We start from the raw sequence: 60,004 nt of genomic DNA on the forward strand, positions 1-60,004 counted from the left end.
TAAACTACAGTCACCACTGCACCCTATGGTTTCTCCTTTTCTCGGCTTGTTTCGGTCGAATGACTGGATATGGCAGTGAGGGGAGGAGCTATATAGCAGCTCTGCTGTGGGTGATCCTCTTGCAACTTCCTGTTGGGAAGGAGAATATCCCACAAGTAATGGATGATCCGTGGACTGGATACCCTACAAGAGAAATACATTTATCAGGTAAGCATAAATTATGTTTTATTAGTACTGACACACACACACACATGTGACATAAGGTTACTGGTATTTATTAGTACTGACACACACACACATGTGACATAAGGTTACTGGTATTTATTAGTACTGACACACACACACAAATGTGACATAAGGTTACTGGTATTTATTAGTACTGACACACACACATGTGACATAAGGTTACTGGTATTTATTAGTACTGACACACACACACACATGTGACATAAGGTTATTGGTATTTATTAGTACTGACACACACACACACATGTGACATAAGGTTACTGGTATTTATTAGTACTGACACACACATGTGACATAAGGTTACTGGTATTTATTAGTACTGACACACACACACACATGTGACATAAGGTTACTGGTATTTATTAGTACTGACACACACACACATGTGACATAAGGTTACTGGTATTTATTAGTACTGACACACACATGTGACATAAGGTTACTGGTATTTATTAGTACTGACACACACACACACATGTGACATAAGGTTATGGTATTTATTAGTACTGACACACACACACACATGTGACATAAGGTTACTGGTATTTATTAGTACTGACACACACACACATGTGACATAAGGTTACTGGTATTTATTAGTACTGACACACACACACACATGTGACATAAGGTTACTGGTATTTATTAGTACTGACACACACACAATGTGACATAAGGTTACTGGTATTTATTAGTACTGACAACATCACACACACTGTGACATAAGGTTACTGGTATTTATTAGTACTGACACACACACACACATGTGACATAAGGTTACGGTATTTATTAGTACTGACAACACACACCACATGTACATAAGGTTACTGGTATTTATTAGAACTGACACACACACACACAGTGACATAAGGTTACTGTGATTTATTTAGTACTGACACACTCACACACACATGTGACATAAGGTTACTGGTATTTATTATGTACTGGACACAACACACACATGTGACATAAGGTTTTACTGGTATTTATTAGTACTGACACACACACACATGTGACATAAGGTTACTGGTATTTATTAGTACTGACACACACACACACATGTGACATAAGGTTACTGGTATTTATTAGTACTGACACACACACACACATGTGACATAAGGTTACTGGTATTTATTAGTACTGACACACACACACACACATGTGACATAAGGTTACTGGTATTTATTAGTACTGACACACACATGTGACATAAGGTTACTGGTATTTATTAGTACTGACACACACACACACATGTGACATAAGGTTACTGGTATTTATTAGTACTGACACACACACACACATGTGACATAAGGTTACTGGTATTTATTAGTACTGCACACACACACACATGTGACATAAGGTTACTGGTATTTATTAGTACTGACACACACACACACATGTGACATAAGGTTACTGGTATTTATTAGTACTGACACACACACACATGTGACATAAGGTTACTGGTATTTATTAGTACTGACACACACACACATGTGACATAAAGTTACTGGTATTTAATTAGTACTGACACACACACACACATGTGACATAAGGTTACTGGTATTTATTAGTACTGACACACACACACACATGTGACATAAGGTTACTGGTATTTATTAGTACTGACACACACACACACATGTGACATAAGGTTACTGGTATTTATTAGTACTGACACACACACTCACATGTGACATAAGGTTACTGGTATTTATTAGTACTGACACACACTCACATGTGACATAAGGTTACTGGTATTAGTACTGACACACACACACATGTGACATAAGGTTACTGGTATTTATTAGTACTGACACACACACACATGTGACATAAGGTTACTGGTATTTATTAGTACTGACACACACACACATGTGACATAAGGTTACTGGTATTTATTAGTACTGACACACACACACACATGTGACATAAGGTTACTGGTATTTATTAGTACTGACACACACACACACATGTGACATAAGGTTACTGGTATTTATTAGTACTGACACACACACACATGTGACATAAGGTTACTGGTATTTATTAGTACTGACACACACACACATGTGACATAAGGTTACTGGTATTTATTAGTACTGACACACACACTCACATGTGACATAAGGTTACTGGTATTTATTAGTACTGACACACACACTCACATGTGACATAAGGTTACTGGTATTTATTAGTACAGACACACACACACACATGTGACATAAGGTTACTGGTATTTATTAGTACTGACACACACACACACATGTGACATAAGGTTACTGGTATTTATTAGTACTGGCACACACACACACATGTGACATAAGGTTACTGGTATTTATTAGTACTGACACACACACACACATGTGACATAAGGTTACTGGTATTTATTAGTACTGACACACACACACACATGTGACATAAGGTTACTGGTATTTATTAGTACTGACACACACACACACATGTGACATAAGGTTACTGGTATTTATTAGTACTGACACACACACACACATGTGACATAAGGTTACTGGTATTTATTAGTACTGACACACACACACATGTGACATAAGGTTACTGGTATTTATTAGTACTGACACACACACACATGTGACATAAGGTTACTGGTATTTATTAGTACTGACACACACACACATGTGACATAAGGTTACTGGTATTTATTAGTACTGACACACACACACATGTGACATAAGGTTACTGGTATTTATTAGTACTGACACACACACACATGTGACATAAGGTTACTGGTATTTATTAGTACTGACACACACACACACATGTGACATAAGGTTACTGGTATTTATTAGTACTGACACACACACACACATGTGACATAAGGTTACTGGTATTTATTAGTACTGACACACACACACACATGTGACATAAGGTTACTGGTATTTATTAGTACTGACACACACACACATGTGACATAAGGTTACTGGTATTTATTAGTACTGACACACACACACACACATGTGACATAAGGTTACTGGTATTTATTAGTACTGACACACACACACATGTGACATAAGGTTACTGGTATTTATTAGTACTGACACACACACACATGTGACATAAGGTTACTGGTATTTATTAGTACTGACACACACACACATGTGACATAAGGTTACTGGTATTTATTAGTACTGACACACACACACATGTGACATAAGGTTACTGGTATTTATTAGTACTGACACACACACTCACATGTGACATAAGGTTACTGGTATTTATTAGTACTGACACACACACACACACATGTGACATAAGGTTACTGGTATTTATTAGTACTGACACACACACACACACATGTGACATAAGGTTACTGGTATTTATTAGTACTGACACACACACACACATGTGACATAAGGTTACTGGTATTTATTAGTACTGACACACACACACATGTGACATAAGGTTACTGGTATTTATTAGTACTGACACACACACACACACATGTGACATAAGGTTACTGGTATTTATTAGTACTGACACACACACACACATGTGACATAAGGTTACTGGTATTTATTAGTACTGACACACACACACACATGTGACATAAGGTTACTGGTATTTATTAGTACTGACACACACACACACATGTGACATAAGGTTACTGGTATTTATTAGTACTGACACACACACACATGTGACATAAGGTTACTGGTATTTATTAGTACTGACACACACACACATGTGACATAAGGTTACTGGTATTTATTAGTACTGACACACACACTCACATGTGACATAAGGTTACTGGTATTTATTAGTACTGACACACACACACACATGTGACATAAGGTTACTGGTATTTATTAGTACTGACACACACACACACATGTGACATAAGGTTACTGGTATTTATTAGTACTGACACACACACACACACATGTGACATAAGGTTACTGGTATTTATTAGTACTGACACACACACACATGTGACATAAGGTTACTGGTATTTATTAGTACTGACACACACACACATGTGACATAAGGTTACTGGTATTTATTAGTACTGACACACACACTCACATGTGACATAAGGTTACTGGTATTTATTAGTACTGACACACACACACATGTGACATAAGGTTACTGGTATTTATTAGTACTGACACACACACACACATGTGACATAAGGTTACTGGTATTTATTAGTACTGACACACACACACACATGTGACATAAGGTTACTGGTATTTATTAGTACTGACACACACACACACACATGTGACATAAGGTTACTGGTATTTATTAGTACTGACACACACACACACATGTGACATAAGGTTACTGGTATTTATTAGTACTGACACACACACTCACATGTGACATAAGGTTACTGGTATTTATTAGTACTGACACACACACACATGTGACATAAGGTTACTGGTATTTATTAGTACTGACACACACACACACATGTGACATAAGGTTACTGGTATTTATTAGTACTGACACACACACACACATGTGACATAAGGTTACTGGTATTTATTAGTACTGACACACACACACATGTGACATAAGGTTACTGGTATTTATTAGTACTGACACACACACACATGTGACATAAGGTTACTGGTATTTATTAGTACTGACACACACACACACACACATGTGACATAAGGTTACTGGTATTTATTAGTACTGACACACACACACATGTGACATAAGGTTACTGGTATTTATTAGTACTGACACACACACTCACATGTGACATAAGGTTACTGGTATTTATTAGTACTGACACACACACACACATGTGACATAAGGTTACTGGTATTTATTAGTACTGACACACACACACACATGTGACATAAGGTTACTGGTATTTATTAGTACTGACACACACACTCACATGTGACATAAGGTTACTGGTATTTATTAGTACTGACACACACTCACATGTGACATAAGGTTACTGGTATTTATTAGTACTGACACACACACACACATGTGACATAAGGTTACTGGTATTTATTAGTACTGACACACACATGTGACATAAGGTTACTGGTATTTATTAGTACTGACACACACACACAAGTGACATAAGGTTACTGGTATTTATTAGTACTGACACACACACATGTGACATAAGGTTACTGGTATTTATTAGTACTGACACACACACTCACATGTGACATAAGGTTACTGGTATTTATTAGTACTGACACACACACACATGTGACATAAGGTTACTGGTATTTATTAGTACTGACACACACACACACATGTGACATAAGGTTACTGGTATTTATTAGTACTGACACACACACACATGTGACATAAGGTTACTGGTATTTATTAGTACTGACACACACACACATGTGACATAAGGTTACTGGTATTTATTAGTACTGACACACACACACATGTGACATAAGGTTACTGGTATTTATTAGTACTGACACACACACACACATGTGACATAAGGTTACTGGTATTTATTAGTACTGACACACAAACAAGTGACATAAGGTTACTGGTATTTATTAGTACTGACACACACACACATGTGACATAAGGTACTGGTATTTATTAGTACTGACACACACACACACATGTGACATAAGGTTACTGGTATTTATTAGTACTGACACACACACACATGTGACATAAGGTTACTGGTATTTATTAGTACTGACACACACACACATGTGACATAAGGTTACTGGTATTTATTAGTACTGACACACACTCACATGTGACATAAGGTTACTGGTATTTATTAGTACTGACACACACACACATGTGACATAAGGTTACTGGTATTTATTAGTACTGACACACACACTCACATGTGACATAAGGTTACTGGTATTTATTAGTACTGACACACACACACACATGTGACATAAGGTTACTGGTATTTATTAGTACTGACACACACACACATGTGACATAAGTTACTGGTATTTATTAGTACTGACACACACACACATGTGACATAAGGTTACTGGTATTTATTAGTACTGACACACACACTCACATGTGACATAAGGTTACTGGTATTTATTAGTACTGACACACACACACACATGTGACATAAGGTTACTGTATTTTAGTTGGTCATGTGACATTAGGTTACTGTATTTATCACACACACACACATGTGACATAAGGTTACTGGTATTTATTAGTACTGACACACACACACACATGACATAAGGTTACTGGTATTTATTAGTACTGACACACACACACACATGTGACATAAGGTTACTGGGATTTATTAGTACTGACACACACACATGTGACATAAGGTTACTGGTATTTATTAGTACTGACACACACACACACATGTGACATAAGGTTACTGGTATTTATTAGTACTGACACACACACACACACATGTGACATAAGGTTACTGGTATTTATTAGTACTGACACACACACACATGTGACATAATGTTACTGGTATTTATTAGTACTGACACACACTCACATGTGACATAAGGTTACTGGTATTTATTAGTACTGACACACACACACACATGTGACATAAGGTTACTGGTATTTATTAGTACTGACACACACACACATGTGACATAAGGTTACTGGTATTTATTAGTACTGACACACACACACATGTGACATAAGGTTACTGGTATTTATTAGTACTGACACACACAGACACACATGTGACATAAGGTTACTGGTATTTATTAGTACTGACACACACACACGTGACATAAGGTTACTAGTATTTATTAGTACTGACACACACACACATGTGACATAAGGTTACTGGTATTTATTAGTACTGACACACACACACACACATGTGACATAAGGTTACTGGTATTTATTAGTACTGACACACACACACACATGTGACATAAGGTTACTGGTATTTATTAGTACTGACACACACACATGTGACATAAGGTTACTGGTATTTATTAGTACTGACAGACACTCACATGTGACATAAGGTTACTGGTATTTATTAGTACTGACACACACACATGTGACATAAGGTTACTGGTATTTATTAGTACTGACACACACACACATGTGACATAAGGTTACTGGTATTTATTAGTACTGACACACACACACATGTGACATAAGGTTACTGGTATTTATTAGTACTGACACACACACACACACATGTGACATAAGGTTACTGGTATTTATTAGTACTGACACACACACATGTGACATAAGGTTACTGGTATTTATTAGTACTGACACACACACACACATGTGACATAAGGTTACTGGTATTTATTAGTACTGACACACACTCACATGTGACATAAGGTTACTGGTATTTATTAGTACTGACACACACACACATGTGACATAAGGTTACTGGTATTTATTAGTACTGACACACACACACGTGACATAAGGTTACTGGTATTTATTAGTACTGACACACACTCACATGTGACATAAGGTTACTGGTATTTATTAGTACTGACACACACACACATGTGACATAAGGTTACTGGTATTTATTAGTACTGACACACACACACACATGTGACATAAGGTTACTGGTATTTATTAGTACTGACACACACACACGTGACATAAGGTTACTGGTATTTATTAGTACTGACACACACACGTGACATAATTTTACTGGTATTTATTAGTACTGACACACACACACACACATGTGACATAAGGTTACTGGTATTTATTAGTACTGACACACACACACACATGTGACATAAGGTTACTGGTATTTATTAGTACTGACACACACACACATGTGACATAAGGTTACTGGTATTCATTAGTACTGACACACACACACACACATGTGACATAAGGTTACTGGTATTTATTAGTACTGACACACACACACGTGACATAAGGTTACTGGTATTTATTAGTACTGACACACACACACACACATGTGACATAAGGTTACTGGTATTTATTAGTACTGACACACACACACATGTGACATAAGGTTACTGGTATTTATTAGTACTGACACACACACGTGACATAATTTTACTGGTATTTATTAGTACTGACACACACACATGTGACATAAGGTTACTGGTATTTATTAGTACTGACACACACACACATGTGACATAAGGTTACTGGTATTTATTAGTACTGACACACACACACATGTGACATAAGGTTACTGGTATTTATTAGTACTGACACACACACTCACATGTGACATAAGGTTACTGGTATTTATTAGTACTGACACACACACACATGTGACATAAGGTTACTGGTATTTATTAGTACTGACACACACACACTCACATGTGACATAAGGTTACTGGTATTTATTAGTACTGACACACACACACATGTGACATAAGGTTACTGGTATTTATTAGTACTGACACACACACGTGACATAATTTTACTGGTATTTATTAGTACTGACACACACACACACACACGTGACATAATTTTACTGGTATTTATTAGTACTGACACACACTCACACGTGACATAATTTTACTGGTATTTATTAGTACTGACACACACACACACACACGTGACATAAGGTTACTGGTATATTTTAGCACTCATATGTCTTCCTTTCTTCAGGATGGTAGAGGTGGAGGTTACTGGTCTCAGTGATGAAGTGGACACAGAACATCTCACCCTTTACTTTGAGAATAAACGGATATCAGGTGGGGGCCCTCTCCTGTCCTGCACCAGAGATGGAACAGAGGCAACACTCACCTTCCAAAACCTGACTGGTAAGTTATAACTTTGCTCCCTAAAACCCCCATATTGCCCCATAAAACTCTCCCTATTGCTCCTCCTCTTGCCCCAAATAACCCTCATTATATTCCCTCCTCTTGCACTATATAACCCTCCCTATAACTCCTCCTATTGCACCTTATAACCCTCCCTATAACTCCTCCCTGTTGCACCATATAACCCCCCTATTACTCCTCCTATTGCACCATATAACCCCCCTATAACTCCTCCTATTGCACCATATAACCCTCCCTATAACTCCTCCTATTGCACCTTATAACCCTCCCTATAACTCCTCCCTGTTGCACCATATAACCCTCCCTATAACTCCTCCTATTGCACCATATAACTCTCCCTATAACTCCTCCTACTGCACCATATAACCCTCCCTATAACTCCTCCTATTGCACCATATAACCCTCCCTATAACTCCTCCTATTGCACCATATAACCCTCCCTATAACTCCTCCTATTGCACCATATAACCCTCCCTATAACTCCTCCTATTGCACCATATAACCCTCCCTATAACTCCTCCTATTGCACCTTATAACCCTCCCTATAACTCCTCCCTGTTGCACCATATAACCCCCCTATTACTCCTCCTATTGCACCATATAACCCCCCTATAACTCCTCCTATTGCACCATATAACCCTCCCTATAACTCCTCCTATTGCACCATATAACCTTCCCTATAACTCCTCCTATTGCACCTTATAACCCTCCCTATAACTCCTCCTATTGCACCATATAACCGCTCCCAAGACTTCTCCTATTGCACCATATAACCCTCCCTATAACTCCTCCCATTGCACCATATAACCCTCCCTATAACTCCTCCTATTGCACCATATAACCCTCCCTATAACTCCTCCTATTGCACCATATAACCCTCCCTATAACTCCTCCTATTGCACCATATAACCCTCCCTATAACTCCTCCTATTGCACCATATAACCCTCCCTATAACTCCTCCTATTGCACCATATAACCCTCCCTATAACTCCTCCTATTGCACCATATAACCCTCCCTATAACTCCTCCTATTGTACCATATAACCCTCCCTATAACTCCTCCTATTGCACCACATAACCCTCCGTATAACTCCTTCTATTACACCATATATCCCTCACTATAACTCTTCCTATTGCACCATATAACCCTCCCTATAACTCCTCCTATTGCACCACATAACCCTCCCTATAACTCCTATTGCACCACATAACCCTCCCTATAACTCCTCCTATTGCACCACATAACCCTCCCTATAACTCCTCCTATTGCACCATATAACCCTCCCTATAACTCCTCCTATTGCACCGTATAACCCTCCCTATAACTCCTCCTATTGCACCGTGTAACCCTCCCTATAACTCCTCCTATTGCACCGTATAACCCTCCCTATAACTCCTCCTATTGCACCATATAACCCTCCCTATAACTCCTCCTATTGTACCATATAACCCTCCCTATAACTCCTCCTATTGCACCACATAACCCTCCGTATAACTCCTTCTATTGCACCATATATCCCTCAGTATAACCCCTCCTATTGCACCATATAACCCTCCCTATAACTCCTCCTATTGCACCACATAACCCTCCCTATAACTCCTCCTATTGCACCACATAACCCTCCCTATAACTCCTCCTATTGCACCACATAACCCTCCCTATAACTCCTCCTATTGCACCACATAACCCTCCCTATAACTCCTCCTATTGCACCAAATAACCCTCCCTATAACTCCTCCTATTGCACCGTATAACCCTCCCTATAACTCCTCCTATTGCACCGTATAACCCTCCCTATAACTCCTCCTATTGCACCATATAACCCTCCCAATAACTCATCCTATTGCACCATATAACCCTCCCTATAACTCCTCCTATTGCACCATATAACCCTCCCTATAACTCCTCCTATTGCACCATATAACCCTCCCTATAACTCCTCTTATTGCACCATATAACCCTCCCTATAACTCCTCCTATTGCACCATATAACCCTCCCTATAACTCCTCCTATTGCACCATATAACCCTCCCTATAACTCCTCCTATTGCACCATATAACCCTCCCTATAACTCCTCCTATTGCACCATATAACCCTCCCAATAACTCATCCTATTGCACCATATAACCCTCCCTATAACTCCTCCTATTGCACCATATAACCCTCCCTATAACTCCTCATACTGCACAGTTATTTATATTGAATTCACTTTATATTTAAAGATATTGTGCAACATGATTAAGACATGAGATATCCCTCAGAATCCATATATATATTATTGTATATTACTGAGGTACAAATTAAATATTTGAAAAATATAGATACATATATTGCAGTTTAAAAGTTCCAATCTTATTTGCTCCGCCCACCCCAGTCATTCTCTTTGCCGTTGCACAGGCAACATCTCCACGGAGATGGTTAAGAGTTTTTTGGTGTTTAAATGTAGTTTCTCCAACATAGGTGTGTCCGGTCCACGGCGTCATCCTTACTTGTGGGATATTCTCTTCCCCAACAGGAAATGGCAAAGAGCCCAGCAAAGCTGGTCACATGATCCCTCCTAGGCTCCGCCTACCCCAGTCATTCTCTTTGCCGTTGTACAGGCAACATCTCCACGGAGATGGCTTAGAGTTTTTTAGTGTTTAATGCAGATCTGGTGAATATGTCATCGGCTCCTCCTTGGAAGCTACCTTTGAGACGAGACCTTCTTGTTCAGGGTCCGTTCGAACATCCGAATCTGGTTTCACTCCAGCTGACTGCTTGGAGATTGAACGCTTGATCTTATCGAAGCGAGGATTCTCAGATTCTGTTATCGATACTCTTGTTCAGGCCAGAAAGCCTGTAACTAGAAAGATTTACCACAAAATTTGGAAAAAATATATCTGTTGGTGTGAATCTAAAGGATTCCCTTGGGACAAGGTTAAGATTCCTAGGATTCTATCCTTCCTTCAAGAAGGATTGGAAAAAGGATTATCTGCAAGTTCCCTGAAGGGACAGATTTCTGCCTTGTCTGTGTTACTTCACAAAAAGCTGGCCGCTGTGCCAGATGTTCAAGCCTTTGTTCAGGCTCTGGTTAGAATTAAGCCTGTTTACAAACCTTTGACTCCTCCTTGGAGTCTCAATTTAGTTCTTTCAGTTCTTCAGGGGGTTCCGTTTGAACCCTTGCATTCCGTTGATATTAAGTTATTATCTTGGAAAGTTTTGTTTTTAGTTGCAATTTCTTCTGCTAGAAGAGTTTCAGAATTATCTGCTCTGCAGTGTTCTCCTCCTTATCTGGTGTTCCATGCAGATAAGGTGGTTTTACGTACTAAACCTGGTTTTCTTCCAAAAGTTGTTTCTAACAAAAACATTAACCAGGAGATTATCGTACCTTCTCTGTGTCCGAAACCAGTTTCAAAGAAGGAACGTTTGTTGCACAATTTGGATGTTGTTCGCGCTCTAAAATTCTATTTAGATGCTACAAAGGATTTTAGACAAACATCTTCCTTGTTTGTTGTTTATTCCGGTAAAAGGAGAGGTCAAAAAGCAACTTCTACCTCTCTCTCTTTTTGGATTAAAAGCATCATCAGATTGGCTTACGAGACTGCCGGACGGCAGCCTCCCGAAAGAATCACAGCTCATTCCACTAGGGCTGTGGCTTCCACATGGGCCTTCAAGAACGAGGCTTCTGTTGATCAGATATGTAGGGCAGCGACTTGGTCTTCCCTGCACACTTTTACCAAATTTTACAAGTTTGATACTTTTGCTTCTTCTGAGGCTATTTTTGGGAGAAAGGTTTTGCAAGCCGTGGTGCCTTCCATTTAGGTGACCTGATTTGCTCCCTCCCTTCATCCGTGTCCTAAAGCTTTGGTATTGGTTCCCACAAGTAAGGATGACGCCGTGGACCGGACACACCTATGTTGGAGAAAACAGAATTTATGTTTACCTGATAAATTACTTTCTCCAACGGTGTGTCCGGTCCACGGCCCGCCCTGGTTTTTTTTTTTAATCAGGTCTGATAATGTTTTTTTCTTTAACTACAGTCACCACGGTACCATATGGTCTCTCCTATGCAAATATTCCTCCTTAACGTCGGTCGAATGACTGGGGTAGGCGGAGCCTAGGAGGGATCATGTGACCAGCTTTGCTGGGCTCTTTGCCATTTCCTGTTGGGGAAGAGAATATCCCACAAGTAAGGATGACGCCGTGGACCGGACACACCGTTGGAGAAAGTAATTTATCAGGTAAACATAAATTCTGTTTTTTATTCTTCAATCAAGTGTTTGTTATTTTAAAATAGTGCTGGTATGTACTATTTACTCTGAAACAGAAAAGAGATGAAGATTTCTGTTTGTAAGAGGAAGATGATTTTAGCAGAAGTTACTAAAATCGATTGCTGTTTCCACACAGGACTGTTGAGATGAAGTAACTTCAGTTGGGGGAAACAGTTGGCAGACTTTTCTGCTTAAGGTATGACTGGCCATATTTCTAACAAGACTATGTAATGCTGGAAGGCTGTCATTTCCCCTCATGGGGACCGGTAAGCCATTTTCTTAGTTAAATAAAAGAATAAAGGGCTTCATAAGGGCTTAAAAAACTGGTAGACATTTTTCTGGGCTAAAACGATTGCTTTGCTAGGCATATTTTGCAGATTCTCACTATTAATGGTTATTATAATCTTGGGGATTGTTTAGAAAAACGGCAGGCACTGTGTTGGACACCTTTTTCAGATGGGGGCCTTTTCTAGTTATAGACAGAGCCTCATTTTCGCGCCACTAATGCGCAGTTGTTTTTGGAGAGCAAGGCATGCAGATGCATGTGTGAGGAGCTAAGAATCACTGAAAAAGCTTATAGAAGGCATCATTTGGTATCGTATTCCCCTCTGGGCTTGGTTGGGTCTCAGCAAAGCATATAGCTGGGACTGTATAGGGGTTAAATGTAAAAACGGCTCCGGTTCCGTTAATTTAAGGGTTAAAGCTCTGAAATTTGGTGTGCAATACTTTTAATGCTTTAAGACACTGTGGTGAAATTTTGGTGAATTTTGAACAATTCCTTCATACTTTTTCACATATTCAGTAATAAAGTGTTTTCAGTTTGAAATTTAAAGTGACAGTAACGGTTTTATTTTAAAACGTTTTTTGTGCTTTTTTGACAAGTTTAAGCCTGTTTAACATGTCTGTGACATCAGATAAGCTATGTTCTATATGTATGAAAGCCAAGGTGTCTCCCCATTTAAATTTATGTGATAATTGTGCCATAGTGTCCAAACAAAGTAGGGACAGCAATGCCACAGATAATGATATTGCCCAAGATGATTCCTCAAATGAGGGGAGTAAACATGATACTACATCATCCCCTTCTGTGTCTACACCTGTTTTGCCCACACAAGAGGCCCCTAGTACATCTAGTGCGCCAATTCTTATTACCATGCAACAATTAACGGCTGTAATGGATAACTCTATAGCAAACATTTTATCCAAAATGCCTACTTATCAGAGAAAGCGCGATTGGTCTGTTTTAAACACTGTAGAGCAAGAGGACGCTGATGATAACTGTTCTGACATACCCTCACACCAATCTGAAGGGGCCATGAGGGAGGTTTTGTCTGAGGGAGAAATTTCAGATTCAGGAAAAATTTCTCAACAAGCTGAACCTGATGTTGTGACATTTAAATTTAAATTAGAACATCTCCGCGCACTGCTTAAGGAGGTATTATCTACTCTGGATGATTGTGACAATTTGGTCATTCCAGAGAAATTATGTAAGATGGACAAGTTCCTAGAGGTTCCGGTGCCCCCCGACGCTTTTCCTATACCCAAGCGGGTGGCGGACATAGTAAATAAAGAGTGGGAAAGGCCCGGCATACCTTTTGTCCCCCCCCCCTATATTTAAGAAATTATTTCCTATAGTTGACCCCAGAAAGGACTTATGGCAGACAGTCCCCAAGGTCGAGGGGGCGGTTTCTACTCTAAACAAACGCACTACTATTCCTATCGAAGATAGTTGTGCTTTCAAAGATCCTATGGATAAAAAATTAGAGGGTTTGCTTAAAAAGATTTTTGTTCAGCAAGGTTACCTTCTACAACCAATTTCATGCATTGTTCCTGTCACTACGGCAGCGTGTTTCTGGTTTGAGGAACTAGAAAAGTCGCTCAATAAAGAATCTTCGTATGAGGAGGTTATGGACAGAGTTAAAGCACTTAAATTGGCTTACTCTTTTATTTTAGATGCCGCTTTGCAATTAGCTAGATTAGCGGCGAAAAATTCAGGGTTTGCTATCGTGGCGCGCAGAGCGCTTTGGCTAAAGTCTTGGTCAGCGGATGTGTCTTCCAAGACAAAATTGCTTAACATCCCTTTCAAGGGTAAAACATTATTTGGACCTGATTTGAAAGAGATTATTTCAGACATCACTGGGGGAAAGGGCCACGCCCTCCCACAGGATAGGTCTTTTAAGGCTAAAAATAAGCCTAATTTTCGTCCCTTTCGCAGAAACGGACCAGCCTCTAATTCTACATCCTCTAAGCAAGAGGGTAATACTTCACAACCCAAACCAGCCTGGAGACCAATGCAAGGCTGGAACAAGGGTAAGCAGGCCAAGAAGCCTACCACTGCTACCAAAACAGCATGAAGGGATGGCCCCGGATCCGGGACCGGATCTGGTGGGGGACAGACTTTCTCTCTTTGCTCAGGCTTGGGCAAGAGATGTTCAGGATCCTTGGGCGCTAGAAATAGTTTCTCAAGGTTATCTCCTGGAATTCAAGGAACTACCCCCAAGGGGAAGGTTCCACAGGTCTCAATTATCTTCAAACCAAATAAAAAGACAGGCATTCTTACATTGTGTAGAAGACCTGTTAAAGATGAGAGTGATTCATCCAGTTCCAATAAGAGAACAAGGGATGGGTTTTTATTCCAACCTGTTCATAGTTCCCAAAAAAGAGGGAACATTCAGACCAATTTTGGCTCTCAAGATCCTAAACAAATTTCTCAAGGTTCCATCGTTCAAAATGGAAACTATTTGAACGATCCTACCTACTATCCAGGAAAATCAATTTATGACTACCGTGGATTTAAAGGATGCGTACCTACATATTCCTATCCACAAGGAACATCATCAGTTCCTAAGGTTCGCTTTTCTGGACAAGCATTACCAGTTTGTGGCACTTCCATTCGGATTAGCCACTGCTCCAAGGATTTTCACAAAGGTACTAGGGTCCCTTCTAGCGGTTCTAAGACCAAGGGGCATTGCAGTAGTACCTTACTGGGACGACATCCTGATTCAAGCGTCGTCTCTGTCAAAAGCAAAGGCTCATACGGACATCGTCCTAGCCTTTCTCAGATCTCACGGATGGAAGGTGAACAAAGAAAAAAGTTCTCTGTCCCCGTCAACAAGAGTTCCCTTCTTGGGAACAATAATAGATTCCTTAGAAATGAGGATTTTTCTGACAGAGGTCAGAAAATCAAAAATTCTAAGCTCTTGTCAAGTACTTCATTCTGTTCTTCGTCCTTCCATAGCGCAGTGCATGGAAGTAATAGGATTGATGGTTGCAGCAATGGACATAGTTCCTTTTGCACGAATTCATCTAAGACCATTACAACTGTGCATGCTCAGACAGTGGAATGGGGATTATACAGACTTGTCTCCGACGATTCAAGTAGATCAAAAGACCAGAGATTCACTCCGTTGGTGGCTGACCCTGGACAATCTGTCACAGGGAATGAGCTTCCGCAGACCAGAGTGGGTCATTGTCACGACCGACGCCAGTCTGGTGGGCTGGGGCGCGGTCTGGGAACCCCTGAAAGCTCAGGGTCTATGGTCTCAGGAAGAATCTCTTCTCCCGATAAACATTCTGGAACTGAGAGCGATATTCAATGCTCTCAAAGCTTGGCCTCAACTAGCAAAGGCCAAATTCATAAGGTTTCAATCAGACAACATGACGACTGTTGCATATATCAATCATCAGGGGGGAACAAGGAGTTCCCTGGCGATGGAAGAAGTGACCAAAATAATTCAATGGGCGGAGGATCACTCCTGCCACTTGTCTGCAATCCACATCACAGGAGTGGAAAATTGGGAAGCGGATTTTCTGAGTCGTCAGACATTCCATCCGGGGGAGTGGGAACTCCATCCGGAAATCTTTGCCCAAATAACTCAATTATGGGGCATTCCAGACATGGATCTGATGGCGTCTCGTCAGAACTTCAAGGTTCCTTGCTACGGGTCCAGATCCAGGGATCCCAAGGCGACTCTAGTAGATGCACTAGTAGCACCTTGGACCTTCAACCTAGCTTATGTATTCCCACCGTTTCCTCTCATTCCCAGGCTGGTAGCCAGGATCAATCAGGAGAGGGCTTCGGTGATCTTGATAGCTCCTGCGTGGCCACGCAGGACTTGGTATGCAGACCTGGTGAATATGTCATCGGCTCCACCATGGAAGCTACCTTTGAGACAGGACCTTCTTGTTCAAGGTCCATTCGAACATCCGAATCTGGTTTCCCTCCAACTGACGGCTTGGAGATTGAACGCTTGATTTTATCAAAGCGTGGGTTTTCAGATTCTGTAATAGATACTCTGATTCAGGCTAGAAAGCCTGTAACTAGAAAAATGTACCATAAAATATGGAAAAAATATATCTGTTGGTGTGAATCTAAAGGATTCCCATGGAACAAGATAAAAATTCCTAAGATTCTATCCTTTCTACAAGAAGGTTTGGAGAAAGGATTATCTGCAAGTTCTCTGAAGGGACAGATCTCTGCTTTATCTGTTTTACTTCACAAAAGGCTGGCAGCTGTCCCAGATGTTCAAGCATTTGTTCAGGCTCTGGTTAGAATCAAGCCTGTTTACAGACCTTTGACTCCTCCCTGGAGTCTAAATCTAGTTCTTTCAGTTCTTCAAGGGGTTCCGTTTGAACCCTTACATTCCGTAGATATTAAGTTATTATCTTGGAAAGTTTTGTTTTTGGTTGCAATTTCTTCTGCTAGAGGAGTTTCAGAGTTATCTGCTCTGCAGTGTTCTCCGCCCTATCTGGTGTTCCATGCAGATAAGGTGGTTTTGCGTACTAAGCCTGGTTTTCTTCCGAAAGTTGTTTCCAACAAAAATATTAACCAGGAGATAGTTGTACCTTCTTTGTGTCCGAATCCAGTTTCAAAGAAGGAACGTTTGTTACACAATTTGGACGTAGTCCGTGCTCTAAAATTTTATTTAGAGGCTACTAAAGATTTCAGACAAACATCTTCCTTGTTTGTTGTTTATTCTGGTAAAAGGAGAGGTCAAAAAGCGACTTCTACCTCTCTTTCCTTTTGGCTTAAAAGCATTATCCGATTGGCTTATGAGACTGCCGGACGGCAGCCTCCTGAAAGAATCACAGCTCACTCCACTAGGGCTGTGGCTTCCACATGGGCCTTCAAGAACGAGGCTTCTGTTGACCAGATATGTAAGGCAGCGACTTGGTCTTCACTGCACACTTTTGCCAAATTTTACAAATTTGATACTTTTGCTTCTTCGGAGGCTATTTTTGGGAGAAAGGTTTGGCAAGCTGTGGTGCCTTCCGTTTAGGTGACCTGATTTGCTCCCTCCCTTCATCCGTGTCCTAAAGCTTTGGTATTGGTTCCCACAAGTAAGGATGACGCCGTGGACCGGACACACCTATGTTGGAGAAAACAGAATTTATGCTTACCTGATAAATTACTTTCTCCAACGGTGTGTCCGGTCCACGGCCCGCCCTGGTTTTTTTAATCAGGTCTGATGAATTATTTTCTCTAACTACAGTCACCACGGTATCATATGATTTCTCCTATATATATTTCCTCCTGTCCGTCGGTCGAATGACTGGGGTGGGCGGAGCCTAGGAGGGATCATGTGACCAGCTTTGCTGGGACTCTTTGCCATTTCCTGTTGGGGAAGAGAATATCCCACAAGTAAGGATGACGCCGTGGACCGGACACACCGTTGGAGAAAGTAATTTATCAGGTAAGCATAAATTCTGTTTTCTTTGCTATATTCAACAGAGACACAATTTCTGAATTTTGTATATTTGAACTCAGCATGGGGTAATTAATTAATTCCTTGGCTCAGACCCTAGGGCTCCCTCCCACCAGGGGTTCAGGTGATCTAATAGGAAATCTGATTACACATTTCCAGGCAGTGATCTTTGAAGTGATCTCTTTTCATTTGAGACCACTGTCTTCTCTTTGATTGTGTTTTACAGATAACCTATGTGTATTCAACTGGCAACTGATCTGAGTTCATTTCTGATTTCAGAACTTAACTTGGACTTACATTAGCCAGATTTTCACATACAAGTTAATTTTTTCTCTACATCATATTTATGTATGTAAATATATATATTACATAATGTCACTCACCTATTCCCTGACAGTGTATAACTATAAACACATACTAGCACTCCACCAAAAAGAGGATATAACTTTCCAATATTAGGCTGAATTGATGTAAAAAAAAAAAGTGAGGTAAAATGACCTCAGGTTCACCGATTGGCAATTAAAACTTTATTCTTAAAATTAAAAATAGGTTTAAAATGAAAAGGGTTGTACCTAATTGTTATGTTTGTGTATATGATATTTATTAAGTGCTTATATCTGTCGCCTATACCATATACATCTATTGGTATATGTTCTCATAAGAGTATGCTGAGATAACTGGGGGATTGGTATTAATTATTATTATCAGGTATTTGTAGAGCGCCAATAGATTCCGCAGCGCTGTAAACAGTCGGTGTACAGGATAGCTTTTGTAGGGGTCAAGTGGGTAGAGGGCCCTGCCAAGAGTTTCACTGTTGTAGTCGGCTCTTATGAAGCGATCTGTAAACAGCTGGGCCCATAGGCTTACATTCTAAGGGGTTCAAGGGGAAAGCAATGGAGTTAGGGAATTTTAGTGTTGGTTGTATGCATCCCTGAATGGTAGAGTTTTTAGGGAGTGCTTGAAGCTGTTAAAACTAGGGGAGAGTCTTATGGAGCGAGGCAGGGAATTCCACAAGATGGGGGCCAGTCTGGAGAAGTCCTGTAAACGTGAATGTGAGGAAGTAACAAGAGAGGAGGAGATCCTGAGCTGATTGAAGGGGACGGGAGGGAGAGTATCTAGAGACAAGTTCTGAGATGTAGGGGGGAGCAGTGCAGTTGAGAGCTTTATATGTCAGGGTGAGGATTTTATGTTTAATCCTAGAGGCAAGAGGAAGCCAGTGAAGGGATTGGCAGAGAGGTGCAGCAGATGATGAGTGACGAGTAAGGAAGATGAGCCTGGCAGAGGCATTCTTTATGAATTGTAAGGGAGCTATGCGGCAGCTAGGTAGACCAGAAAAGACGGAGTTGCAGTAGTCGAGGCGGGAAAGGATGAGAGAGTAGATTAAAATCTTGGTTGTATCTGTAAGAAAATTTCTAATTTTAGCAATGTTTCTCCAACATAGGTGTGTCCGGTCCACGGCGTCATCCTTACTTGTGGGATATTCTCTTCCCCAACAGGAAATGGCAAAGAGCCCAGCAAAGCTGGTCACATGATCCCTCCTAGGCTCCACCTTCCCCAGTCATTCTCTTTGCCGTTGCACAGGCAACATCTCCACGGAGATGGCTCAGAGTTTTTTGGTGTTTAAATGTAGTTTTTATTCTTCTATCAAGAGTTTGTTATTTTAAAATAGTGCTGGTATGTACTATTTACTCTGAAACAGAAAAGAGATGAAGATTTCTGTTTGTAAGAGGAAAATGATTTTAGCAACCGTTACTAAAATCGATGGCTGTTTCCACACAGGACTGTTGAGAGGAATTAACTTCAGTTGGGGGAAACAGTGAGCAGACTTTGGCTGCTTGAGGTATGACACATTTCTAACAAGACTTGGTAATGCTGGAAGCTGTCATTTTCCCTATGGGATCCGGTAAGCCATTTTCTTAATTTTCAATATAAGAATAAAAGGGCTTCACAAGGGCTTTAAAGACTGGTAGACATTTTTCTGGGCTAAAACGATTACTTTATAAGCATATTTAATGGTTTATAACTTTGGAGAGTTATTTTAATCTTGGGAATTTTGTTAAAAAAACGGCAGGCACTGTATTGGACACCTTTTTCACTGGGGGCCTTTTCTAGTCATAGGCAGAGCCTCATTTTCGCGCCACTAATGCGCAGTTGTTTTTGAGAAGCAAGGCATGCAGATGCATGTGTGAGAAGCTCAGGTCCACTGAAAAAGCTTATTGAAGGCGTCATTTGGTATCGTATTCCCCTCTGGGCTTGGTTGGGTCTCAGCAAAGCAGATACCAGGGACTGTATAGGGGTTAAATATAAAAACGGCTCCGGTTCCGTTATTTTAAGAGTTAAAGCTTTCAAATTTGGTGTGCAATACTTTTAAGGCTTTATGACACTGTGGTGAAATTTTGGTGAATTTTGAACATTTCCTTCATACTTTTGCGTATATTCAGTAAAAAAGTGTGTTCAGTTTAAAATTTAAAGAGACAGTAACGGTTTTATTTTAAAACGTTTTTTGTGCTTTGTTATCAAGTTTATGCCTATTAACATGTCTGAACTATCAGATAGACGATGTTCTGTATGTTCGGAAGCCAAGGTTCCTCTCCATTTAAATATATGTGATAAATGTGACAAACAAAGTAGGGACAATGATGCCACTGATAGTAATGTTGCCCAAAACGATTCCTTAAGTGAGGGGAGTAAGCATGGTACTGCATCATCTCCTTCTATGTCTACACCAGTCTTGCCCACTCAGGAGGTCCCTAGTGCATCTAGTGCGCCAATCCTCCTTACTATGCAACAATTAACGGCTGTAATGGATAATTCTATTAAAAACATTTTAGCCAAAATGCCCACTTATCAGCGAAAGCGCGACTGCTCTGTTTTAGATACTGAAGAGCATGAGGACGCTGATGATAATGGTTCTGTCATGCCCTTACACCAGTCTGAAGGGGCTAGGGAGGTTTTGTCTGAGGGAGAAATTTCAGATTCAGGAAAAATTTCTCAACAAGCTGAACCTGACGTTATTACATTTAAATTTAAATTGGAACATCTCCGCGCTCTGCTTAAGGAGGTGTTATCTACTCTGGATGATTGTGACAATTTGGTCATTCCAGAGAAATTATGTAAGATGGACAGGTTCCTAGAGGTCCCGGTGCCCCCCGAAGCTTTTCCTATACCCAAGCGGGTGGCGGACATTGTAAATAAAGAATGGGAAAGGCCCGGCATACCTTTTGTCCCTCCCCCTATATTTAAGAAATTATTTCCTATGCTCGACCCCAGGAAGGACTTATGGCAGACAGTCCCCAAGGTCGAGGGGGCGGTTTCTACTCTAAACAAACGCACCACTATCCCTATAGAAGATAGTTGTGCTTTCAAAGATCCTATGGATAAAAAATTAGAGGGTTTGCTTAAAAAGATGTTTGTTCAGCAAGGTTACCTTCTACAACCAATTTCATGCATTGTTCCTGTCACTACAGCAGCGTGTTTCTGGTTCGAGGAACTAGAAAAGTCGCTCAATCAGGCATCCTCTTATGAGGAGGTTATGGACAGAGTTCAAGCACTTAAGTTGGCTAACTCTTTTACCCTAGACGCCACTTTGCAATTAGCCTGGATGGTAGCTATCCTACCATCCAGGAAGGTCAATTCATGACCACGGTGGATTTAAAGGATGCGTATCTACATATTCCTATCCACAAGGAACATCATCGGTTCCTAAGATTCGCCTTTCTGGACAAGCATTACCAGTTTGTGGCACTTCCATTCGGACTAGTCACTGCTCCAAGAATTTTCACAAAGGTACTAGGGTCCCTTCTAGCGGTGCTAAGGCCAAGGGGCATTGCAGTAGTACCCTACTTGGACGACATACTGATTCAAGCGTCGTCTCTACCACAAGCAAAGGCTCATACGGACATTGTCCTAGCCTTTCTCAGATCTCACAGGTGGAAAGTGAACGTAGAAAAAAGTTCTCTATTTCTGTCAACAAGAGTTCCCTTCTTGGGAACAATAATAGACTCCTTGGAAATGAAGATTTTTCTGACAGAAGCCAGAAAATCAAAACTTCTAAGCTCTTGTCAAGTACTTCATTCTGTTCTTCTTCCTTCCATAGCGCAGTGCATGGAAGTAATAGGTTTGATGGTTGCGGCAATGGACATAGTTCCTTTTGCGCGAATTCATCTAAGACCATTACAACTGTGCATGCTCAGACAGTGGAATGGGGATTATACAGATTTGTCCCCGACGATCCAAGTAGATCAGAGGACCAGAGATTCACTCGGTTGGTGGCTCACCCTGGACAACCTGTCCCAAGGGATGAGCTTCAGAAGACCAGAGTGGGTCATTGTAACGACCGACGCCAGCCTGGTGGGCTGGGGCGCGGTCTGGAATCACCTGAAGGCTCAGGGTCTATGGTCTCGGGAAGAATCTCTTCTCCCGATAAACATTCTGGAACTGAGAGCGATATTCAATGCTCTCAAGGCTTGGCCTCAATTAGCAAAGGCCAAATTCATAAGGTTTCAATCAGACAACATGACGACTGTTGCATATATCAACCATCAAGGGGGAACAAGGAGTTCCCTGGCGATGGAAGAAGTGACCAAAGTAATTCAATGGGCGGAGCTTCACTCCTGCCACTTGTCTGCAATCCACATCCCAGGAGTGGAAAATTGGGAAGCGGATTTTCTGAGTCGTCAGACATTTCATCCGGGGGAGTGGGAACTCCATCCGGAAATCTTTGCCCAAATAACTCAATTATGGGGCATTCCAGACATGGATCTGATGGCGTCTCGTCAGAACTTCAAGGTTCCTTGCTACGGGTCCAGATCCAGGGATCCCAAGGCGACTCTAGTAGATGCACTAGTAGCGCCCTGGACCTTCAACCTAGCTTATGTGTTCCCACCGTTTCCTCTCATTCCCAGGCTGGTAGCCAGGATCAATCAAGAGAGGGCTTCGGTGATCTTGATAGCTCCTGTGTGGCCACGCAGAACTTGGTATGCAGACCTGGTGAATATGTCATCGGCTCCACCATGGAAGCTACCTTTGAGACGGGACCTTCTTGTTCAAGGTCCGTTCGAACATCCGAATCTGGCATCACTCCAACTGACTGCTTGGAGATTGAACGCTTGATTTTATCAAAGCGTGGGTTCTCAGATTCTGTCATCGATACTCTTATTCAGGCTAGAAAGCCTGTAACTAGAAAAGTTTACCATAAAGTATGGAAGAAATATATCTGTTGGTGCGAATCGAAAGGATTCCCATGGAACAGGGTAAAAATTCCTAAAATTCTATCCTTTCTACAAGAGGGTTTGGAGAAAGGATTATCTGCAAGTTCTTTGAAGGGACAGATTTCTGCTTTATCTGTTTTACTTCACAAAAAGCTGGCGGCTGTGCCAGATGTTCAAGCTTTTGTTCAGGCTCTGGTTAGAATCAAGCCTGTTTACAAACCTTTGACTCCTCCTTGGAGTCTCAATTTAGTTCTTTCAGTTCTTCAAGGGGTTCCGTTTGAACCCTTACATTCCGTAGATATTAAATTATTATCTTGGAAAGTTTTGTTTTTGGTTGCAATTTCTTCTGCTAGAAGAGTTTCAGAGTTATCTGCTCTGCAGTGTTCTCCTCCTTATCTGGTGTTCCATGCAGATAAGGTGGTTTTGCGTACTAAACCTGGTTTTCTTCCGAAAGTTGTTTCTAACAAAAATATTAACCAGGAGATAGTTGTGCCTTCTTTGTGTCCGAATCCAGTTTCAAAGAAGGAACGTTTGTTGCACAATTTGGATGTAGTTCGTGCTCTAAAATTCTATTTAGAGGCTACAAAGGATTTCAGACAAACTTCTTCCTTGTTTGTTGTTTATTCTGGTAAAAGGAGAGGTCAAAAAGCAACTTCTACCTCTCTCTCTTTTTGGCTTAAAAGCATCATCAGATTGGCTTATGAGACTGCCGGACGGCAGCCTCCTGAAAGAATCACAGCTCATTCCACTAGGGCTGTGGCTTCCACATGGGCCTTCAAGAACGAGGCTTCTGTTGATCAGATATGTAAGGCAGCGACTTGGTCTTCACTGCACACTTTTACCAAATTTTACAAATTTGATACTTTTGCTTCTTCTGAGGCTATTTTTGGGAGAAAGGTTTTGCAAACCGTGGTGCCTTCCATCTAGGTGACCTGATTTGCTCCCTCCCATCATCCGTGTCCTAAAGCTTTGGTATTGGTTCCCACAAGTAAGGATGACGCCGTGGACCGGACACACCTATGTTGGAGAAAACAGAATTTATGTTTACCTGATAAATTACTTTCTCCAACGGTGTGTCCGGTCCACGGCCCGCCCTGGTTTTTTAATCAGGTCTGATGATTTAATTTCTCTAACTACAGTCACCACGGTATCATATGATTTCTCCTATGCAAATATTCCTCCTTTACGTCGGTCGAATGACTGGGGAAGGCGGAGCCTAGGAGGGATCATGTGACCAGCTTTGCTGGGCTCTTTGCCATTTCCTGTTGGGGAAGAGAATATCCCACAAGTAAGGATGACGCCGTGGACCGGACACACCGTTGGAGAAAGTAATTTATCAGGTAAACATAAATTCTGTTTTTTAAGGTGGAAGCGGCAGGCTTTAGCCAAGGACTGAATGTGAGGAGTGAAGGAAAGATCTGAGTCAAGTGTGACTCCAAGACATCTGGCGTGCGGGATAAGGGTAATGATTGAATTATCAATAGTTATAGAAATTTTGGGGGTGGAGACATTGGAAGAAGGGGGAAAAATAAGGAGTTCAGTTTTGGAGAGATTTAGCTTAAGGTAGTGAGAGGACATCCAAGATGAGATGTGAGACAGACAGTTAGTGACACGGGTTAGTAAGGAAGGAGGTAGGTCTGGTGCAGAGAGGTAGATTTGGGTGTCATCGGCATACAAATGGTATTGAAACCCATGGGACTTTATAAAGGAACCAAGTGATGACGTGTAGATTGAAAAGAGAAGGGGACCAAGGACAGAGCCTTGAGGTACCCCAACAGAAAGTGGTAACGGGGCAGATGATGATCCGGAGAAGGCTACACTAAATGTATGGTTAGTCAGGTAGGAAGAGAACCACGAGAGAGCTGTGTCACAGATGCCGAAGGATTGGAGGGTTTGGAGCAGAAGAGGGTGGTCAACAGTGTCAAAGGCTGCAGACAGGTCAGGGAGGATAAGCAGAGAGAAGTGGCCTTTGGATTTTGCTGTAAGTAGGTCATTGGTAACCTTGACAATTGCTGTCTCTGTAGAGTGATGGGAACGAAATCCAGATTGCAGTGGGTCAAGAAGAGAGTTTAATGTAAGGAAATGGGATAGACGTGCATAAACTAGCTTTTCGAGGAGCTTAGAGGCAAGAGGGAGTAGGGAAATAGGGCGGTAGTTGGAAGGGGAGGTTGGATCGAGGGAAGTTTTTTTGAGGATAGGTGTGACCAGTGCATGTTTTAGAGATGAGGGAAATATACCAGTGCTGAGGGAAGAAAATGTGTGTGAGTATGGGGGTGAAGGTAGAAGAGAGGGAGGGGAGTAGCTGTGAGGGGATGGGGTCGAGGAGACAGGTAGTGAGGTGGGAGGACAGTATAAGGGCAGAAACTTCATCCTCGTTAACAGGGGCAAAAGAGCTGCATTTTTGGATATTTGGGTTTTGGGTGATTGTGAGCTTTTGAGGGGGTGAGAGATTGGAAGCATGTTGAGAGCTGATTTCACTTCTGATTGAGTCAATTTTGTTGTTGAAGTGGCTGGCAAAATCTTGAGCTGAGAGAGAGGTATTAGGAGGTGGGGGGTGTGCGGAGAAGAGTGTTGAACGTGGAGCACAGACGTTTAGGGTTAGAGGAAAGAGTAGAGATGAGATTAGAAAAATATTGTTGCTTATAAAGATTAAGGGCAGAATAGTAGGAGTTCAGGATGAACTTGCAGTGAAGAAAGTCAGCTGAACTCCGAGATTTCCTCCAGTGTCGCTCAGAAGTACGGGAGCATCTGCGTAGGTATCGTGTCAGAGGAGTATGCCAGGGCTGAGGATGAGAGTGTGGTTTCTGAGCTAGGGTTGGAGGGGCCAGAGTGTCAATGACCGATGTAAGGGTGGAATTATACTGGCAGATAGATTGGTCAGGGCAGGAAAAGGAGGTGATGGATGAGAGGAGAGGTTTGAGAGAACTAGCGAGCTGATGCAGATCTAGTGACTAATTAACACAATCTGTCCCATATTTGATTGTCTAGAGGTCAGATTGTGTCACGCTGTATATGGGAATCACTTGCAATGTATATTGTAACACTCTCTTTGAGGTAGTGTTGTAAATAAATTACTCAGTTAACCTTACAAATATAAAAGCACTTTTACAAGATATGACGAGTCCACAGATTTCATCCTTACTTATGGGATATCACCTCCTGGTCAGCAGGAGGAGGCAAAGAGCACCACAGCAGAGCTGTATATATAGCTCCTCCCCTCCCTCCCACTCCAGTCATTCTATTTGCCTGTGTTAGTGATAGGAAGAGGTAAAGTGAGGTGTTAGTTAAGATTCTTCATTCAAGTGTTTATTATTTTTAAATGGTACCGGTGTGTACTATTTTGCTCAGGGCTGGAGCAATTGGCTTTAAGCAACGGACTGGGGAGACTGTCATTCCAATTCAAGCTCCCATATGGTTTGCTGCCCTGCTGATGGTCTTAGCAGATATTATCTAAGACCCTGTTTTGTCCACCCAGAGCTGATGGGGGTGAGGAAAAGAACATCTTCCTTGTGTGGGACAGCCTCATACTGCGTTCAGTATTAAGGTATGTACAGTCATTTACTTCTGGGGAGACTGTAGTATCTCAGAAAGGACTGGTGCTGATTTCCTATACCGGGAAGGGGGTAATCAATTTGCACAGGGTAAGAGTAGTGTGCATAGGTATCCCCTATTTTATTAGGTAAAACTTAGCAGGCGCTATCAGGACCCTAATAAATGTTTATTCAGTTGGATGTGATCAGGGCTATGATGCAGGGAGTGTGTGGCAGCTAAGTGTTCTGCATTAACGTTTGAAAATTAATGGGAACTAGAGAGCGTTTTTTATTTGTGGGGGCACATTTGGCTTATATTTGCATGGCTTCGGTCAGATCGGTGATCCGCCATTTTTTCCCATGCGGTTCTTATGAGGATCGTTATTCAGGGCTGATTCCGCCCACGATGGGCGGGACTTTCGCGTGCTGAGACGCGCACTTGCTATCCGGATCCTGACTAGTGGAAGAGGTTCTCAGAGCTCCGTGGTGACCTAAGACAGCTTGTGTTAATAAATTACTTAAGCGGTCTTGAGAGCACTGCTCTCGAAGGTCTATCAGGACTCGTGGGAGCAGGTAGGCGCCACAGCAGAGCTGTGGCGAGGTGCTGGTGCTTAAATTCACTTAATTTGTCTATATACCATACTGGACAATTTTAAAGATAGTTCTGTGGTTGCCTTATTACATATTATTGCGGCGCAGTAAAAAAAAGAAAAAAGTATACGTTTTATTTTTTAAAAGCACAGTACATCAAAATTACTAAGGGTGTTTGTTTTTACTCACATTAAAACGACCAATATTGCCATTGCTGGTTTGTTTATCATGACTGATCTTCAGGAAAGTACCTGTTCTATGTGTTTAGATGCCAATGTGGAACCCCCTATTACTTTTTGTCCCTCATGTACTGAGAGGGCTTTACAATGTAAAGAACAAATTTTCTTTAATGCAAGTATGTCTAAGGATGCTTTTCAGACTGCTGAGACACAGGGTATGCCGCAACTTTCTCCCCAAGCGTCACAACCTTTAACGCCCACCCAAGCGACGCCGTGTTCCTCAACCGCGTCCACTTCATTCACTCTGCAGGATATGGCTACAGTTATGTCATCCACTCTTACAGAAGTTTTATCTAAGTTGCCAGTGTTACAAGGCAAAAGCAGCAGGTCAGAGACCCACGTGGTTCCTGCGACTTCTGATGCATTAATGGCCATCTCCGATATACCTTCCCAGGGCTCAGAATTGGGGGGTAGGGAGGCCCTGTCTGAGGGGGAACTGTCTGACTCAGGAAGTGCATTACCCCCGACAGATTCGGACGTCATGTCCTTCAGATTTATGCTTGAACACCTCCGGCTTTTACTACGAGAGGTTTTGGTGACTCTGGACGACTGTGACTCTATTGTGGTCCCACCAGAGAAATTGAGTAAAATGGACAAATACTTAGAGGTCCCTTCTTATTCCGATGTTTTTCCGGTTCCTAAGAGAATCTCGGAGATTATTGCTAGGGAATGGGAAAGACCAGGTATCCCGTTCTCCCCTTCCCCTATTTTTAAGAAAATGTACCCTATAGCTGACACTGTTCGGGACTCTTGTCAGACGGTCCCTAAGGTGGAGGGAGCTATGTCTACCTTGGCGAAGCGTACGACTATCCCTATCAAGGACAGTTGTGCTTTTAAAGATCCCATGGATAAGAAGTTGGAGGGTCTTCTCAAAAAACTCTATATTCATCAGGGGTTTTTATTGCAACCGGCAGCCTGCATTGTAACAGTCACGACTGCGGCTGCTTTTTTGTTTGATGCTCTAGAAGAGTCTCTTAGAACTGAGACCTCTTTAGAGTAAATACAGGACAGAATTAAGGCGCTGAAGCTGGCTAATTATTTTATTACGGATGCTTCCTTTCAGATAACCAGATTAGCTGCTAAGAGTTCGGGATTCTCCATCTTAGCACAAAGAGCTTTATGGTTAAAATCTTGGTCTGCGGATGTGTCCTCTAAATCTAAGCTGTTGGCTTTTCCTTTCAAGGGAAAGACCCTATTCGGGCCTGATTTGAAAGAAATCATTTCTGACATTACGGGAGGTAAGGGTCATCTCCTCCCTCAGGACAAAACATCTAAACAGACACGACAGTAATTTTCGTTCCTTTCGTAATTTCAAAGGAATCCCCCCTTCCTCTTCCGCTAAACAGGAAGGGAATTATACACAAGCCAAGCCCACCTGGAGACCCAACCAGGCTTGGAACAAGGGTAAACTGCCCAAGAAGCCCACTGCTGCTCCCAAGACAGCATGAAGGGGCGCCCCCCATCCGGGACCGGATCTAGTAGGGGGCAGGCTTTCTCTCTTTGTCCAGGCTTGGATAAGAGACGTTCAAGATCCTTAGACATTAGAAATCATGTCTCAAGGGTATCAGTTGGAGTTAAAAAATTTCTTCCCAAGAGGAAGGTTTCTTCTTACACGATTGTCTGTAGACCAGATAAAAAGAGAGGCGTTCTTACGTTGTGTAAAAGACCTCTCAACTATGGGAGTTATTTGTCCCGTTCCAACACAGGAACAGGGGCAGGGGTTTTACTCAAACCTTTTTGTGGTTCCCAAAAAAGAGGGAACGTTCCGACCCATTTTAGATCTCAAGAGTCTAAACAAGTTTCTCAGAGTCCCATCCTTCAAGATGGAGACTATTCGGACAATTCTTCCATTGATCCAGGAGGGTCAATATATGACTACCGTGGATTTAAAGGATGCATATCTTCATATTCCTATCCACAGAGATCATCACCAGTTCCTAAGGTTTGCCTTTCTGGACAAACATTTTCATTTCGTGGCTCTTCTTTTCGGGCTGGCCACGGCACCCAGGATCTTCACAGAGGTTCTAGGTTCTCTGCTGGCGGTTCTCAGGCCGCAGGGCATTGCAGTGGCGCCTTATCTGGACGATATCCTGATCCAGGCGTCGTCTTATCAGCTGACAAAGTCTCATACTGACATTGTTCTATCCTTTCTAAGGACTCACGGGTGGAAGGTGAATCTGGGAAAGAGTTCACTAATTCCACAGACAAGGGTTCCTTTCCTGGGAACTCTGATAGACTCTGTATCTATGAAAATCTTTTTGACGGCAGTCAGAAAGTTAAAGATTCTGAATACATGCCGATCCCTTCAGTCCAATCCTCGGCCATCAGTGGCTCAATGCATGGTGGTAATTGGATTGATGGTGGCGGCAATGGACATCATTCTGTTTGCTCGTTTTCATCTCAGACCTCTACAACTAAGCATGCTCAGACAGTGGAATGGAGATTATGCAAATTTGTCTCCTCAGATAGATCTGGATCAGAAGACAAGGGACTCTCTTCTTTGGTGGTTGTCACCGGATCATCTGTCCCAAGGGACGTGCTTCCGCAGACCCTCATGGGTGATAGTGACAACGGACGCTAGTCTACTAGGATGGGGTGCAGTCTGGAATTCCCTGAAGGCTCAGGGTGTGTGGACTCTGTCGGAGTCTCTACTTCCCATCAATATTCTGGAGTTGAGAGCAATATTCAATGCGCTTCAGGCTTGGCCTCAGTTGGCTTCGGCCCAGTTCATTCGATTTCAGTCGGACAACATCACGATTGTGGCTTACATCAATCATCAGGGAGGAATAAGGAGTTCCTTAGTGATGACAGAAGTATCAAAGATAATTCGGTGGGTGGAGGCTCACTCTTGTTATCTGTCAGCAATCTACATCCCAGGAGTGGACAATTGGGAAGCTGATTTTTTGAGCAGACAGACGTTTCATCCGGGGGAATGGGAACTCCATCCGGAGGTCTTTGCCACCCTGATTCTCAGATGGGGCAGACTGGAGCTGGATCTTATGGCATCTCGTCAGAATGCCAAGCTCCTGAGATACGGATCCAGGTCCAGGGATCCTCAGGCCGAACTGATAGATGCCTTGGCAGTGCCTTGGTCGTTCAACCTAGCTTATGTGTTTCCACCGTTTGCTCTCCTTCCTCGGGTGATTGCTCAGATCAAACAGGAAAGGGCTTCAGTGATTCTCATCGCTCCTGCGTGGCCTCGCAGGACTTGGTATGCAGATCTGGTGGACATGCCCTCTCTGCCACCGTGGAAGCTTCCATTGAGGCAGGACCTTCTCATTCAGGGACCCTTCCATCATCCAAATCTAGTTTCTCTGCAGTTGACTGCTTAGAGATTGAACGCTTGATTTTATCTAAGCGAGGGTTCTCTGATTCGGTCATTGATACCTTGATCCAGGCACCTAAGCCTGTTACTAGAAAGATTTCCCATAAGATATGGCGTAAATTTATTTATTAGTGCGAATCCAAGGGCTACTCTTGGAGTAAGATTTTGATTCCTAGGATTTTATCTTTTCTCCAAGAAGGATTGGAGAAAGGGTTATCAGCAAGTTCCTTAAAGGGACAGATTTCTGCTTTATCTATTCTGCTACACAAACGTCTGGCAGATATTCCGGATGTTCAATCTTTTTGTCAGGCTCTGACTAGAATCAGGCCTGTGTTTAGACCTATTGCTCCTCCTTGGAGTTTGAATTTAGTTCTTAAGGTTCTTCAAGGGGTTCCGTTTGAACCTATGCATTCCATAGATATTACATTGTTCTCTTGGAAAGTTTTAATTTTGGTTTCTATTTCTTCTGCTCTGAGAGTTTCTGAGCATTCAGCATTACAATGTGATTCTCCTTACCTTATTTTTCATTCTGATAAGGTAGTGTTACGTACCAAACATGGTTTTCTTCCTAAGGTTGTTTCCAACAAAAATATTAATCAGGAAATTATTGTTCCTTCATTGTGTCCTAATCCTTCTTCTAAGAAGGAGTGTCTGTTACATAACTTGGATGTGGTCCGTGCCCTGAAGTTTTACTTGCAGGCGACTAAAGAATTTCGTCAATCATGTTCATTAATTGTTGTTTTCTCTGGAAAACGTAGGGGCCAGAAAGCTACGGCTACCTCTCTTTCTTTTTGGCTGAAGAGTATCATCCGTTTTGCATACGAGACTGCTGGACAGCAGCCTCCTGAAAGAATTACGGCTCATTCTACTAGGACTGTGGCTTCCTCATGGGCATTTAAAAATGAAGCTTCTGTAGAACAAATTTGCAAGGCTGCAACTTGGTCCTCTCTTCACACGTTTTCCAAATTTTACAAATTTGATACTTTTGCCTCGTCTGAGGCTGTTTTTGGGAGAAAGGTTCTTCAAACAGTGGTGCCTTCCGTTTAGGTTCCTGTCTTGTCCCTCCCTTTTATCCGTGTCCTATAGCTTTGGTATTGTATCCCATATGTAAGGATGAAATCCATGGACTCGTCATATCTTGTAAAAGAAAAGGAAATTTATGCTTACTTGATAAATGTATTTCTTTTACGATATGACAAATCCACGGCCCACCCTGTCATTTCTAAGACAGGTCTTTATTTTTGTTAAACTTCAGTCACCTCTGCACCTTGGCTTTTCCTTTCTCTTCCTAACTTCGGTCGAATTACTGGAGTGGGAGGGAGGGGAGGAGCTATATATACAGCTCTGCTGTGGTGCTCTTTGCCTCCTCCTGCTGACCAGGAGGTGATATCCCATAAGTAAGAATGAAATCCGTGCACTCATCATATCGTAAAATAAATAAATTTATCAGGTAAGCATAAATTTCCTTTTTATTCAAATTTGTGTAGGTGATGACCAATACATTAATGCTTAACCATATAAGTCCTGCAGTGTATCAATGGGATTTGGTATTGATACTGAGCCATGTTGTGTTTAAGTGGGGATTTCTTAACAATTATGGTATTTGGCCACAATACTAATGTCAGTATATGTTTGTACAAGCAAAATATATTGTATTGTTTTGAAACATTTACTATTGCTTTGGTTACTATTAGTAATGATCTATATATCTTATGCGTTAAGTTCCGCACATTGTATTGATACTGTGACAGTGTTGGTTACTTTGTAATAAATGATTATTCTGCCTGCAATGCTTTGTATTGTTTAGTACTTTTGAGTATAATTGTCATGACCCCTAACATTGGATTCCTCTGTTAAGAATATATCCGGTTCATAACTGTCCCCACTCTCGCATCAGTATTTTAACACAGTCCTTATTCAATTGCTTGTTGGCTTATAGCCGCTTGTGCTTATTCAATTGCATGTTGGCTTATAGTCGCTTATGCTTATTCAATTGCGTGTTGGCTTATAGCCGCTTGTGCTTATTCAATTGTGTGTTGGCTTATAGCCGCTTGTGCTTATTCAATTGTGTGTTGGCTTATAGCCGCTTATGCTTATTCAATTGTGTGTTGGCTTATAGCCGCTTGTGCTTATTCAATTGCATGTTGGCTTATAGTCGCTTATGCTTATTCAATTGCATGTTGGCTTATAGTCGCTTATGCTTATTCAATTGTGTGTTGGCTTATAGCCGCTTATGCTTATTCAATTGCATGTTGGCTTATAGTCGCTTATGCTTATTCAATTGTGTGTTGGCTTATAGCCGCTTATGCTTATTCAATTGTGTGTTGGCTTATAGCCGCTTATGCTTATTCAATTGTGTGTTGGCTTATAGCCGCTTATGCTTATTCAATTGTGTGTTGGCTTATAGCCGCTTATGCTTATTCAATTGCATGTTGGCTTATAGTCGCTTATGCTTATTCAATTGTGTGTTGGCTTATAGCCGCTTGTGCTTATTCAATTGTGTGTTGGCTTATAGCCGCTTATGCTTATTCAATTGTGTGTTGGCTTATAGCCGCTTGTGCTTATTCAATTGCATGTTGGCTTATAGTCGCTTATGCTTATTCAATTGCATGTTGGCTTATAGTCGCTTATGCTTATTCAATTGTGTGTTGGCTTATAGCCGCTTATGCTTATTCAATTGCATGTTGGCTTATAGTCGCTTATGCTTATTCAATTGTGTGTTGGCTTATAGCCGCTTATGCTTATTCAATTGTGTGTTGGCTTATAGCCGCTTATGCTTATTCAATTGTGTGTTAGCTTATAGCCGCTTATGCTTATTCAATTGTGTGTTGGCTTATAGCCGCTTATGCTTATTCAATTGCATGTTGGCTTATAGTCGCTTATGCTTATTCAATTGCATGTTGGCTTATAGTCGCTTATGCTTATTCAATTGCATGTTGGCTTATAGCCGCTTATGCTTATTCAATTGTGTGTTGGCTTATAGCCGCTTGTGCTTATTCAATTGCATGTTGGCTTATAGTCGCTTATGCTTATTCAATTGTGTGTTGGCTTATAGCCTCTTATGCTTATTCAATTGTGTGTTGGCTTATAGCCGCTTATGCTTATTCAATTGTGTGTTGCCTTATAGCCGCTTATGCTTATTCAATTGCATGTTGGCTTATAGCCGCTTATGCTTATTCAATTGCGTGTTGGCTTATAGCCGCTTATGCTTATTCAATTGCTTGTTGGCTTATAGCCGCTTATGCTTATTCAATTGCGTGTTGGCTTATAGCCGCTTATGCTTATTCAATTGTGTGTTGGCTTATAGTCGCTTATGCTTATTCAATTGCATGTTGGCTTATAGTCGCTTATGCTTATTCAATTGCATGTTGGCTTATAGCCGCTTATGCTTATTCAATTGTGTGTTGGCTTATAGCCGCTTGTGCTTATTCAATTGCATGTTGGCTTATAGTCGCTTATGCTTATTCAATTGTGTGTTGGCTTATAGCCGCTTATGCTTATTCAATTGTGTGTTGGCTTATAACCGCTTATGCTTATTCAATTGTGTGTTGCCTTATAGCCGCTTATGCTTATTCAATTGCATGTTGGCTTATAGCCGCTTATGCTTATTCAATTGCGTGTTGGCTTATAGCCGCTTATGCTTATTCAATTGCGTGTTGGCTTATAGCCGCTTATGCTTATTCAATTGCTTGTTGGCTTATAGCCGCTTATGCTTATTCAATTGCGTGTTGGCTTATAGCCGCTTATGCTTATTCAATTGCGTGTTGGCTTATAGCCGCTTATGCTTATTCAATTGCGTGTTGGCTTATAGCCGCTTATGCTTATTCAATTGTGTGTTGGCTTATAGCCACTTATGCTTATTCAATTGTGTGTTGGCTTATAGCCGCTTATGCTTATTCAACTGCGTTTTGGCTTATAGCCGCTTATGCTTATTCAATTGTGTGTTGGCTTATAGCCGCTTATGCTTATTCAATTGCGTGTTGGCTTATAGCCGCTTATGCTTATTCAATTGTGTGTTGGCTTATAGCCGCTTATGCTTATTCAATTGCATGTTGGCTTATAGCCGCTTATGCTTATTCAATTGCTTGTTGGCTTATAGCCGCTTATGCTTATTCAATTGCGTGTTGGCTTATAGTCGCTTATGCTTATTCAATTGTGTGTTGGCTTATAGCCGCTTATGCTTATTCAGTTGCGTGTTGGCTTATAGCCGCTTATGCTTATTCAATTGCGTGTTGGCTTATAGCCGCTTATGCTTATTCAATTGTGTGTTGGCTTATAGTCGCTTATGCTTATTCAATTGTGTGTTGGCTTATAGCCGCTTATGCTTATTCAATTGCGTGTTGGCTTATAGCCGCTTATGCTTATTCAATTGTGTGTTGGCTTATATGGGGCGGCCGTAAATTTTTGTTCTTCTGGCACCTTTTCACCCTGATATTTCTTCTACTGTTCCTTGTTTCCTTGGCAGAATAACTGGGGGATGAGGGAAGTGGGAGAGGTATTTAAGCCTTTGGCTGGAGTGTCTTTGTCTCCTCCTGGTGGCCAGGTTCTTAATTCCCAAAAGTAATGAATGCAGCTGTGGACTCTGGTAAGCATAATTTAAGTTATCATTAGAGGCGGGTTTTTATATTAGTTATGTGACAGACCCTTTATATTTATTTTTCAGATGCTGAGCGAGTTCTATCTAAGTCAGAGCACAAAGTAAGCACGGTTATTTTGCACTTGCGCAGACCCGCCCCCTGGGATCCTGGCAAATTAGCTCTGTGTGGGCTGAATCCAAATACCAGTGATGTTTTGCTGGAGATCTATGTTGAGAATGTGAGTGAGAGAGAGAAGTTCTGTATTCAGCGCTCTACAGATGGGACAACAGCCCTTGTCATCTTCCAGGAGCCCCTTAGTGAAACAGGTAAACAAACTGCAATGGACAAAAAAGGAATAAATGTACATATACAAAACTCCTTTAGGGGTCGCTCTTAACCAAATGAAATGTAATAGAAAATGGAAAAAACAGACATTAAACCAAAACAAACTAAATAAGTCCATAAAGAATCCTGATAGAAAGGCAACCTCAGAGGATGGTCAGAATCCTGATGGTGTGGGTTATCTGAAAAAGGGAAAACACAGATGCCAAAATTGCCTAGTTCCATCACTGGTAATGTGCATGTAACAAGTGGCTACTCACAAGTATAGTGCACCCAATGGTGCTAGAAGAACAGGCTGGTACTTCTCAGTTGTCCAGCTAACTGTATATAGACAGACAGCAAGGACTTATGTCACCTGTACAAACAGTCATGCTCATGTATCTGGTACACTCATGCTCATGTATCTGGTACACTCATGCTCATGTATCTGGTACACTCATGCTCATGTATCTGGTACACTCATGGCCATGTGTCTGGTACACTCATGGCCATGTGTCTGGTACACTCATGCTCCTGTATCTGGTACACTCATGCTCCTGTATCTGGTACACTCATGGTCATGTATCTGGTACACTCATGGTCATGTATCTGGTACACTCATGGCCATGTGTCTGGTACACTCATGCTCATGTATCTGGTACACTCATGGCCATGTGTCTGGTACACTCATGGCCATGTGTCTGGTACACTCATGCTCCTGTATCTGGTACACTCATGCTCATGTATCTGGTACACTCATGCTCCTGTATCTGGTACACTCATGGCCATGTGTCTGGTACACTCATGCTCCTGTATCTGGTACACTCATGCTCATGTATCTGGTACACTCATGCTCATGTATCTGGTACACTTATGCTCATGTATCTGGTACACTCATGCTCCTGTATCTGGTACACTCATGCTCATGTATCTGGTACACTCATGCTCATGTATCTGGTACACTCATGCTCATGTATCTGGTACACTCATGCTCATGTATCTGGTACACTCATGCTCATGTATCTGGTACACTCATGGCCATGTGTCTGGTACACTCATGGCCATGTGTCTGGTACACTCATGCTCCTGTATCTGGTACACTCATGCTCCTGTATCTGGTACACTCATGGTCATGTATTTGGTACACTCATGGTCATGTATCTGGTACACTCATGCTCATGTATCTGGTACACTCATGGCCATGTGTCTGGTACACTCATGGCCATGTGTCTGGTACACTCATGCTCATGTATCTGGTACACTCATGGCCATGTGTCTGGTACACTCATGCTCCTGTATCTGGTACACTCATGCTCATGTATCTGGTACACTCATGCTCCTGTATCTAGTACACTCATGGCCATGTGTCTGGTACACTCATGCTCCTGTATCTGGTACACTCATGCTCCTGTATCTGGTACACTCATGCTCCTGTATCTGGTACACTCATGCTCATGTATCTGGTACACTCATGCTCCTGTATCTGGTACACTCATGCTCCTGTATCTGGTACACTCATGCTCCTGTATCTAGTACACTCATGGCCATGTGTCTGGTACACTCATGCTCCTGTATCTGGTACACTCATGCTCCTGTATCTGGTACACTCATGCTCCTGTATCTGGTACACTCATGCTCATGTATCTGGTACACTCATGCTCCTGTATCTGGTACACTCATGCTCCTGTATCTGGTACACTCATGCTCCTGTATCTGGTACACTCATGCTCCTGTATCTGGTACACTCATGCTCCTGTATCTAGTACACTGATGCTCCTGTATCTAGTACACTCATGCTCCTGTATCTAGTACACTCATGCTCCTGTATCTGGTACACTCATAGTCATGTATCTGGTACACTCATGCTCCTGTATCTGGTACACTCATGCTTCTGTATCTGGTACACTCATGGTCATGTGTCTGGTACACTCATGCTCCTGTATCTGGTACACTCATGGTCATGTATCTGGTACACTCATGCTCATGTATCTGGTACACTCATGGTCATGTATCTGGTACACTCATGCTCATGTATCTGGTACACTCATAGTCATGTATCTGGTACACTCATGCTCCTGTGTCTGGTACACTCATGCTCCTGTGTCTGGTACACTCATGGTCATGTGTCTGGTACACTCATGCTCCTGTATCTGGTACACTCATGCTCATGTATCTGGTACACTCATGCTCATGTGTCTGGTACACTCATGCTCATGTATCTGGTACACTCATGCTCATGTATCTGGTACACTCATGCTCATGTGTCTGGTACACTCATGCTCATGTGTCTGGTACACTCATGCTCATGTATCTGGTACACTCATGCTCCTGTATCTGGTACACTCATGGTCATGTATCTGGTACACTCATGCTCATGTGTCTGGTACACTCATGCTCATGTATCTGGTACACTCATGCTCCTGTATCTAGTACACTCATGCTCATGTATCTGGTACACTAATGCTCATGTATCTGGTACACTCATGCTCATGTATCTGGTACACTCATGCTCATGTATCTGGTACACTCATGCTCATGTATCTGGTACACTCATGCTCCTGTATCTAGTACACTCATGCTCCTGTATCTGGTACACTCATGCTCATGTATCTGGTACACTCATGCTCATGTATCTGGTACACTCATGCTCATGTATCTGGTACACTCATGCTCATGTATCTGGTACACTCATGCTCCTGTATCTGGTACACTCATGCTCCTGTATCTGGTACACTCATGGTCATGTATCTGGTACACTCATGGTCATGTATCTGGTACACTCATGCTCATGTATCTGGTACACTCATGCTCATGTATCTGGTACACTCATGCTCATGTATCTGGTACACTCATGGTCATGTATCTGGTACACTCATGCTCATGTATCTGGTATACTCATGGCCATGTATCTGGTACACTCATGCTCATGTATCTTGTACACTCATGCTCATGTGTCTGGTACACTCATGCTCATGTGTCTGGTACACTCATGGTCATGTATCTGGTACACTCATGGCCATGTGTCTGGTACACTCATGCTCATGTGTCTGGTACACTCATACTCCTGTATCTGGTACACTCATGCTCATGTATCTGGTACACTCATGCTCATGTATCTGGTACACTCATGCTCATGTATCTGGTACACTCATGCTCCTGTATCTGGTACACTCATGCTCCTGTATCTGGTACACTCATGCTCCTGTATCTGGTACACTCATGCTCATGTATCTGGTACACTCATGCTCATGTATCTGGTACACTCATACTCATGTGTCTGGTACACTCATGCTCCTGTATCTAGTACACTCATGCTCATGTGTCTGGTACACTCATGCTCATGTATCTGGTACACTCATGCTCATGTATCTGGTACACTAATGCTAATGTATCTGGTACACTCATGCTCATGTATCTGGTACACTCATGCTCATGTATCTGGTACACTCATGCTCATGTGTCTGGTACACTCATGCTCATGTGTCTGGTACACTCATGCTCATGTGTCTGGTACACTCATGCTCATGTGTCTGGTACACTCATGCTCATGTATCTGGTACACTCATGCTCATGTATCTGGTACACTCATGCTCATGTGTCTGGTACACTCATGGCCATGTGTCTGGTACACTCATGGTCATGTATCTGGTACACTCATGCTCCTGTATCTGGTACACTCATGCTCCTGTATCTGGTACACTCATGCTCATGTGTCTGGTACACTCATGCTCATGTGTCTGGTACACTCATGGTCATGTGTCTGGTACACTCATGCTCATGTGTCTGGTACACTCATGCTCATGTATCTGGTACACTCATGCTCATGTGTCTGGTACACTCATGGTCATGTATCTGGTACACTCATGGTCCTGTGTCTGGTAACCTCATGCTCATGTATCTGGTACACTCATGCTCATGTATCTGGTACACTCATGCTCATGTATCTGGTACACTCATGCTCATGTGTCTGGTACACTCATGCTCATGTGTCTGGTACACTCATGCTCATGTGTCTGGTACACTCATGGCCATGTATCTGGTACACTCATGCTCATGTATCTGGTACACTCATGGCCATGTGTCTGGTACACTCATGCTCATGTGTCTGGTACACTCATGCTCATGTGTCTGGTACACTCATGGTCATGTGTCTGGTACACTCATGCTCATGTGTCTGGTACACTCATGCTCATGTGTCTGGTACACTCATGGTCATGTATCTGGTACACTCATGGTCCTGTGTCTGGTAACCTCATGCTCATGTATCTGGTACACTCATGCTCATGTATCTTGTACACTCATGCTCATGTGTCTGGTACACTCATGGTCATGTGTCTGGTACACTCATGCTCATGTATCTGGTACACTCATGCTCCTGTATCTGGTACACTCATGCTCATGTATCTGGTACACTCATGCTCCTGTATCTGGTACACTCATGCTCATGTATCTGGTACACTCATGCTCATGTATCTGGTACACTCATGCTCCTGTATCTGGTACACTCATGCTCATGTATCTGGTACACTCATGCTCATGTATCTGGTACACTCATGCTCCTGTATCTGGTACACTCATGCTCATGTATCTGGTACACTCATGGTCATGTATCTGGTACACTCATGCTCATGTATCTTGTACACTCATGCTCATGTATCTAGTACACTCATGCTCATGTGCTGGTTTGTACACAGTTACTGTATGTTATATAGCAGGTGCTGGTTTATACACAGTTACTGTCTGTTATATAGCAGGTGCTGGTTTATACACAGTTACTGTATGTTATATAGCAGGTGCTGGTTTATACACAGTTACTGTATGTTATATAGCAGGTGCTGGTTTGTACACAGTTACTGTATGATATATAGCAGGTGCTGGTTTATACAGTTACTGTATGTTATATAGCAGGTGCTGGTTTATACACAGTTACTGTATGTTATATAGCAGGTGCTGGTTTATACACCGTTACTGTATGTTATATAGCAGGTGCTGGTTTATACACAGTTACTGTATGTTATATAGCAGGTGCTGGTTTATACACAGTTACTGTATGTTATATAGCAGGTGCTGGTTTATACACAGTTACTGTATGTTATATAGCAGGTGCTGGTTTATACACAGTTACTGTATGTTATATAGCAGGTGCTGGTTTATACACAGTTACTGTATGTTATATAGCAGGCGCTTGTTTATACACAGTTACTGTATGTTATATAGCAGGTGCTGGTTTATACAGTTACTGTATGTTTTTTTTTTCAAAATATCTTTATTGGTTCCAGCAACAAAAAGAACATAAAAAGTAAATATATGTCGAATTGTATTTCATTATGCCATGCAAGGCCATCATACATATAGAAAAACAGAAATACAAATAATGACAATAGTGAATAATATCAAGCAAACATACAAAGAAACAAGTGAATACTAATACCTGACTTTTTAGCATCTAGTCAATTATATCGCTGGAGATTTTATAAATATTTAAACCACTAATGAGGAGGGGGAAAAAGAAAAAGAGAAAAAAAAAAAAAAAAAAAAAAAAGGGAAAAAAAGAAAAAAAATTCTCTATTCTATACACCTCTCTCCCCCGCCCGCCCACCCACCCACCACCACCCCTACTAACCCCACCTTATCTCTTTCTTTACTTATTATTTCACAATTACTATTTCATAGTGTTATCTCCCGGGGACCCGATATCCATGTTGACGGGAATACTTCTAATATAACCAATTCCAAGAAAGCTATAGAATTTAAGAAGGGTTGTAAAATACGTCTTTGAATCTGTAATGGGTAAGAAATAATTAATGGAGACCAATCCAGAAGAAAAGCCCTGACCTTACGTTCAGCTGTGAATTTAGTATGATAGGATTCAAATAAAATTTGAAACTGGATTTCTTTCAAGAACCCTGTGATTCTAGGAGCTGTATGATCTTTCCAGCCTTTAGTGATTAACTGTCTCGCAATTATAATAATTGTGTTGAATATCTTTATCGCCCTCTTAGGGCGTAACTCAGCATTAGTTAGAAAAACTACCTCATCAGCCGTGAATGGTGCCATATCTCTATAGATTTTACTATACCAGAATCTTATCTTTTGCCAATATTGTTGAATCTTTGGACAGGACCAAAACATATGAAAAATATCCGCCCTATCCAAGGAACATCTTGGACAGGCATAATTCTGAGAAGGATAGAATCTGGCCATTTTATCTGGGGAAAGATAATAATTATTGACTAATTTTAAATGCGCTTCTTTCCATGATATGGAAACTTGTAATTTTTCTAACTCTGTGAAGCTTCGCTCAATCCTGTTCTCCCCTAGTTCTGGCAAATATTTCTTCCAGAAGTTATATAGATTATCTACACCTAATTCACCCTGTCTAGCCAGGAGGATATCATAGATCAGTGATATCGAAGACTGACCCAGAGAGAATTGCCGGATAATATTTTTAATGTCTATCCAATCCCTAAGAAATTCCACATTCCATTTTTGTGTGAATATGTAGTGCCTTAGTTGAAAATAAGCAAATAAATTCGAACAGTGTAGATTAAACCTTTGAAATAATAATTCTGAGGGTAATAACTGATTATCATCAAATAGCTGAAAAACATAAATCAGTCCAGCTTCGGCCCATAGTCTAAACACTCTCTGGTTTATGCCCGGGGTAAATTCAGGGTTACCTACTATAGGGAGATATTCAGAAAAGAATGGGGAGACTTTTAATATTCGACAAGTTTTTTGCCAAGCTATAATAACATTTTTAAGGGAAATTAGTTTACTAAGATTTGAGGGTAACTTTGGTACCGGGCAATGAAGAACCGCTTTCAATGAAAAGGGGGAGATGAGGAACGATTCTAACTCTGTTGTCACAAACTTATCTACCCCTGTGATCCAATCGAGGGCCAGTTTGACCAAGCTAGCCAAATTGTAAAGCCTGAAGTCTGGCAAGGCCAGGCCTGCCCTAGGACGTTTCTGCATCAGTTTACTAAGACTAATCCTTGGCTTCTTATTACCCCATATAAATTTAGATACCCAGGACTGTACATTACCAATATCTTTATTGGTCATAAATAACGGGAGATTCTGGAGCAGATATAGAACTCTAGGAAAGATAATAGATTTAATCAGATTAATTCTAGCAGACAATGAGATGGGAAGCGAGGCCCAGTTTTCGAGATCATTTTTAATTTTTTGTAATATCGGAGGGAAATTTAACTTATACCAAATTGTTGGGTTTCTATGAAAGGTGATACCTAGGTATCGAAAGAACTCAACCACTTTAAAGGGGTGATCTTTCCAGTTGGATCCTTTCTTATCTACCCAGAGGAGTTCACTCTTATCAAAATTTATTTTATAACCTGAGAAGGAGGAAATTTTTTTAAATAATTGTAACAATATGGGGATGGAATATTGCGCCTTGTCCAAGAATATTAACAAATCGTCCGCATATAAGAGAGTATTTAAACTAAAGGAACCGAGTTGAACCCCTAGTAGCCTATCCCGCAATAAGATAGCAAAAGGCTCCAAAGCTAAATTGAAGAGTAAAGGGGAGAGGGGGCACCCTTGTCTTGTCCCTCTTTTAAGTGAAATATAAGGGGAGGAATGGCCATTGATGCAGAGAAATGAGATCGGATTTTTGTATAAATTCTTGACGAATTCAAGGAACTGTTTCTTGAATCCAAATCGTTCCAATGCCGTAAATAAATAGTTCCAGTTCACTGCATCAAAGGCCTTCTCAGCATCTACTGTTAGGATAGCTGCTTCAAAAATCTTTTTAGATTGTTCGTTCTTGGGATCTAAATTCCATGCATAATCTAAAAATGTAGTCACTTGACGTATATTCTTAAGCGAATTCCTATCCCTCATAAATCCAGTTTGATCTGGATGGATAATCCCGTCTAATACCTTGGCCAGCCTAATCGAGATAATAGCAGTCAGCAATTTATAATCAGCATTGAGTACTGATATAGGCCTATATGACCCTGGATCTTCCGGGTCCTTACCTTTCTTTAGAATCAGAGATATACGTGCAGCCGAAAAATAGTTAGACATAGAATTACCAGCAGAAAAATAATAATTAAACAGATTCACTAATGATAATTTTACTTCCTCCTTCAGAATTTTATAAAATTCTATCGGAATAGCATCTGGTCCTGGTGATTTATTAAGATTGGCTGATTGTATAGCCTCAAGAACTTCCTCCTCTGAAATAGGTCTATTAAGCTCAGATAAACTCTCCTCCGAAATATTAGGGAGATTGACACTCGCCCAGAAATTTAATGCGTTGTCCGCATTAACCTGTGTTTCTGCATAAAGCTGTTGGAATACGTTGAAAAATGTCTGACTAATATCCTCTGTATTAGTATATTTTATATTCCCCCTTTTAATAGTCGAGATAATATTCTTACTTTTTCTCACCTTAGCTACTTTAGCCAGAAATTTAGCTGAGGCCCCATAATGACCTCTGAATTGATAATTTATTTTCAATTCATCTTCCTGTGACCTTTGTTTGAAGAAGATATCTCTTTCCCTTTTCAATTTGCAGTATCTATCCCAGTTATCTCTTGTCTGATCGAGATAAAACTTTCTAAGCGCATTTCTAACTTGTGCTGTTAACTGTAATTCTTGCTCCAGCTTTTTCTTCTTCCAAGTAGATAAGTAAAGCTTAATTTCCCCCCTTAATACAGCTTTCGCTGCTTCCCAGAATACCTCTGGTTTACTAAATTGTCCTATATTGAAGGTAACATAATCCTTCCACTTCTGTTTTAACCAGTTGCTGAACTTAGGACTATCCGTCAAAAATCGGGGGAAAAAAAAAGACGTATTTTGGGCCTTAGGGGGGGAGATGGCCACCAAAGTGAAAGAGATTACCGCATGATCAGAGATAGCAATATCATAGATATTTGCTTCTGATCTGCATAAGGCAAGTGGTTTAGAAATTAGAAACATATCAATCCTCGAAAATGTCATGTGGGTTTTAGACTCACATGAAAAGCTACGGACTTCTGGGTTTTTGAATCTCCATATATCAATTAATTTCAATTCATGACAAAAAGACTTAAAATATTTTGCTACTTTGTTATTTTCTCGTAGGTTTTTTGAGGACAATCTGTCTAAAATGGGGCATAACGTCATATTGAAATCCCCCCCTAAAACTAAATTAGCTGCTGAAAACAGAAATAATTTACTTCTAATATTTTCCCAGAAAATGGGCGAAAAAGAATTGGGACCGTATATATTACAGATGATAAAATTGCATCTATTAATCTGAACATGTAGTATCAGGTATCTTCCCTCTGGGTCAGTCTCCTTCTTCACAATATTATAATCTAAATTTTTATGAAACAAAATGGCTACCCCTGATTTTCTTTTAACTCCTGGAGCTGCAATACATTCCCCTACCCATTTGCACTTTAATTTCATAGCTTCTGCCAGATTCAAATGTGTTTCCTGTAACAACACAATATTGGGACTAAACTTCAGCAGATGTTTAATAATCAATTTGCGTTTTCTAGGCGACGTAATGCCCCCTACATTCCACGAAAGCATATTGATCCTAACTGCCATTAAACATATTAAAAATATAGGTGCACTTAAGAGCTATTTTTAAGCTATGGTCTAAATTAACTTAGCCCCAGTGGTGGGAGGGGGAAGAGAGAGGCGAGAGGACCGGCGTGGGAGAGAGAGAGAGAGAAGAGAAGGAAAAAAAAAAAAAAAAAAAAAAAAAAAAAAAAAAAAAAAGGGAAACCCTACGTAATAAAAGGAAAACTGCTCGTTCTATACCTGAGAGAAATTCAATTTTAAGATAATAAGTGCTCAACAACAATATAAATTCTTTTTTCCATTTAACTCTGTCCATGTGCACTGCAATCCTTAAGAGCATAACTATAATCATCATAAAGAGTACATAAAGAGAAAGAAAGAAAAAACACACAGAAAAATCAGCGCTTACCCAGACACATAGCGCTTCTATCTTACTTAACATAATTTCAATTTTAAAATAGTAAGTGCTCAACAACAATATAGATTCTTTCTTCCATTTAACGTTATCAGTGTGCCCCACAAATATCAAAAAAATATCCATAATCCTCGTAGTAAGCACGAAGTAATAATAAAGAGAAAAAAAAACGCACCAAAGATCAGCGCGTACCCAGACACATTGCATATCCATCTTACTTGGCATAAATTCCCCTATCTAAACCTGAATTATTTTCCCTAATATATTATAGGGTACTAATAAATTCGTGGGCCTCTTGGGGATTATTGAGGATTCGTCTAACCCCATTTTCTTCTAACATAATCTTTGCGGGGTACACAACCCAGGCCTTAAACCCTTTATCAATAATCTTAGTACATAGCGGAATCATCTGTTTTCTTTTGGTAGATGTTTCTATTGAGAAATCTTGAAACATTAATAGCTTGTTTTTTTCAAATATAAATTCGCCCATCTTTCTATATGCTTTTAACAGGTTTACTTTGTCCTGGAATCTAAGCAACTTAAAAATGCACATTCTGCTTCTATCGCCCCTAGCCATATTTGTTCTACTATATCCGACCCTATGAGCTCTCTCTACTTCTAAGGGTAATTGTTGTTCAGAGAAACCTAAAGCTTTGGGTAATAATAAAGAAGTAACCTTTATAAGATCTTCATACTCAGGGGACTCAGGAAGACCAATGATTCTTATATTATTCCGTCTGGAGCGATCCTCAAGATCCTCCAGACGGAATTGTAAACCAGTAATCTTGCCATCATAATCTTGGATTACTTTATCTTGTACATTGACCCGGTCTTCTAAGTCAGAGATCCTATTTTCCGCCTCTAATATCCTTGAAGCGAATTGCTTAACCTCGTTTGATAGAGAGATAATATCTGTTGAAATACTGCTGAGCTCCTTCTTAATGATATCAAATTGTGGGGTAAAAACATCGGTTAATTGAGATACTAAACTACCAATGTCCACATGGGATATAGCCCCCTCTGATACGGGGTCCAATGAGGTATCCGCACTCCTAACCTTTCTATCCTTGCCCTTGGGTGGCATTATGGGAGAACTCTGTTTCGTGTGTATAATACATAAGGGTTAGTGTAGTTACGGCCTAATATCTCACCCAAATTATAATTATGAGAAGCGGACACCTGTAAAAATCAGCAAATAATCAATAAGGGCCATATCCCTTAAACATTCATAATTTAACCAAGATATCTATGGTGTTATAGTGAATCATTTCTCAAAAACAGTTAATGAGCTTATGCTAACAGAAAAGCAATTGCATATACCCATCAATATCGACATTAGAAAAACAAAAAAAAAAGAAAAAGAAAAACCAGGGTCAATATATTTAACTCAATTTTAGCCATTAATTAACCATCCAAATCCCTCTCTCTCTTCTCTCCTAAAGAGGGAGACTGTTAAACAGCAGACAAATGCACCAATCTTGAGGAATATGCAGCTTGAGGGAAAAAAAAGCCAGATTGCCCAGGCCTAGTCTCTTGGCTCTCTATAAGCCTGCAGGAAGTGTAGAAATAACCTGGATAATAAGAAACACCAATTTTCAAAATACTCAGGGACCGATGTACTGTTGCGTCTTGTATCTTAAGGTAAAGTCCAGCTTTATAAGCTAATTGTGGCGAATTTAAGTACCATCAGTTATAAACAGACCAGTTGTACTTTGGCACTTTTGCTGTGAGAGGTACTCCTAATTTTTTTTTTTTTTTAGAGAACGCTTCAGGCTCCTGTTACCCCACAACCATCAACAGGGTGATTAATACGTGGAAGAAGGGGGGCGGGAGGATAGTTCACCAGAATAGGGGAAATAACACTTCTCCCCAACTTGTGTTAATTCAATCCCTCAAATGAATCACTAGCCTCATCCACCTCCTGTGAATCTTCAGCTCATAGGAGCCAAAATATCCCATATGTACACGCTATGCCTGTAAACCAGGTGTACCTTATTAGGTATAGAGAAACCTTTGGCAGTCCGCTTTGAAAAACCTTGTAAGGGTAAAGCCAGGGTTCCTTCCCGCTATCGGGCAGTCAGGCCAAACAAATATGCAGCTGTGACACTCTTCACCGCGAGGAGGGCGCGCTCCCTACAGATCTCTCTGCAGGCAGACTACCCCCTCCTACAAGCGGCTACTCCAGTCAGCAAGGCCAGTCACTTCACGGGTAATATTTCTCTTACCCGACTTTACTGTCCTTTTCCTTCGGTCTGCCGGTTTTCCTCTGCGGTACTTGCGGTATCCACCGCCGGGCTTTTCCGCCAGTCAAGGGCTTCCTCAGCTCAGACGTAGACAGCGTCTGTGGAACTTGCAGCCGGTCCAAGGATTCCGGATAGTGCAAGCAACTTTTAGCCGGGGGAGATTTCCTCGCTCCCTTCTCTAGAGCGCCGTGAGCCGTGCAGCGTGTCTAACGGCTCCGCCCCCACCGGAAGTCCCCGTCACCTTCGGTCGAAACTGTTCCTCCCAGTTACTGTATGTTATATAGCAGGCGCTTGTTTATACACAGTTACTGTATGTTATATAGCAGGCGCTTGTTTATACACAGTTACTGTATGTTATATAGCAGGTGCTGGTTTATACACAGTTACTGTATGTTATATAGCAGGTGCTGGTTTATACAGTTACTGTATGTTATATAGCAGGTGCTGGTTTATACAGTTACTGTATGTTATATAGCAGGTGCTGGTTTATACACAGTTACTGTATGCTATATAGCAGGTGCTGGTTTATACACAGTTACTGTATGTTATATAGCAGGTGCTGGTTTATACACAGTTACTGTATGTTATATAGCAGGTGCTGGTTTATACACAGTTACTGTATGTTATATAGCAGGTGCTGGTTTATACAGTTACTGTATGTTATATAGCAGGTGCTGGTTTATACACAGTTACTGTATGTTATATAGCAGGTGCTGGTTTATACACAATTACTGTATGTTATATAGCAGGTGCTGGTTTATACAGTTACTGTATGTTATATAGCAGGTGCTGGTTTATACACAGTTACTGTATGTTATATAGCAGGTGCTGGTTTATACACAGTTACTGTATGTTATATAGCATGTGCTGGTTTATACAGTTACTGTATTTATATAGCCAGTGCTGGTTTATACACAGTTACTGTATGTTATATAGCAGGTGCTGGTTTATACAGTTACTGTATGTTATATAGCAGGTGCTGGTTTATACACAGTTACTGTATGTTATATAGCAGGTGCTGGTTTATACACAGTTACTGTATGTTATATAGCAGGTGCTGGTTTATACACAGTTACTGTATGTTATATAGCAGGTGCTGGTTTATACACAGTTACTGTATGTTATATAGCAGGCGCTGGTTTATACACAGTTACTGTATGTTATATAGCAGGTGCTGGTTTATACACAGTTACTGTATGTTATATAGCAGGTGCTGGTTTATACACAGTTACTGTATGTTATATAGCAGGTGCTGGTTTATACACAGTTACTGTATGTTATATAGCAGGTGCTGGTTTATACACAGTTACTGTATGTTATATAGCAGGTGCTGGTTTATACAGTTACTGTATGTTATATAGCAGGTGCTGGTTTATACACAGTTACTGTATGTTATATAGCAGGCGCTTGTTTATACACAGTTACTGTATGTTATATAGCAGGTGCTGGTTTATACACAGTTACTGTATGTTATATAGCAGGTGCTGGTTTATACAGTTACTGTATGTTATATAGCAGGTGCTGGTTTATACAGTTACTGTATGTTATATAGCAGGTGCTGGTTTATACAGTTACTGTATGTTATATAGCAGGTGCTGGTTTATACACAGTTACTGTATGTTATATAGCAGGTGCTGGTTTATACAGTTACTGTATGTTATATAGCAGGTGCTGGTTTATACACAGTTACTGTATGTTATATAGCAGGTGCTGGTTTATACACAGTTACTGTATGTTATATAGCAGGTGATGGTTTATACACAGTTACTGTATGTTATATAGCAGGTGATGGTTTATACAGTTACTGTATGTTATATAGCAGGTGCTGGTTTATACAGTTACTGTATGTTATATAGCAGGTGATGGTTTATACAGTTACTGTATGTTATATAGCAGGTGCTGGTTTATACAGTTACTGTATGTTATATAGCAGGTGCTGGTTTATACAGTTACTGTATGTTATATAGCAGGCGCTGGTTTATACACAGTTACTGTATGTTATATAGCAGGTGCTGGTTTATACACAGTTACTGTATGTTATATAGCAGGTGCTGGTTTATACAGTTACTGTATGTTATATAGCAGGTGCTGGTTTATACAGTTACTGTATGTTATATAGCAGGCGCTGGTTTATACACAGTTACTGTATGTTATATAGCAGGTGCTGGTTTATACACAGTTACTGTATGTTATATAGCAGGTGCTGGTTTATACACAGTTACTGTATGTTATATAGCAGGTGCTGGTTTATACACAGTTACTGTATGTTATATAGCAGGTGCTGGTTTATACACAATTACTGTATGTTATATAGCAGGTGCTGGTTTATACAGTTACTGTATGTTATATAGCAGGTGCTGGTTTATACACAGTTACTGTATGTTATATAGCAGGTGCTGGTTTATACAGTTACTGTATGTTATATAGCAGGTGCTGGTTTATACACAGTTACTGTATGTTATATAGCAGGTGCTGGTTTATACAGTTACTGTATGTTATATAGCAGGTGCTGGTTTATACACAGTTACTGTATGTTATATAGCAGGTGCTGGTTTATACACAGTTACTGTATGTTATATAGCAGGTGATGGTTTATACACAGTTACTGTATGTTATATAGCAGGTGCTGGTTTATACACAGTTACTGTATGTTATATAGCAGGTGCTGGTTTATACACAGTTACTGTATGTTATATAGCAGGTGCTGGTTTATACACAGTTACTGTATGTTATATAGCAGGTGCTGGTTTATACACAGTTACTGTATGTTATATAGCAGGTGCTGGTTTATACACAGTTACTGTATGTTATATAGCAGGTGCTGGTTTATACACAGTTACTGTATGTTATATAGCGCTGGTTTATACACAGTTACTGTATGTTATATAGCAGGTGCTGGTTTATACAGTTACTGTATGTTATATAGCAGGTGCTGGTTTATACACAGTTACTGTATGTTATATAGCAGGTGCTGGTTTATACACAGTTACTGTATGTTATATAGCAGGTGCTGGTTTATACACAGTTACTGTATGTTATATAGCAGGTGCTGGTTTATACAGTTACTGTATGTTATATAGCAGGTGCTGGTTTATACACAGTTACTGTATGTTATATAGCAGGTGCTGGTTTATACACAGTTACTGTATGTTATATAGCAGGTGCTGGTTTATACACAGTTACTGTATGTTATATAGCAGTGCTGGGTTATACACAGTTACTGTATGTTATATAGCAGCGGTGCTGGTTTATACAGTTACTGTATGTTATATAGCAGGTGCTGGTTTATACACAATTACTGTATGTTATATAGCAGGTGCTGGTTTATACACAGTTACTGTATGTTATATAGCAGGTGCTGGTTTATACACAGTTACTGTATGTTATATAGCAGGTGCTGGTTTATTACACAGTTACTGTATGTTATATACAGGTGCTGGTTTATACACAGTTACTGTATGTTATATAGCAGGTGCTGGTTTATATCACAGTTACTGTATGTTATATAGCAGGTGCTGGTTTATACACAGTTACTGTATGTTATATAGCAGGTGCTGGTTTATACACAGTTACTGTATGTTATATAGCAGGTGCTGGTTTATACACAGTTACTGTATGTTATTATAGCAGGTGCTGGTTTATACAGTAACTGTATGTTATATAGCAGGTGCTGGTTTATACACAGTTTACTGTATGTATATATAGAAAATAAATAACATGGTGCTGGTTTATACAAGTTACTGTATGTATATAGCAGGTGCTGGTTTATACAAGTTACTGTATGTTATATAGCAGGTGCTGGTTTATACACAGTTACTGTATGTTATATAGCAGGTGCTGGTTTATACCCAGTTACTGTATGTTATATAGCAGGGCTGGTTATACACAGTTACTTTATGTTATATAGCAAGGTGCTGGTTTATACATGTTACTGTATGTTATATAGCAGGTGCTGGTTATACACGTTACTGTATGATATATAGCAGGTGCTGGTTTATACACAGTTACTGTATGTTATCTAAGCAGGTGCTGGTTTATACACAGTTACTGTATGTTATATAGCAGGTGCTGGATTATACACAGTTACTGTATGTTATATAGCAGGTGCTGGTTTATACCCAGTTACTGTATGTTATATAGCAGGTGCTGGTTTATACACAGTTACTGTATGTTATATAGCAGGTGCTGGTTTATACACAGTTACTGTATGTTATATAGCAGGTGCTGGTTTATACACAGTTACTGTATGTTATATAGCAGGTGCTGGTTTATACACAGTTACTGTATGTCTATATAGCAGGTGCTGGTTTATACACAGTTACTGTATGTTATATAGCAGGTGCTGGTTTATACACAGTTACTGTATGTTATATAGCAGGTGCTGGTTTATACCAGTTACTGTATGTTATATAGCAGGTGCTGGTTTATACACAGTTACTGTATGTTATATAGCAGGTGCTGGTTTATACACAGTTACTGTATGTTATATAGCAGGTGCTGGTTTATACACAGTTACTGTATGTTATATAGCAGGTGCTGGTTTATACACAGTTACTGTATGTTATATAGCAGGTGCTGGTTTATACACAGTTACTGTATGTTATATAGCAGGTGCTGGTTTATACACAGTTACTGTATGTTATAAAGCAGGTGCTGGTTATACACAGTTACTGTATGTTATATAGCAGGGTGCTGGTTTATACACAGTTACTGTATGTTATATAGCAGGTGCTGGTTTATACACAGTTACTGTATGTTATATAGCAGGTGCTGGTTTATACACAGTTACTGTATGTTATATAGCAGGTGCTGGTTTATACAGTTACTGTATGTCTATATAGCAGAGTGCTGGTTTATCACAGTTAACTGTATGTTATATAGCAGGTATCTATAGTGTTTATACACAGTTACTGTATGTTATATAGCAGGTGCTGGTTTATACACAGTTACTGTATGTTATATAGCAGGTGCTGGTTTATACACAGTTACTGTATGTTATATAGCAGGTGCTGGTTTATACACAGTTACTGTATGTTATATAGCAGGCTGCTGGTTTATACACAGTTACTGTATGTTATATAGCAGGTGCTGGTTTATACACAGTTACTGTCAGTTTATATAGCAGGTGCTGGTTTTTATCACAGTTACTGTAGTTATATAGCAGGTGCTGGTTTTTACACAGTTACTGTATGTTATATAGCAGGTGCTGGTTTATACCTGTTACTGTATGTTATATAGCAGGGTGCTGGTTTATACACAGTTACTGTATGTTATATAGACAGGTGCTGTTTATACACAGTTACTGTATGTTATATAGCAGGTGCTGGTTTATACACAGTTACTGTATGTTATATAGCAGGTGCTGGTTTATACACAGTTACTGTATGTTATATAGCAGGTGCTGGTTTATACACAGTTACTGTATGTTATATAGCAGGTGCTGGTTTATACACAGTTACTGTATGTTATATAGCAGGTGCTGGTTTATACACAGTTACTGTATGTTATATAGCAGGTGCTGGTTTATACACAGTTACTGTATGTTATATAGCAGGTGCTGGTTTATACACAGTTACTGTATGTTATATAGCAGGTGCTGGTTTATACACAGTTACTGTATGTTATATAGCAGGTGCTGGTTTATACACAGTTACTGTATGTTATATAGCAGGTGCTGGTTTATACACAGTTACTGTATGTTATATAGCAGGTGCTGGTTTATACACAGTTACTGTATGTTATATAGCAGGTGCTGGTTTATACACAGTTACTGTATGTTATATAGCAGGTGCTGGTTTATACACAGTTACTGTATGTTATATAGCAGGTGCTGGTTTATACAAGTTAGTGTATGTTATATAGCAGGTGCTGGTTTATACACAGTTACTGTATGTTATATAGCAGGTGCTGGTTTATACACAGTTACTGTATGTTATATAGCAGGTGCTGGTTTATACACAGTTACTGTATGTTATATAGCAGGTGCTGGTTTATACACAGTTACTGTATGTTATATAGCAGGTGCTGGTTTATACACAGTTACTGTATGTTATATAGCAGGTGCTGGTTTATACACAGTTACTGTATGTTATATAGCAGGTGATGTTTTATACACAGTTACTGTATGTTATTAGCAGGTGCTGGTTTATACACATTACTGTATGTTATATAGCAGGTGCTGGTTTATACACAGTTACTGTATGTTATATAGCAGGTGCTGGTTTATACACAGTTACTGTATGTTATATAGCAGGTGCTGGTTTATACACAGTTACTGTATGTTATATAGCAGGTGCTGGTTTATACAGTTACTGTATGTTATATAGCAGGTGCTGGTTTATACACAGTTACTGTATGTTATATAGCAGGTGCTGGTTTATACACAGTTACTGTATGTTATATAGCAGGTGCTGGTTTATACACAGTTACTGTATGTTATATAGCAGGTGCTGGTTTATACACAGTTACTGTATGTTATATAGCAGGTGCTGGTTTATACACAGTTACTGTATGTTATATAGCAGGTGCTGGTTTATACACAGTTACTGTATGTTATATAGCAGGTGCTGGTTATACACAGTTACTGTATGTTATATAGCAGGTGCTGGTTATACACAGTTACTGGTATGTTATATAGCAGGTGCTGGTTTATACACAGTTACTGTATGTTATATAGCAGGTGCTGGTTTATACACAGTTACTGTATGTTATATAGCAGGTGCTGGTTTATACACAGTTACTGTATGTTATATAGCAGGTGCTGGTTTATACACAGTTACTGTATGTTATATAGCAGGTGCTGGTTTATACACAGTTACTGTATGTTATATAGCAGGTGCTGGTTTATACACAGTTACTGTATGTTATATAGCAGGTGCTGGTTTAATACACAGTTACTGTATGTTATATAGCAGGTGCTGGTTCTATACACAGTTACTGTATGTTATATAGCAGGTGCTGGTTTATACACAGTTACTGTATGTTATATCGCAGGTGCTGGTTTATACACAGTTACTGTATGTTATATAGCAGGTGCTGGTTTATACACAGTTACTGTATGTTATATAAGCAGGTGCTGGTTTATACACAGTTACTGTATGTTATATAGCAGGTGCTGGTTTATACACAGTTACTGTATTTGGTTATATAGCAGGTCGCTGGTTTATACACAGTTACTGTATGTTATATAGCAGGTGCTGGTTTATACACAGTTACTGTATGTTATATAGCAGGGTGCTGGTTTATACACGTTACTGTATGTTATATAGCAGGTGCTGGGTTTATACAGTTACTGTATGTTATATAGCAGGTGCTGGTTTATACACAGTTACTGTATGTTATATAGCAGGTGCTGGTTATAACACAGTTTACTGTATGTTATATAGCAGGTGCTGGGTTTATACACAGTTACTGTATGTTATATAGCAGGTGCTGGTTTATACACAGTTACTGTATGTTATATAGCAGGTGCTGGTTTATACACTAGTTACTGTATGTTATATAGCAGGTGCTGGTTTATACACAGTTACTGTATGTTATATTAAGCAGGGTGCTGGTTTATACACGTTACTGTATGTTATATAGCAGGCGCTGGTTTATACACATTACTGTATGTTATATAGCAGGGTGCTGGTTTATACACAGTTACTGTATGTTATATAGCAGGTGCTGGTTTATACACAGTTACTGTATGTTATATAGCAGGTGCTGGTTTATACACAGTTACTGTATGTTATATAGCAGGTGCTGGTTTATACACAGTTACTGTATGTTATATAGCAGGTGCTGGTTTATACACAGTTACTGTATGTTATATAGCAGGTGCTGGTTTATACACAGTTACTGTATGTTATATAGCAGGCTGCTGGTTTATACTACAGTTACTGTATGTTATATACTGCAGGTGCTGGTTTATACACAGTTACTGTATGTTATATAGCAGGCTGCTGGTTTATACACAGTTACGGTATCGTTATATAGCAGGTGCTGGTTATAGCACAGTTACTGTATGTTATATAGCAGGTGCTGGTTTATACACAGTTACTGTATGTTATATAGCAGGTGCTGGTTTATACACAGTTACTGTATGTTATATAGCAGGCGCTGGTTTATACACAGGTTACTCGTATGTTATATAGCAGTGCTGGTTTATACCAGTTACTGTATGTTATATAGCAGGTGCTGGTTTATACACAGTTACTGTATGTTATATAGCAGGTGCTGGTTTATACACAGTTACTGATGTATATAGCAGGTAGGTGCTGGTTTATACACAGTTACTGTATGTTTATATAAGCAGGTGCTGGTTTATACACAGTTACTGTATGTTATATAGCAGGTGCTGGTTTATACACAGTTACTGTATGTTATATAGAAGGTGCTGGTTTATACACAGTTACTGTATGGCTATAGAGCAGGTGCTGGTTTATAATACACCGTTACTGGTCCTGTTCTATAGCAGGTGCTGGTTTATACACAGGTTACTGTCAGTTATACTCGCAGGTGTGGTTTAGTCAACCCGTTACCTGTATGTTATATAGACGGTGCCTAGGTTATATACACAGTTTACTGTATGGTATCTAGACAGGTTGCTGGTCTTATCACAAGTTACTGTAAGTTCATATAGCACGGTCGCTCGGTTTATCTCCACAGTTACTGTATGTTCTATAGCCAGGTGATGGTTTTATACACCAGTTACCTGTATGTTATATAGGCAGGTGCTGGTTTCTCCACAGTACTGTATGTTATATAGCAGGTGCTGGTTTCTAACACAGTTAATGTAAGTTATATAGCAGATGCTTGTTATACACAGTTCCTGTATGTTCTATAGGCAGGTGCTGGTTTTATACCCAGTTACTGTCGTTCTATAGCACGGCTGCTGGTTTATACACTGTTACTGTCTGTTATATAGCAGGTGCTGGTTTATACAATTACTGTATGTTATATTGCAGGTGCTGGTTTATACACAGTTACTGTATGTTATATAGCAGGTGCTGGTTTATACACAGTTACTGTATGTTATATAGCAGGTGCTGGTTTATACACAGTTACTGTATGTTATATAGCAGGTGCTGGTTTATACATAGTTACTGTATGTTATATAGCAGGTGCTGGTTTATACAGTTACTGTATGTTATATAGCAGGTGCTGGTTTATACAGTTACTGTATGTTATATAGCAGGTGCTGGTTTATACACAGTTACTGTATGTTATATAGCAGGTGCTGGTTTATACACAGTTACTGTATGTTATATAGCAGGTGCTGGTTTATACACAGTTACTGTATGTTATATAGCAGGCGCTGGTTTATACACAGTTACTGTATGTTATATAGCAGGTGCTGGTTTATACACAGTTACTGTATGTTATATAGCAGGTGCTGGTTTATACACAGTTACTGTATGTTATATAGCAGGTGCTGGTTTATACACAGTTACTGTATTTATATAGCAGGTGCTGGTTTATACACAGTTACTGTATGTTATATAGCAGGTGCTGGTTTATACACATTACTGTATGTTATATAGCAGGTGCTGGTTTATACAGTTACTGTATGTTATATAGCAGTGTGTGGTTTATACAGTTACTGTATGTTATATAGCAGGTGCTGGTTTATACACAGTTACTGTATGTTATATAGCAGGTGCTGGTTTATACACAGTTACTGTATGTTATATATAGCAGGTGCTGGTTTATACAAGTTACTGTATGTTATATAGCAGGTGCTGGTTTATACACAGTTACTGTATGTTATATAGCAGGTGCTGGTTTATACACGTTACTGTATGTTATATAGCAGGTGCTGGTTTTACACAGTTACTGTATGTTTATAGCAGGTGCTGGTTTATACAGTTACTGTATGTTATATAGCTGTTGTGGTTTTATACACAGTTACTGTATGTTATATAGCAGGTGCTGGTTTATACACAGTTACTGTATGTTATATAGCAGGTGCTGGTTTTTAACACAGTTACTGTATGTTATATAGCAGGTGCTGGTTTATACACAGTTACTGTATGTTATATAGCAGGTGCTGGTTTATACACAGTTACTGTATGTTATTCCAGGTGCTGGTTTATACAGTTACTGTATGTTATATAGCAGGTGCTGGTTTATACAGTTACTGTATGTTATATAGCAGGTGCTGGTTTATACACAGTTACTGTATGTTATATTGCAGGTGGGTTTATACAGTTACTGTATGTTATATAGCAGGTGCTGGTTTATACACAGTTACTGTATGTTATATAGCAGGTGCTGGTTTTATACACAGTTACTGTATGTTATATAGCAGGTGCTGGTTTATACACAGTTACTGTATGTTATATAGCAGGTGCTGGTTTATACACAGTTACTGTATGTTATATGCAGGTGCTGGTTTATACACAGTTACTGTATGTTATATAGCAGGTGCTGGTTTATACCACAGTTACTGTATGTTATATAGCAGGTGCTGGTTTATACACAGTTACTGTCATGTATCTAGCACGGTGCTGGTTTATAACAGTTACTGTATGTTAACACTAGCAGCGCTTGGTTTCTCCACAGTACTGACTGATATCTAGCCTGGTGTACTGGTTTATACACAGTTAACTGTATTTTATAGCAGGTGCTCGGTTATTACACAGTTACTGTAATTTATATCGCCAGGTGCTCGGTTTATACACCAGTTCCTGACAGTTCTCTAGCAGGTGCTGGTTTATACTACAGTTACTGTCTGTTATATAGCCAGGTGGCTGGTTTATACAAGTTACTCGTATGTTATATATGCAGGTGCTGGTTTATACACAGTTACTGTACTGTAATTAGCAGGTGCTGGTTTCATACCAGTTACAGTATGTTATATCGCAGGTGCTGGTTTATACACAGTTACTGTATGTTATATAGCAGGTGCTGGTTTATCCCACTCGTTACTGTATGTTACTATCAGCACGGTGCTGGTTTATACACATGTTACTGTATGTTATATAGAGGTGCTGGTTTATACACAGTTACTGTATGTTATATAGCAGGTGCTGGTTTATACACAGTTACTGTATGTTATATAGCAGGTGCTGGTTTA

At 40.4% G+C, this 60,004-nt stretch overlaps 1 protein-coding gene and 1 long non-coding RNA gene across 2 annotated transcripts; both read left to right on the forward strand.

The window, feature by feature from the left end:
* Positions 1 to 6,703: 6,703 nt before the first annotated feature.
* LOC128643319 (uncharacterized) lies at positions 6,704 to 7,325 on the forward strand. The gene is made up of 3 exons (XR_008399810.1): positions 6,704 to 6,730; positions 6,925 to 6,969; positions 7,209 to 7,325. It is a non-coding gene; the product is annotated as an uncharacterized LOC128643319 (long non-coding RNA).
* A 1,490-nt stretch (positions 7,326 to 8,815) lies between these two features.
* LOC128643320 (protein mono-ADP-ribosyltransferase PARP10-like) lies at positions 8,816 to 37,271 on the forward strand. The gene is made up of 2 exons (XM_053696255.1): positions 8,816 to 8,969; positions 36,507 to 37,271. The coding sequence occupies exons 1-2, from the start codon at positions 8,816 to 8,818 to the stop codon at positions 36,815 to 36,817; spliced, it is 465 nt and encodes a 154-aa protein (XP_053552230.1). The 3' UTR covers positions 36,818 to 37,271.
* Positions 37,272 to 60,004: the final 22,733 nt, after the last annotated feature.

Source organism: Bombina bombina, unplaced genomic scaffold (assembly GCF_027579735.1).
Source record: "Bombina bombina isolate aBomBom1 unplaced genomic scaffold, aBomBom1.pri scaffold_1472, whole genome shotgun sequence".
Taxonomy (NCBI): Eukaryota; Metazoa; Chordata; class Amphibia; order Anura; family Bombinatoridae; genus Bombina; species Bombina bombina.

What these genes read in the sequence shown, in the direction of transcription:
- LOC128643320 (XM_053696255.1), top strand. Translation starts at nt 8,816, where the DNA reads ATGGTAGAGGTGGAGGTTACTGGTCTCAGTGATGAAGTGGACACAGAA. An exon ending in CACCTTCCAAAACCTGACTG is followed by an intron (nt 8,970 to 36,506) that starts GTAAGTTATAAC and finishes TTTATTTTTCAG; the next exon opens with ATGCTGAGCGAGTTCTATCT.